This window comes from Arvicola amphibius, chromosome 9 (assembly GCF_903992535.2).
Source record: "Arvicola amphibius chromosome 9, mArvAmp1.2, whole genome shotgun sequence".
Taxonomy (NCBI): Eukaryota; Metazoa; Chordata; class Mammalia; order Rodentia; family Cricetidae; genus Arvicola; species Arvicola amphibius.
In genome coordinates this window covers 38195593-38266155 of record NC_052055.2, presented here as the reverse complement: position 1 = coordinate 38266155, position 70563 = coordinate 38195593, and the positions used below count along the sequence as shown (strand labels likewise).

At 48.8% G+C, this 70563-nt stretch overlaps 3 protein-coding genes across 4 annotated transcripts in view; 1 reads left to right on the top strand and 2 right to left on the bottom strand.

Annotated features, from left to right (window-relative positions):
• The window catches only part of Kcnj4 (potassium inwardly rectifying channel subfamily J member 4), a 1335-nt gene extending 472 nt beyond the window's left edge, over positions 1–863 (bottom strand). The window contains exon 1 of the mRNA XM_038343580.1: positions 1–863. This exon is cut by the window's left edge and continues 472 nt beyond it. Coding sequence (XP_038199508.1) covers positions 1–863 — 863 coding nt within the window.
• Positions 864–28400: 27537 nt separating this feature from the next.
• Positions 28401–42617, top strand: Kdelr3 (KDEL endoplasmic reticulum protein retention receptor 3). Its single transcript, XM_038341675.1, has 5 exons — positions 28401–28599; positions 36366–36466; positions 40452–40610; positions 41198–41450; positions 42067–42617. Exons 1-5 carry the CDS (start codon positions 28509–28511, stop codon positions 42105–42107), a joined length of 645 nt encoding a protein of 214 aa, XP_038197603.1. The 5' UTR covers positions 28401–28508; the 3' UTR covers positions 42108–42617.
• On the bottom strand, positions 42615–63709 carry Ddx17 (DEAD-box helicase 17). Of its 2 annotated transcripts, none has more exons than XM_038341672.1 (13): positions 63319–63709; positions 60236–60386; positions 59255–59354; positions 57832–57965; positions 57185–57250; positions 54804–54945; positions 54328–54488; positions 54070–54242; positions 52339–52449; positions 51873–51934; positions 50936–50995; positions 46644–46886; positions 42615–45404 (listed from the first exon to the last, which is right to left on the bottom strand). In XM_038341672.1, the coding sequence occupies exons 1-13, from the start codon at positions 63366–63368 to the stop codon at positions 44899–44901; spliced, it is 1959 nt and encodes a 652-aa protein (XP_038197600.1). In that variant the 5' UTR covers positions 63369–63709; the 3' UTR covers positions 42615–44898. The 2 variants fall into 2 exon arrangements, with proteins under 2 accessions (XP_038197600.1, XP_038197602.1); XM_038341674.1 differs by having other exon boundaries at positions 46650–46886.
• Between the last annotated feature and the right edge of the window lie 6854 nt (positions 63710–70563).

Here is a 70563-nt window from a genome sequence, read left to right as displayed (position 1 = left end):
ATAACCACGATCTCGAAGTCCTCCGACTCCAGTTCCTCCTTGCCCATGCCGTAGAGTGGACTGTCCTCATCAATCTCATGCACGATGATGATGGGTGACACCAAGAAGATGCGGTCCAGGCCGATGTCATAGCCCACGTTGAGGTCCCGCTGGTCCAGCGGCAGGTACTCGCCCTCTTGGGTCATGTAGGGCTTGATGAGCTGAGCTCGGACATGGGCCTCCACAATGTGGCTCTTGCGCAGGTTGCCCACACGCCACATCAGGCAGAGCTTGCCATCACGCACTGAGATGACCGCATGGTGGCTGAACAGCAGCGTCTGGGCCCTCTTCTTGGGCCGTGCCATCTTGGCCATGATAGTGCCAATCATGAAGGAGTCGATGACACAGCCCACGATGGACTGGACCACCACCGCAATGACGGCCAACGGGCATTCCTCTGTCACACACCGGAACCCATAGCCGATGGTTGTCTGTGTCTCCACTGAGAACAGGAAGGCTCCCAAAAAGCCGTTTACATGCATGATGCAGGGTTTGGGGGCCGTCGGGGCTGCCCCACCATTGCCCCCCGGGCCTCCTGCAGCAGGCACCGAGGGGCTGGCCTCCAGGTCACCGTGGAAGAAGGCAATGCACCAGAAAAGGAGGCCAAAAAAGAGCCAGGAGACGAGGAAGGCCGCAGAAAAGATCATGAGCATGTAGCGCCAGCGTGTGTCCACACAGGTGGTGAAGATGTCCGCCATGTAACGCTGGGACTTGTTGCTCAGGTTGGCAAAGTAGACGTTGCACTGGCCGTTCTTCTTGACGAAGCGGTTGCGGCGTTTCCGCCGGGGCACGTGGGCCTGCCCGTTTCGGCTGTGTCCGTGCATGACCTGAGGCCGGCGTGGTCACCTGGGGAGATGCAGGGTCTGTGGAGAACAAGAGACAGTGAGACGCTGGGGAGTGAGGGGCTACTGTAAAGAGACCACCAGACTCTCAGGACAAGAACTGGCTACACGGGACCTCAAGACTTCCTTTGAGCCTTGGGGGGATTATGGCAGAAGGTCATTATTGAAACTAAGCCTAAGCCTATGTCCCTGAGGCTGACCCTGGACTGGGGTCTGCCCAATGAAGAACAGAATCCAGGTCCTAGCCCCTGCTGCTCAATGTGGCCCTTCCACCTTGCTGCTGTTCTGGAAGTTTCTATATCTGTATCTTTTTTTTCCTTCCTTTCTGGTTTTGAAGCAAGTCTTGACCATGTTGCCTTGCCTAACCTGGAACTCATTCTGTAGACCAGGCTGGCCTCGAGCTCAGAGATCTGCCTGTCTCTGCTTCCTGAATGTGGAACCAAAATGGTGCACCCCTATACTCTCTTCATTTCAATGTATTATCATTGCTGTCATCATCGTCATTATTAGTGGGAGGTGGCACACTTGCCATGGTGTGTATCAGAGACAGAGGACAGCATTCAGAAGTCAGCTCTCTTTTTTCCGCCATGGGTTCCATGGATCAGACTCAGGCTGCCAGGCTTGCATAGCAAGTATCTATCTGTCACGCCACCTTGCCAACCCCTTTTTATTTATAGTGGTGCCAGGGTTGGAATCCAGGGCCTTGGGCATATCGAGCAAGCTCTCCCACCGAGCCACACTCCCATCCAGATGCTTATCTTGACTCCATGTCCTGCATGCTCCAGCTTTGACACCCCAATTTGCCTCCCGGTTTAGCCTCTGCACCGGCCACCTATAATGATTTTTTTATTCTATTTCATTACATTTTAGTTCCTTATCTGCATTGGTTTTGCAAATCCTCAGAGCTCCCTGTAGCTAAGTTACCATAGGGGTGAGTATACCCAGACGGGCTTCCATTGACCCCCAGATTCCCGTCCTGTCCCCAGACTTGCTGGGAGCAGGCTAGGTGCTGACAGTTTATCGGGTGTGCTGGTGAAGATGGAGGAAGGGACAGCCTGGCACTTCTGTCCCGGTCTGGGCACATGCAGCCTAGCTGAAAGAGGGAGAGTGGTCTGCTGGGAAGAATGTGGATGAAGACTGGGGCTAGGGGAGGCAGTTGCTGCTCTTCTGTCCTACCCACCTCTGATCACCTGATCACTCAGTTTCCTTCCCCAAGCTTCAGTTTCCCCATCTGCATCCTACCTTACAAGACCCTGGAAGACAAAGTCCCTACCCTGCTGCTCCCCATTTGCTGGCACCTGTGAGAGGCAGGCGGTGTGCCTGACTGTGGTTGCCAGTTGTCCCAGCAGAGGCTTGTCACCCCCATGTGGCGTGTCCACCAGCTGGACTCACACAGAGGGCACACTGTCTGCTGTGCTCCCCGCCATTGAGGTCTGAATACAGGAGCTGCCAGTGCAGTCTCAGGCCCCGGAGGCCCACAGGGCCAGGACCCAGCCTGGGTTCCTGATAACATCTTGGCCTAGAATTATATAAGTCTGGAAGCTTCTATTTTCTGTTCTATTCTTCCTGGTCTAATTGTGCATCTGTGGCAATGTTTACACACTTCCCTGGTTCAGGACAACTTGGTTGCCGCAGCAACCGGTGCGCGCTAATGCTATAATTTAGATATCAACAGCCCTTTCCCCTGCCTCTTTCTCCCTCTCCCTCCCCCAGGCCACCCTACCCGACCTGCTTCTCTCACCCACCCCACCCTAAAGGACTCCCTCAGTCAAAGTAATTTGCCATGTGATTTGACTGGCCCTAAGTTACCTGACCTGGAACCTTAGCTTCTTGGGTATGGGCCAAAATTCAACACTGGTCCTATCCTTCAAAGCATTCAATAGCTGGGGTTTCCTTGTTGTGTTTCCCCATGGCCTTCAACTCCTTCATCTGCACCAAAGACACAGCTGAGGCGCACAAGGTAGCCACACTCACGACCACTGTTTTATAGGTATGGCCATGGAGCCCCAGACATGGAAAGGAGCCATTGAGGGTCTCCGAAGGAGCCAGGGGGTACCTGCCCTGACCAGGGTGTTCACACCCACCCTGATATTTGGAAAGACAGGCCTTTGGCTCTTCGTCCTTTCTCTCTGGAGGGGCCTGGAGGACTGGAGCCAGGAAAAAGCGGGTACTAACCTCACCATGACGGGCTCTGAAGCACAGCCTGCACCTCCGCAAGAGAGGCGGAGGACAAGAAGTGACACCTGTGCCTTTGATGAATGTTCAAGGGTGGGGGGGGGTCCTGACAAAGGCTGCCTCCCAAGGTGCAAAGGACAAGACCCCTGACTCTGCTGGTAGGACCAGCTCACTTGTGCTGCAGATAGGGCTCATTGTGGGGTCCACCCTCACAAGGGAGCCCACGGTGAATAGTTGAGAGAGTTCCTCTGTGGCTCTAGGCTATTGGAGTGTTCCCTCCCTTACGACTACCAAGGGCTCTGATTAGTGGGTGAAGATGAGGGCGCCTCTGCCAGCATCAGCCTTGAGTCTTTTCCCCTGTCCACATCAGCTACTCAGCTCCCCGTTCAACACGTGCCCCCCAGTCTCCCGTCACCTGCATTATCATTCTGCAGGCCCCTGTCCCTCTTTTCAAGGCCTAGCAGGTTTTGGAGGCCCTCCTGTGCCTGCCTCAGATGAATTTTTAAAGCTTGCCCATTCCAGTGCTCAGGAAAACTGGCTCCCCAGATCGGTCTCCCCAGGTTCAGTGAGGAGTAGCTGTGGGCACTCAGTCCAGCCTCCTGCTCCAATAAGCAGCTGCTGTGGCCATCACATCAACAGGGGCGTGACGCTCACCTGACTCTCCAGTGCAAAGTGCCAGCTGGGCATTTGTGCATGCGCTAACTGCACGGCATGGGACTTCTGGGGGAAAGCTCAAAAGAGAGGGGGACACAGATGACAGGAGGGGACACAAAGCACAGATCACCATCTTCCTCCTCTGAGTAGAATTTACTTTGAAGAAAGAAGAGCCCTGCTTGTCCAGGCAGATACATGACCCCAGCCCGTACTCTCCTGGAAGGCCGGGGACCAATCTCCATCCTGTCCATCAAGTGGACTAAAGGATGCTGGGCTGGGTGAGAAAAGGAGGTTGGACCTTCTGCAATACCCTGTGGAAGGTCCCCAGACAAGCCTTTCTCTTTCCCAGCCTTTTGTCCTTCCCCAAGCCTGGGACCACTCACCCTCCCTCTTGTCTTGGGCTTTTGGAGGCCATGAAATGTGAAGAAAACAGGAGAAGCATGGGAAGGTGAGGCGGCCAGGGTTTCCCACAACCTCCAAGAGCAGGCTGCCAGTCCAGCAAACTGAGCAGGGAGATGGGGTCCTGCCTTACTCAGACTACATCCTGTGGTGTGTCTGGTGGCAAAGGAACCCCACAGAGTAGGGGGACAACCATTCCAGTCACACACCCACACACCCACCCACCCACACACACACACACACACACACACACACACACACACAGGCTCCCCACGACAGAAAGAGTGACCAGATGTTGTGAAGTTACCTCCCGGGGACCTCCCTTTGGCCATGCCAGCCCCAGTAGCAGATGGACAGAGGGCAGTGGAAGCCACGCTTGGGAATGGCCAGGCTGCCAGGGCGTTTCATCCTTTCATGAGTCTTCTAGGTCACTGTTGGTGAGACCTGGGAGGTCCCGGGACTCACCGGAGGTCTCACACCTGTCTCAGGGCCCTGTCTCTGAAGCGTTTGAGAGACAGAACGCCCTGGAAGTGCAGACTCCACACCAGGCGTGGCCTGCCTGTCTCACCGAGGTATCACTGTGTCTTTGTTCAGTGAACGTCTATTTATTAAGCAGCTACTGAAACACTAGGGGGTTCTGGCTGCTGTTCCCCATTTGGGGAGATGAGCCTGGGGCTTGCACGGCAGAAGTGGCGAGGTAGGACTCCCACTTAGATATGGCACCTCTTGGCCCCCAGCTCACCCTTGTCCTCGCTCACCCTGGCCCCTGGCTTCTCGCCTCTTTCATCTGTTGTGATACTGTGCTCATCCTGGTTCCTCCAGGGTCAAGGCCTTTGGTTCTCAAGTCACCGGTCCCTCTCTCCCTCCCTCTCCCTCATCACCCTGCCTGCCCGTCAGGCTGCCCCACCTTCTCTGTCTCTCTCCCCCTTGCCGTTTCACCCCCATTTAGCTTCAGATAAGCTATGAAAACGACCTGCTGGTTGCATCCATATGCCTGAGAAGGCTCTCAGCCTCCACGCCAAGACTTCTGCCTTTGTTTCCCTGTCTGCACGCAGAGGCAATGGCCACGGCGCTGACTTCAGCAGGCCAGCACTGGATGCTTTTGAGAGCCACTGCACTGAGGACATACCCGATGGGAGGAGAGGCCCTCAGGGTGCTGCAGGTTAAACTCCAAGGGTGACACATTGGTGGTGACAGAGAGCAGTGACTCTGGGACCCAGAACAAGAGCTGGGAGAGAACTTTTGACTTGACTTTACCACAAAGGTGCTCTGGCCTGGTTCACCCACTTCTTTCTGCAAAACAGGGACCCTTCAAAACTCCCTGGCCAGAGGGGGACATGTGCAGGCTGTATAAGACAATGAAGAGATGGAGTCCCTTACTGTTAGTCCCCTGAGCCTCAGGCAGGCAGGGGGAGTGGAGTCCTGTCTCCAGAAGATGGACAGATTTCCCTTGGGGAAGTGGGGAATTCATGCCAGCAACTCCTATCCCAACCCTTGAGATCGCAAGACTGACCTATATTCCAGCTCTGAGGCTCCCAGGCTTAGACTTGATAGGTGGGGAGGCCTTTCCAGTCCAACACATGGGCCTCTGCAGTGAGCAAGGGATTCGATGCTCCAGGCAGCTGAGCTTGCCTTCTCAAGGAACGCATGGTAGAATAAACCTTTAGTCTCAGCACTCTGAAGGCAGAGGCAGGCAGATCTCTAGGAGTTTAATGCTAGCCTGGATTATATATTGAGTTCCCAGTCAGCCAGGGCTATATAGTGAGACTGTCTCAAAAGAAAAAAAAAAAAACGCGGGGGCTGGAGAGATGACTCAGAGGTTAAGAGCACTGACTGTTCTTCCAGAGGACCTGGGTCAATTCCCAGCACCCACATGGCAACTCACAACTCTCTCAACTCCAAGATCTGACACTCTCACACAGACACACATGCAGGCAAACACCAATGAAATAAAATGAAAGTAAATAAATTACTAAAAGTAAGGAAAAGAAAAAAAAGTGGGATGGGGACAGAAAGGCACGACCCTTTGCAGGTTCAGGTTCCTATCCTGTTCCTCTGACCCTGGATAACCTGGTTCCTACATCTCCGTCTCTCCCTCCCAGTGATAACACCCCAAATCTTTATCCTATGTGGACACACTGCATTGGAGGCCAGAGGACAACACTGAATGTCATCCTCAGAAACACTGTCCACCTTCTCTGTACAGGGTCTCTGACTGGCCCCGGGCTCGACAAGTAGGCTGGACTGGCCAGCCAGCGAGCTCCAAGAATCCTCCTGCCTCTACTTCCCCAGCACTGAGGTTCCACGTATGTGCCACCACACTCAGCCTGTTGTGTGAGTTCTGGGGATCAGACTCAAGTCCTCATGCTTGCCAGGCAAGCACTTAATTGACTAAATGTTCCCCAGTCCCTCCAGACCACTTTCTATGTGACTTCAGGCCAGACATGTCATCTCTTTCTTCTCTGCATGCCTCGTCTATATATAAAGTTCCTTATGGATCTCACTACCTAAGAGGGTAGAGAGAATAAACAGGATCGCACAGAGCTCATGCCTGCACAGAGTAAGGGACACAATTTGAGCGTGTATCACGTGGAGACAAAACACTCCTGCTCAGGGTTCCAAGGAGGAATCTCAGATACAGAATCCAGGACCCACCCACACTCACCCACAAGACCTCACTCAGGGTGTCATCCTCTGTCCTGATGGCAGGGGCTCCAGAACCAAATCACACAGTCTGGACTCAGCCAGGCAGGCTCCGGAAGATTCACTCCCAGCTCATCCTCAGCATCTCCACTGGCAAAAGGAGCATAGTGACACATTCCTACATGCAGGGTGGCCCTGATGTCACCAGAATACGCACACACAGTGCAAGCCACACTGCCTTTCCCTAGACTCTGGAATCCCTCTGCGCGCCGCCCCTCCTCCTGGCCAGCACTATCATGTTGCAGGATCTGCACAGAGCATTTAACAGGCATTCACTCTTGAGCAGGAGCCATTCTGAGTGCTTTGCGCTGATCGATTCCTCTCAGCCTCGTGGTGACCTCAGAGAAGGTACCGTCATTATTCCTGTTTTAGAAATAGAAGAACGAAGACACAGAGGGTTTGCAACCAGCCTGAAGTCCGAGGCCAACCTGAGCTACCTAGCAATATACAGTCCAGCTTGGACTCAAGCATCTTTAAGGGCCATGCTCACCTGTAAGATTTGGCTCCTGATAGCATGCTTTAGGCTGGCCTCCAGGTATGGTGTAGGGGTAGGATGGGGAAGCAAGAGGTGACAACAGTGGCCTGGAACTGGAGAGAAAGAAGGGGACTGGGAACACTCTGGACAAAGCCCATAGAGTTTGGTGGTGGGTACTCAGATAACAGAGTAGGTGACCTTCAGCCCTGAGATGGAGCTGATGTCTAATGGTCATTGGCTGTCGGGCTCCAGAACTCCTGGATGACCGTGTAGAGCATGTGGCCAGGTGTGGATGGACAGTGGAGAGAGAGGGCCTCAGACCTTCCCACAGCCTCACAGCTGACCCACTCAGCCCGCTGAGCTAACTTGTTTTCCCAAGGCTGAAAAAAGATCAATGGTGAGCTAGAAGAGCCCACATCTACCTTGTCCCTGCCATCCGCCTGGGTAGGCTTGAAGGCCACTGTCTATTACCCACCTACACCACCACTGCCTTGCCCCTGGATCTCAGCAAACAAGACCCCAAAGCTGGGGTGGGGGTGGGGAGGCACAGGGGTCCCTAGAGCTTCGAGGAATGGATGCTCTTGTCCCTTTGGTGCACAGGCTGCCCCAGCAGGGACCACTCACAGAAGAGGGACCAGCCTAGCATGTGACTGCAATCTCAGCACGCGGGAGGTAAACACAGGAGGCTCAAGAGTCTAATGTCATCTTGAGGCCTACAGTGAGAATTCCATGCCAGCCTGGGCTACGTGCTGAGCTACGTGAAACTCTGTCTCAAAAAACTAACAATAAAAGTTGGTAGTGATGGCGTATGCCTTTAATCCCAACACTTGGGAGGGAGAGACAGTCAGTCAGATCTCTAGGAGTTCAAGGCCAGCCTGGTCTATATAGAACATTCCAGGCCAGCCAAGGTTACACAGTGAGACCCTGAGAGAGAGAGAGAGAGAGAGAGAGAGAGAGAGAGAGAGAGAGAGAGAGAGAGAGAGAGAGAGAGAGAGAGAGAGAGAGAGGGGAATTGTGAGCAGAAACGGTACAAGAGGGATGGGGGCATTCAGAGCTAGGCTGGTGCCCCTCTCTGCCTCCTCCCTCACACTCTGGGTGGCTCTGCCCAGCCAAGGGCACCAGGGCACTGATGGCTGTGTCATATCACAGCTGGAGACCATCACGCAGTCACACAAGTCACACACAGGCGGGGAGTGAGGCAGGCAGCCTTCCTTGCTGAAGCACAGCTTGGAAGGATCCCAGCTGCCCATCCGCGAGTGAGCTAGCAGCACCACGCAGGCATGGAAGCCAAGGAGGCAGCACTTTCAGGAGCCTTGTGGGTCTGCGAGATGCATTTAAGTGGAAAGAGGCAGCAGTGGTGAGCGGCGGGGAGTAGAGCCGCTACCTCGTGTGAAAAGGGAGAGGAGTTTATAGCTACACACATTTGCTTCTCTCCGCTTGCTGGCTCGTCTGGATGGAGATCCAGGAAGCTGGTGACACTGACTGCTTCTCGGGAGGGGAAGCAGGTGGCTGAGGATGGAGGAGGGGGGAGAATACTCGCTGCCTTCTCATTTGTCTTTTAATTTTAGGACCATATGGGTGGATCACCTATGGAAAATACCCGTGCATTTTAAAATTAGCATTGGACATATGTGTGCTCGTCGGAGGGGTCACGGCATCCGTAAGGTCCTCAACAAATAGTAAGATCCCAGATGGTCCAAGAACACATCCCCCAGGGGCTGTGAGGCCTTGGGCGACATGTCTTAACTTCTCTGAGCCACATTTCCAAAACGGGGGAAGAATAACCCCCACTTTCCAGGCTGCAAAAGTGACCAGTGGAGGGTGAGGGGTATAAACTGTGAGGCTCAGAGGGTAGCCACCCTAGGTTGTAAGATGCAGCTGTCCTGTGCATGCTGTGCACGCGTGTGTGTTCTCCTAAGTCCCGCTACTGCATGCGGCCCGTGGAGGCCAGAGGCTGACATCAGCTCTCTCTTCAACTGCCCTCTGCCTTAATTTTTGACAGTCTCTCACTAAACCTGGGGCTTGATGTTTTGACTGGACTGGATGGCCAGCAGGTCTCAAGATCTGCCTGTTTCTTACCCTCCTCCCCGAGTGCCGGGGTTACAAGCACACTGCCACACTCTGCGTTTTACACAGGGTCTGGGGATCTGAACTCAGATCCTCATGCTTGCATAGCAAGTGCCTTACCTACCAAACTATCTCCCAAACCCATAAAAACTCCTCTTACAGGACATGACATGTGTCTCCCCTTCTCCCCTCCACCGCCTGGGGCCCTGAAAGAGTCCCTGATTAGTCCCCTTGCTCCTGACTCCTTCAGGTCTGAGAGCCCAGGTTGCCTGGCTCCTCCCACTTCTATAAACCACATACCCTGGGAGCATGGGCTCAGCCACCAATCACCAGCAGCAGCCACCAACCTCCCTCCATCTTTGACCTCCCTCCTCAGCTCCTCTGCAGTCGTCGTCCCCCTCCCCGCACGCACCCTGTGATCTCATCTAGTCCTGAGCCTTAAATATCAGCAGCCCCATCTCCTTCAGAGCAGACTCTTTCTGAGTGTCTGCTAGATGGCTAAGAGGTACCCATCGCCTCCCCCCTTCTCCTTGGTCTGTGAGCCCTCCCAGGGCGGTTCAGGCCTAAGCCCTGTGCCTCCTTCACCCCAAGAATATAAGGGCAGGGAGAAAACATGTTCGGTGAACACTATGGCCAGCCACCAGCCAGGCTCTGGTTCTCATTCCAAGCTATGGTGATCCTATTATGTCACAGGGAGCTGAGGAGTAGGCCCACAGGACTAGATGTTGGATGCTCTATTCTGTGTTCTGCCTAGCCACAGCCTCAAGCCCAACCCACAGCCTCCTCCCGGCCTCCCCAGTCAAGGATTCCTATTACCCCCCAGCTATAATTTGGGGCTCCTCACATTCCCCGGGCTGAACTCCAAGCCCAAAAAAGGTTCACACAGACCTTGCCCCCTCAATTCTCTGCCCCAACCCTTGCCACCCTGCCACACAACCTTTCTCCCCATCCCTCCAGCGTATCAAGTCGCCCTGCCCGGGAGCCTCTGCACTGGCTGTCTCTGCCCTTTTCACTGAAATTCTGTGGCTCTATAGCTCCAAGTCCCCTCCCATTGGAGTTCTGATTTACAGGCTCTAGGCTCAAACGTGTCCTGTACTTTCTTGATATGTCCTCCTCAGCCCTTCTGGACCTGATGCCATTGGTCCATCCGTGCTGGGCATCCTTAACCATCTACCCTGAGTCCCGGAGCCTGGCATACAGTAAACGCTTCACACACAACCGACAAGGGACAAGGACATGAGATCTGTGCAGCTTGTCATAATTCCCGTGAAGGGCCTGAGCAGGGCGATGTCACAGAATGTGACAAGCTATTTTTGATGCTGTAATGAGAGAGCAGAGGTGGCCCCGAGCACAGACCAGGAGGGACCTTCTGTGCCATTGCACCATAGAACACGCACAGTAGCTGTAAGTAGAGGAGACAGGGACAGGACAGTTCAAGTCTCGGGCCTCTGTTCCACCTCCACAGAGCTGGTCCTGGAAGTCCTGGGGAGAAGATGGGTAACAGATATTCTGGGCAAAGCTCGAGGAACCATGGCTTGGAAGGTGGGGCAGGGCTTAGGGGAGAGGACATAGCAGATAGAGGCTCAGAGGGTGAGGAACTGTGGTCACATCCCAACACTGTTTGGCAACAGCCAAGGGGACTGTGGCTAAAAGAACATCTGTCCGCTGAGTGTTGAGTGCTTACTCATCGAATCTGACCATCTCCCACCAGCTCCAGCCAGCCCATTCATTCATTCATTCATTCACCACCTAACAGTATCCTGAGCTGGCTCAGCATCTGCCTTCCCGCCTGTGTGTCTGCGGCTGTGCTCTGGAGGCTGCACTTGAGCACCCACTATGTGCTGTGGGAGAAGCAGTGAGTTCTGAGCTGGCCATGGTGGCACACACGTCTTTAGTTCCAGCACTCAGGAGGCAGAGGCAGGCAGATCTATGGCATTTCAGGACAGCCTGGGCTACAGAATGAAACAATGTTTCAAGAAGAAAAAGACATGTGCTCTGAGCAGGCCTACTTAGCTCAGATCTTGTGGACTGTCTTGTTTGAGGACAGGAGCCAAATAATCTACACAGTCAGGGGCTAAAGAAAGGGTCCCTGGGCCAGGTGTGATGACACACACCTTTAATCCCAGCACTCAGGAGGCAGTTGGATCTTTGTGAGTTTGAGGCCAGCTTGGTCTACAGAGCTAGTTCCAGGATAGCCAAGGCTACACAGAGAGACCCTGTCTTGAAAGACCTAAAAAAGAAGAAAAAAAAGGTCCCTGGAAAGATGTACAAGGTCTAGAATGCAGAGGAAGGTGGGCAAGACAGAGCTTGGAATACGGCCCAGGCAGGACTAAGGCCCTGGGGACAGTTGGCTGCAGGGGACTGAAGACCCAGGCTGGGAGAACGGTCATTCATAGGAGAGGAGGATGCTCCAAAGAGAGCAGTATCCTCCTAGAAGCTTTGGTACTTGTGTTTCCAGGAGCAGAGGGGCCTGGGAGAAAAGGAAGCCATGTATCTATAGGAGCTTTGGGATCTTTACCCAGGGTATTGACTTTTCAGCTCCAAACAAGAACCAGAGTAAAGCAATGTATTGGTTATAATGTATTATTAAGCACACAAGTGCGTGTTTGCACACACGTGCATGCACATACATCCTAAAATATTATTTACCCTCACACATGCATTGTGTTTTAGTGTTCTAAAGCCAGGCCCTGCCTGCCACTTGGTTATTGATCTCACTATGTAGCCCAGGCTGGCCCAGAACTCATCACATAGCCCATGCTGGCCTTAAACCTGTAGCAATCCTGCCTCACCCCATCCAAAGGGCTGGGATTACAAGCTTGAGCGGCCATACCCAGATCTTCCCTTCTGTGATGTCAGAAGCCCCACTCTGAAAGGTGTGAGGGCTGAGAGCCAGCACCTCTCAAAGCCAAGTCTAGTGATCCGGACCTGTTGTCACAGCTGCTGGAGAGGCTAAGGCAGACAGAGCGCAAAGTCAAGGTGACCCCAATACAGACTAGTCCAGACAACTTAGTGACACCCTGTCTCAAAACAGGAAGTGAAAGAATAAAAGGAGTGAGTGGGGTGGAGGGCTAGGGATGCAGACAGCATGCCTGAGGCCTAGGGTTCATTCCCTAGAGTACCCAAACAAGCCATCAGGAACACTACAGGAGATGCCTTGGGCTCTGGAGGCAAAGGCACAGGGACCTTGTTGACCACCATGTGGATACTTGAGACAATGGGCTATCTGGGATCCCCAAACTCCAGTCCCCACGAGATGAGTCCCTTTCACTGCCCTGTGCCGAGACTCTGCTGCCCCTCCCTCGGCAGGTGCCGGTCAGCAGTCACTCACAAACCTAGGACAAGCAGCCCACTTGGCCGCAAGAAGTGAGGCTCGGATGGTTAAAAGGTTCATCCGAGGACTCGGGGCAGCTCTGAGATAGGACCCTAGCCTCTCTGCCCTGTTCAGTCACTGTCTGGTGTCTTGGGGTGGTGGCCCTGGTGCCCAGCTAGGACTTCTCCAAGGTCAGGTGGCCTTGGAATATGCAGCTGCATGGCTTGGCACCCTCTCAATGTTGCTTCCCCCTGCAGCAGGTCTGCACACAAGAAGAGAGAGCTGGGGTGCAAGGGCAGGGCTCAGCAGGCATTGGGGGGGATGGCAGGCACTAACTGACTGGATACAAGGTATCTGAAAAAAAATGGCTTCTGTCTGGGCCCCACTCCCCTCATCCTATCTGTTCCCGGACCAATGGAAAATCTCAACAGGGGCCGGGCAGAGAGGAGTTAAGAGATGGCGTGGCACCAGCCCCATAGGACACCTGGTTCCTCCTCTCTGCCCCCTGACATCCCTGCTCCAGAAACAGAGAAGGCCACAGGGGAAAAGCTAAGCGCACCTCACTGACCCATGTCCACACTAGTGGTCCTGGCTTCCCTGAACTCAGAGGGCCTCCCAGAGTGACAGTGGCCTGGTGAAGGTCACAAAGGTTTGTGAGTGTCTGAGCCTTCCTCCTACAGTTGTGACAGGGTCTGCTTCTTCCTTTGTCTCACATGTACTTGCCCAAGAGAGGAGCGTGGGGGAAGAGATACAGGTACCTGATGGAGAGGGGAGGGTGTCGGGGACCCCAGAGGATCTGAGGAACAGAAGGAGGACCAGCCCCACCTCTGCCACCTTCACTAGGCAAATGCTTGTTTGATGCCAAGTAAAGATGCGTGGTGTATGGGCCAATGTCCCACGTGAGTTGCTAGAGGGAGGGAAGGCATAGGAGACAGGCCCTTCTTCCTCCTCGGCCCAGTCTCCAGTCTTTGTCACCCTTTGTCAATCTCCATACCTCTGCCCAGCTAGAGGCCCCCCAGGCCCTCCAGGCATCTCATGCTCTCAGTGGTAGGTCGCCATGACGACACTGCCTCTCACAGCAGGGCTCTTAGTGGGCAGGGAAATGCAGAAGTTCACCTTTCCTGGTAGCTCACAAAGAGGGCACCTTACCTCGCTCTTTCTGCTGAGACCGTGTGCTGGCTAAGGACTGGCCAGACAGCCACAGGAAAAAGTCTGGTGGGGAGGGGCAAAGAGGGAGACACGGGGTGGGAGACGGTGCCAGGTTGGAGGCAGGAGACCAAAAAAAGGAGGGGTTGGGGCTTCCAGGAGCTGGCACATATGCAGGTCCTAAGGACATACCTGTGTGGCCTGGGACAAACTCTTATTACCATGCTTCCATTTTCTCACCTAAAAACAGGGTGCTGTGCTCACGGGACAGTGGGGAACACTAACTGAGACAGCACAGAAAGTCCAGCACCTTCTGCTCACTCCCTCAAGACAGTCTACAAAGGCTGAAGAAGTAGCTCAGTTGGTAGCAGGCACGAAACAGCCCCCAACACTAAGCCAGGCACGGTGGCTCACACCTGTGATCACTCAGGAAGCGGAGACAGGAGGATCAGAAGTTTGAGGTCTTTCCGTTGCATACAATCTCTCTGTCACCAAACACAGAACCATCACTTCTGGCAGGGCTCTTGCTTGCACCTGCTACACGCAGGTGGGAGGCGGCCGTAAGAAAACTGAGGCAAGATACCCACAGTGGTAGTAGCCTAGCCCCAGAGCCCCCCATTTCCCTGGCTTGCGTATCCTGAAACAGAACCATGACCTCAGAATCAGCCAAAACTCACATGCCCAGTCCCACAGGTTCCCAGCGGCCATGCTCCCTAATGGAGCCTCAATTTCCCCTTCTGTGAAGGAAAAGTAACCAGGCCCTATGTGTGACAGGTTCACCTAGGAACCAGAGGGCAGTCTGTGGGGACGGTTCTTGCATAGGCCTTTGGAAGCAGGAGGTCAGGATCCAGAACCAGCCCAGCCGGAGCGTGAGCCCCCTGCCCCCATGCCTCACCCCACCCACCACCCATGAGCAGCGGAGAGCGCGCCTGCAGGAGCGCGCGCGCGCGCGCGCGTGTGTGACTCAGGCTCTATTCATAGCTGAGCTCCGCCAGCTGCAGTGTCACAGGCAGAGGGGCCTCGGCCCATGTTATTATTACAATTACCATGTGAATTAAAAGTTTGAGCAGCGATCAGCCCACGTCGCCAGGGAAGAGGGAGCAGGAGAAAAATAAAAATGAAAAGGAGAAGGGCTGAGCCTGGAGAGCCCCCCACCCCCACCCCCCAGCCCAAGGAAGACTGAGTCCGCCTGAGGAGGCTTAAAGGTTATACCAGCCCCCAGGGGTCCAGCCTGGACCTTCCAGGGCACAGGGTCCTCCTGAGGAGGGAGGAGCATTTAATGACAACACAGCCCAGTGGCAGTTACTTGGGGTCAGGGGGTGGCAATGAGATTTTTCTTTCCAGAAGTTTGTCACTTGACTAGGCAGACTAAACTCAGAGAGGGCAATTGACTGACGGAAGGTCACACAAGAGAGGTACAGTCAGGTTACCAGCTTCTAGATTGTCTCATGAGGCCATGATGCTGATGTCTGCCCGTGGTCTAGGGGCAAGGCTACAGATAGGACCTGCCATGCCCTGCTCTCTCTGCTCTGTGGAATGACAGAACCTGACCCTTCTTCCAGAAATCCTAACCCAACGTCATCAACATCTCGGGATTCTGAATCCACATCCACATGTCATGTCGCCATCTGCCCAAGGTCCCTTCCCCTCATCCACTGGTGCAGAGGACAGAGTCCCAGGCTAGAGAACAGGCTGCCCAGATGAACGCTGAACTCTGGTCACCGCAGGCCAGCTCAGTCTTCCTGTCTATAAGTTGAGTTCTCCCCAGTAGTTCATAACTGCGTCTGTCTCTATAATGGAGCCCCCAGAGGATCCCTGAGGGGGTGTCAGGCTGTGGGGGCGACTAGACCATCTCCTGCCAAACCCCAGCCCAGGGGAGGAATATTTTCCAATCTTTCTGGGGAAGCCCCGGAGACAGCCCCCAGGAACCAGATCCGTCTAAACTCAAACGCAATCCCTCCATACTCCTGGCTGTGTGACCTTGGGCAGGTAGCACAGCCCCTCTACTCTGCTGCTTCTCCATCTGTAACAGGACATCATCAGCGGAGGGCTGCTGAGAGGGGTAAGAAGGAATTTGCTGCTGCCCCTAGCCTCATACCTGGGCAGGCAGCACACCTCCCAGCTAGGCATCAGAGTGGTATGCACAGCCTCCTGGCACATCTTTGGAAATAGCACAGATTACCGAGGTGGGGATGTCATTCAGTCACCCAGGAGGTAAAGATCACCAGGTAGAAACACTGCCTGATTAGGAGCAGGGAGCTCACTTGCTCGCCAAACCTTGGGTATACCCATCTTTTTCAACCTCCCGGGAGTAACAGGCCTTTTAGCTGACTCAGGACAACTAACCGGGCCAGCTCAGTCCTTGCCACTAAGCATGTCTTCCCATCTATAAAAATGAGTTCTTCCCCAGAGGATCCCTGAGGGGGTGTCATGTTGTTGGGGTGACTAGATTATCTCCTGTTTAAAACTCAGCCAGGGAGAGGAATATTCTAGAATGGAATATTCTAGAATGGACCATAATCTTTTAGCTTAGCCCTAAATCCAGCTTGTCCCTCACAGGGACAGTCTAAGATTAGTGCTAAAGGAATCCCATAGAACAAGTAAAGGATCAGAGCAAAGTCCTTGATGGTGGAGACGGGCAGGGAGGCAGGAAAGGAAGAGGAGGGGCCAGAGCCAGAGCTTGGCCTTTGGGGCTCCAGATCAGCCTGGCTCTTGTCTGCCTACTCCCACGAGGGGTCATCACTGTGACCCCAGGACCTGTTTTCACTTTTGCAAAATTACAGCATCAGACCAATGATACAAGCACCAAGCCTCTGCGTGCATGAAACTGTCCTCCCACGCCACCTGTCCTCATGGTGGTGAGGCTGGCGTCTCCCCCACCTCTGGCCATCATGGGGAAGGCCATAGGGCTCGCACATATCTGTGGCTTTGGAGCCAGGGCCCTGCTTTCTCTCCTGAACCACAACTCGTGCCCAGAGCCCAGGTGGTCACCTTAAACACCATTCCCATTTCACAGGTGAGGAGATGGAGGCACAAGGAGGGAAGCTGATGTTCAAGGTCACAGGATCCCTCCTGGGGTCCTGGAATATCAAAGTGACAGAGGGCACCTCCTCTGGGTGGGGGGAAGGGGCGGCGGCGGGGGGGGGGGATCGCCAATACTACAAGTGGCCAACACTCACTATACAGATGTGGATTCTATACAGGGGAATCTGTCCAAGGTCACGTGGCTAGGCAATGACACATGGGGTCCTGAGAACTCTCAGGCCTCTCCTAGCCAGGGCGACAACAGCAGGGCATGACCTCTTGCCCCAGTCATGGGACCTCCCCAGGATTGGAGTCCTTGTCCCACCTCAAGGTTCTGCATGGCCTCCCCTATATTCCCCCCTACATCTAAGATTAGGGTAAGAAGAGCAAACAAGAAACAGGCAAGAAAGTTGAAGTCTGGCTGCTGCCCTTCTGCTCCCAGCCTGGCCCGGTCCTTGGTCCTTCCCCTCCCTCCCCCAGTGCAGGGGGATCAGGCGCTGATGTAATGCACTCGGCTTTCGTCCCCGTGCCAATCTCAGAAGAGAGACGACAGATTGCGTGAGCCAAATTTGGCATCCTAGGGGGAGAGGCATGAAAAGTGGAGATGTGGAGGAGAAGAGGAGCCAGGGGAGGTACTAAAGAAGCCCCCCTGCTCAGCAGACCCCCTGGGTGTCTCCTCTTCCTCTGCCTATACCCCATTCTTCCATAGCCTTCCCTGGCCTGCATCCCCTGAGGGCCAGCCAGCCTAACCCACCAGGGACCCTCCAAGCCTGGGTGCTGCCAGTCCACCCTCCCCCACCCCGACACACTGCTCCAGCTCCATTCCCACCGTTAGTTTCCTGGTTACCATGTTGCTGGTTGTCATGTCGCTTACATGTCCTCGTGACTCAGTGGTCCCCGCAGAGGGGCCCCCTCCTCCTCACACCCCCCTTAGCGCTCGCCCCCGCCTCCCCCAGATCCACATTAAGAACCAGCCCGCCCTGTGTGAGCCCACACAGTTCCTCCTCCCCCTCCCTCTCATCCTAAGCCCCGAATCTTCCCACAGCATCCCAGAGTGACTTTGTCCTCCGATCCACAAATGTCTCTGGAGAACCTGCAAGCCTTGGCTTTCTTCGCATGCTCTTCTCGGGATCCTAACACTTCATGCAAGACATTGACATCTCAGTGAAGCCAGGGCTACCCTCCCATTTTCCACTTGTACAAACTGAGATCAGAGAAGTGAAGCCAACTGCCCAAGGTCACCCCAGCAGAAACCCACGGACATTTCTGTCTGACCAGTCACCTCTATGTTTTTATTCCCCTCCCCCCGGGAGTTGTTTCTTCAAGGGTGACACAAGGGATCATTAGGCACAGCTCCCAAGTTCCAAGTCCCCCCTCTAATGCCTAGACACCTCTATTATTGTCAGTCTGTATTGCCAGCCATATTCTTGCCACTCCGTAGCTACTTATTTTCCCTCAAAGTAGATCTAGTCCTTACTCCCACCTGCCCAGCCTTTTCTCCAGCCCACCAGTGCTCTGCTCACAGAGCTCAGGGCCCTCCACTGGAGGTCAGTGGGGCAGGTCTGGTGTCCTCTTTCCACAGTTGTGTTGGCAGAGGCTCGGGGAGGATAACTTGCCCAGTATGCTAGTTTCTCAGCTAGCTGGGCTCATTTCCGAAGCCTGGACTGAGTGATAAATGAGGCATGATGCCCAGTATGGAAAACTCCAGAAAGAGACCTTTCTTCCAAAGGGAGAATAGAACCAAATGCTCCAGATTCAATCCTCCAGTCTGCAGCACCATGGTCAAGCAGCTGTTGCTCCTACCATGTTGCATGCAGTCTGCAATCACTTGCCCTGACTGTCCTGCTTCCCCATTTGTTCCTCTCATCAGAAGCCAAGTCAAGCCTATGCAGGGCTCTTGGGTCCCTAGAAGTCCTGGAAGGTGCAGGACTGGATGGGGGGTGGGGGTGGAGAGTGCATTGCATCCCTGGGTCCAGGCCCTCTCTGTCAGAGGCCAGACACCGCTCTGGCTCCCAGCTCCTTCAACCTACCACTTGGCCCTCCTGCTCCTGAGGCCCTGTCTGTCAATGAAGGCCAGTCACCCTGCTTCCTGATGCCTAGAGGGCACTGCTGTCCGCTTCTCTGGGCTACCTCTCCCTTCCCTGAAGTCTGGGTCCCCTGCATAGCTTGTGTGTGTAAGCGTAGCAATAGGCTGACCCTGGTTTAAGGGACATTCTGCAGGTGTGTGTGTAGGGGGGAAGTTCTTCCTGCCTGGAACTGAAGGTATCACTCACTGCTGTGTTTTCCCTTTGCAGAAGAAGAAAAAGCATTTCCTCCTCTCCCTGCAGCCTCAGTTTCCACCACTGTAAACCTCTCTCCTGACACAAGGCAGGTACTCAACACAGCAGAAGCGAGATTGCTGTCATACTCAGAGCCTTTCAGAGACTGCAGGTAGGAGGTGGGAAGTAGAGACATCCCCTTCCCATCTTGCTGTAAGTCACCTGCCTCGCAGCTCCTGCACGGAGGTGGGCGGGGGCAGAGAAGGGCCATCGCTAGGGCAGGAGGTCAAAATCTCTTTCATCCAACTCCTTTCTTTTGCCAGCTGCAAACCATAGGCGATGCTCGGACGGCCAAGTGGACAGAGCACGCCAGCTCGGGGAAGTCACAGGACCACACGGGGACCTTTCAGGACCCGGGTCAGAGAGATGAGTGCAGGGTGGATCTGGCCAGAGTAGCAGGGCAAACACACTCCCTCGGCTAGACAGACAGTGGGAAGGACTCACAGATTGACAACGCTTGCGACAGGCGAGCCCGAGCTTACCCCGGGGCGAGAGATCCGAGGAGGGTCTGGGCAGCGAGTGGCCGCTACATCCCCCGGCGAAGTCCGGCGGGCGGCGTCCGGGGGCGCGGGGCTCGGGCGCCGCCTGCCCGCGATGTCGCCGCTGACCCGGGAGGCCGCCGTGGGTTGAGGGGTCTCCGCGCCGTCCCGCACGGCTTCCTGCGCAACTTTCAGCGTTGCCCGGCGCCAAGAGCTGGGCGCTGCCCCGGCGGCAGCATCGTGAAGCCCGGGCTCAGGTTGTGGGGTCCCGGGGCCCAGGGCGCCCCGCCGCCTGCTGTTACCCGCAGTCCCACGACCCTCTTAGCTGGGGTCGCCGAGTTCTGTGGCCCCCTCGCGCCTGCTGCACGGTCCCTGCCGCTGCGTCTCAGTCCCGCCTCTCCTCCCGCAGGGTTGTGGACCTCGTCGCTGCGCTCTGATCCCTGCCCCGGCCCAGTCTCGCCCCGCGAATCGGCCGGCTGTGTCCTTCTCTGTCGTCGTCCCTCCCACTCCCGCCGCCGCCCCCTCCGTCTGGGACCCGGTCCCCGCCGCGTCCCCGGCTCGCCCGGGAGCCCGAGCTCCCGCCGCCCGCGGCGCGCCGAGAACTCCCAACTCGCAGCACGCGCCCCGCTTCGGAGACTTTCGCCCCCCTCCTCACACGTGACCCGCGCCCCGCTGCGGAGGCCGCGCGCCCCGGCTTCCAACCCCAGGCAGACCCCGCCCTGGCCCTCCCGGTGCGCCCAGCCCACGCGGGCAGACCACTCGCTCCCGGGACCGTCAACTCGGGCAGGGGTCTTGGGGGCTGCGCCGTCCCGTTCTCACCCAGTTCCTTCCCGGGTTTTCCTGCTCGCTCTGCCGCGCTCCTCCAGGAATCCGTTCCGAGGATCCGCTCCTGGGTTTGCGAGTCCCCCCCAGGGGTAGGTGGGAAGGGTTCTCCGAGCCCAGGAGAGGGTAGGTGGAAACCGGTCCAGTTAGGGTCCAGGTGGTCCTGACCCTCTCCTAGGAGGTCTGTATTCCTCCCGAAGCACTAGCAACTAAGGGCCCTAAGCATCCCCAGTTGAGGAGATAGAGGTCACTCTTTTGGAGGGAGCCTAATAGTCACCTAGTCAGTAAGGCTCCAGTTTGGAGACTGAGGACCCACAGAGGTCCTTAAGTTCGCAAAAGGTCATCCAGTGGGGTAGAAGTCAAGCAAACCCTAGTCCCTGTTTTCTTCTTCATCTTAAGTTCTTTTCTTTTTTATTTATGTGTGCGTGCGCCTCTGTGTGTGTGTGTGTGTGTGTGTGTATGAGCATCTCGTGTATGCAGGTACCTGTGTGTATATGTGCACCACGTGTGTGCAGGTGCCTGTGTCTGTGTGTGTGTGTGTGTGTGTGTGCACCACGTGTGTGCAAGTGCCTGTGTGAGTATGTGTGTGTCTATGCACTACGCGTGTGCAGGTGCCTGTAAATGCCAGGAGAGGTTGTCAGATGCCCTGGAACTAGAACTATAGGCAGGTGTGGGCTGGCATATGAGTGCTGGGAACTTAACTTGGGTCCTCTGCAAGAGCAGCAAACCTCAATGGAGCCAGCTCTCCAGCCCTTCTGCTGTCTTGATAGAAGAGGATTCAGACCATCCTCCCCCAACCACCTCCAGAGAGTCCAGATCTGGGACCCACACTCTGGAAGCACCTCCCAGTCCCCGGGGAGCCAGTCAGCCACTTTGCTGAGCATGTGCCACCTTGATATAGCCTCCTAAGGAAAAGTAAGAGGAAAGCACCCCTGTGTGGCCATAGGAGTCTAGATCAATTGCAGGTAAATATAGCCAACTGAACCTGCTGGAGACTGGCCATGGAGAACTAGGCCCAGAGTAGAAAGGAAGAACTGAGTTGGGGTCACAACAAGCTTGTGGAGAACTGACTGAGTAGCCAACCTCTTTGGCCTCCTCTGCCAAGCAGACCTTCCAGGACAAGACTTCCGATACGTAGACCACACAACCATCTCTTCTCTGTGGGCTCTCCCTGTCTCAGTATGGTACGCTGTCAGGCTCCAGCACACCATATATTCACACAAGTCCTCCCATTCCCACGGATTCCATAACGTACCAGATGCCTTCACACCTCTCTCTGCTGCGTCCTGTGCTCCCCCTGCCTGAAATGCCCTCGGTCTTCTTTGCCTTTAGAGCCTTTCTGCTGCTCTCCACTCCCAGCCTCAGCACCACTGCCCAAGACACTAGCAATCCAGCACCCATTCATTCAGTAGGCTAGCACTGGGGACCCAGTTATTACCAGCCCTTAAGGTAGGCACAAGTATGGTTCTTACTGGATAACTTTGGAAATCAGACCAACCTGGCTTTGATAGCACTTAGAAACTGTAATAACCTTTAGTGAGATTCTGTTTAACCTGTCCACAAACTGTGAGTGCTAACAGGCCGTGGGAGGTAGGTGGGTGCTGGCAGCAGGTGCTCATGGCTGTCCCACGGGTGCCATTCTCAGCACTGTGGACCTTCGCTGTGCACGGTGTCTGTTCTCTTTGCCAGTCTCCCTCCTTACCCTGCTGTGTCCTCCGGCAGATAGCCAGTACTACTGATGTTCCCGTGTGTGTGTGTGCATGTGCGTGTGTGTGTGCGTGTGCATGTATGCATCGACTCCCACCCTCCAGCAAAATAAGTGCTCACTTAGCAGCTGATGGATGCCTGGTATCTACTATACCTCTGTGTGAACTGAAAGCGCAGGACGGAGGGAGGGACATCTAGTGACCTACAGTTTCCTCCCCTGGTGGCTGGCTTCCCTGGGAGTGGTGAGTGCAGGAGAAAGGGTAGATAGGAGGGGTACACAGAATCAGGAGTAGCTAAATACACCACAGCTGCTCTTTCAGGCTGTGTCCCTCACCAGGTCACAGGGCAAAAGTCTGAGGGAGGGAAGGGGTTCCCTGGATGGACTTGGGCTGCGCCATAGGGCAAAGCTGAGTTCCTGGAAGGCTGCAGGGCTGGAGCTAGGTAATAAGAGATCCGGGGACCCCAGAAAATAGAGTCCTCCTTCCACTATCAAATAAACACCCACGTGACCCGGGACAGGTGGTCTCTTCACCCTGGGTCTTGTTTTCTCCCATGTTAAATGGGAAGCATAAAACACCTCCCCATTTTGAGCAATTGTTTTGAGAATGTTTTGAAAGACCTTGCCACAGACCATGGCATGGCCCAGTAGCTTATGCCCAGTTTGATATATTAGGTGGGATGCCTACCAGTGTGTGTATGTGTGTGTGTGTCTGTGTCTGTTTGTGCGTGCGTGTGTTGTGCATAAGTATGTGTAAGGGTCTTGGGGAAAGAAAAGAGAATGACTTATGTTAGCACCTGTATGCTCCTTGGTAAGTTGTTTATCTTTTTGCCACCAACTTCAAAGGCCTCGTCTGGAATGGGACGGGCTTCTCCAGCCCTGAGAGCAAATTGACTTGTTTTCATCCACTATAGAAGCCTGACTTGTCAGGATAACCTTGACAGGGTGGAACGGATGGGGCAGGCTCCAGACTCCTCCCATCAGTCCAGCACTGTTCCAGGTCTCTACAAGAACTCTCTACTTCAGGTTCTCTTCCAGCCAGGAGACTGAGGCACCGCATTGTGTTGAATGCATGGCTTCAGTGCCAGGGTCAACTGTCCGGAAGAATGGCCGTTATGCCGAAGTGTGTCTGTCTGTCCGTTCATTGTGCTGCAGCCCCTATTTTATCTCCTATCTGACTCTCACAACTCTGTGAGGCAGAGGCATGGACTCTCGGACCCTAGCTTCCTGGGTACAGAGAGGAAGTGGCCTGCCTCGGCTCAGTGGGAATAAGCAAATGCAGAAGTCAGGACTGGAACTGGGTTCAGCACCTACCTAGGTTCTATAGAAGGGTATGCCAGGTTGGCAGACAGCTTGCTAACCCCACCCACTCTGGGAGCCTGCTCAGGCCTTCTGGGTCCCACAGTAGCCTCAAAAGCCTGTGCATAGAGCTGGGAAGGACGAAGGGTGAAGGGCTGACAGGTGGCAACAGTTGGGGCTTGGGGTGCACTTAGAAATATCAGAATTACTGATCCCAGAGGGTTGGGGGGTAGAATGTTTCTGAGAGTCTAGCCAGCCTATTCTACAGATGAAGCAAACTGAGGCCACCCAGCTGTTTAGATGAGAAACCAGATAAGAACACAGCTGGCCTGCCTTAAAGCACCACAGTCCTGGGAGCTCCAATTGAAGAGGTCCAGAGTAGGGAAAGGGCTGTCGGGGGCCCAGAAAACTAGCATTCACACCAGCATGCCAGCCCTTGGGATGGAAGACTGTAGGGGTCTCTCCCACCCTCGATCCCCATCCTCACCCACCGCCCAGCACTCAGTCACCAGGGTGGAATATTTTAGCACCTATAGAAAAACCGCCACAGACGGCAGTGGCAGCTGTTGCTAAGGAGATGCTCCCAAAATAGCCCCCCTCCGCCAACCTTTCCTGCTGCTGCTCCTGCTGTGGGGAGGGGAGGAGGCCAGGCAGTGAGGGGTGTCACATGAGCCCTGGCCCCAGGCTCACCCATCCAACGTAGCCTCTGGTGGCAACTGTGGCCACAGACCCGAGCAGCCACAGGTCTGTGGAGGGAGCAAGAGGTGGCCTTTGCCTGCCCAGTGGCCTCACCACAGTCCTTATCTGGGGAAGAAGGTCACCAGGTGAGCAGAGGAGGGAGGGAGATGCCTCTATTCCCAAGACCCTCAGCACACCCCCACACCACTCCCATATGCACAGCCCCTAGGATCCCAGCCGCTCCACACATCTACTCAAGCACACCATGAGCACAGCCCACACAAGCCTAACTGGATATGCATCCGCACAGAAAGACACACATAGATGCCTGGTAAACACATATGCCAGGAATGAACAACACACAGCACATGACACTCCACACAGCCATAAATACACACATTCACATATACAGACTCACACATCCATCCAAAGTGCACACACACATGAAGGCCTGCCATGCCAGGCACACAGACACACACCCATGTGTATTGTATATACTTCCCCAACACACACACACACACACACACACACACACACACACGATACACATGTTTGCATACACAACCATCCAAACACATGTCCAGCACGTGGCTCACAAAGGACATTTGGTACCAAATGGGCTCTGTCCAGGGGGCAGGTCCTGGGCTTCAGACAGCCTTATTGAGTGAGCACTTGATCTGTTCAGTCACAGAGGAGGGGGGCAGGTGAGTGAGTAGGTGGAAGGCCCTCTACAGCCCCTCTACACCTGGGACACACAGTCTTAGATCCCAGGAGAACGGCCCCGAGGCTCTGTCCATGAGGAGAAAACAGTAGAGGGGGGACTTACCTGCAGGCTTGAAACCTCTAGGCATGGAAGGTTCTGAGACCCAGCTTCAGAGGGCAGCTGGCTGTCACAGAGACTGCCCTTGGGGCTGGAGTGATGGACAGGACCAGAACAGAAACGAAGATGGCCCTTGGCGTGTGCTCGGTACTTTGCAGTTCGACAGCTTCTTTTAAACTTGGTGATTATTTCACACACTTGGTGAGAGCTACTCTGAGACATTGGTGGTAATGTCCCATCTCCTAGACCTGGAGAGGGATGGGGACTTCAAGACCACATAGCAGGTTACTAACTGGGCTGGTCTCCAACTGGTTCCTCTTCCACTTGTCTGCACAGTTCTCTGTTGGGATGCTGGCCACCAAGTGCAGGTTCTGGCTTTGCCCACTTCACCTAGTGATGCTGGGGCACAGCCCAGCCCTCTGTCTTCCCACCTGGAAAGCAGGGAAGGAATTCCCAGGCGGGGTATCTGGCGGCAGCTGGAGACCACAATGAGGACAGGGTGAGTGGGAGTGGCATTTGCTGGATGCCCTCGGGATGCCAGCGCAAGGACGAAAGCGTCGCTTCCCACCTCTCTTGGCCAGCGATCTCTCTCCAGCCTTGCTCCGTGGTCGGCTCCAGAAATCCAGGCTCCGAGTCTTGGCTCACGCCTTGTCACTCGGGAGACGCAGGGAGCGACTCACCGTTGCCGTGGGAACCCCGCCCGGGCCAGGCCGGCTCACGACTCGGGGCATCAGGCTGGAGCAGCCACGCGGACCACGGCGTTTGGGGTCTCAGAAAACGACACCTGTCCCTAGAAGTAACTCTCCAAGCGTAGTGCACACACCTCAGAAACAGCGTAGAATCCACATCACCCCCCACCCCAAAACGGTCAGTTCGGAGCACTTCCAGCGGCAGAAATCTAACGTGCCAGGAAGGCGCTGTTTAGCGGGAATTACCCTTTAAGACTGCACGGGTTCCGTGTTTCCTCGAGTCCGCTTTTTGGGCCCTCTTTGGGACTCGGTTTCCTGCGAAGGGACTCGAGGAACTGACACGTGATCTTTACCTGTTCCTTGCAAGGCGCTTTAGACACTTGGCTAACTTTGGCCCTGTAACCATCCCCCAAGTCAGTTAAAAATAAAACAAAACAACAACAAAATAAAAACAAACAATAAACAGGTCATGGACGTGAGAGATTCAATAGTTCAAATGAGTTGCTCCCGGGCTGATGTAGCCGGAGACTCCCAGCTCATCTCCCTAGTCTGAAGGTCCTCTGTTTCAGCTTCCCTTTGCAGACCTCCTTTAAAGAGTAATGCAGACAGGACTGTGGGCCACAGCCTATCTTCTTCTCCCTAGGCATGTCTTTACTTCCTGGAACCCTCTCTCCAGGTTTTTTTTTGTTCTTGAGGCAAACTCCTACTCAAAACTCACTTGCCTTGACACTTCCCTTAATTACAATCCTGCTCACAACTTTCCTTCCGTGAACAGGAGGCTTCTGACTTCATCGCCAAGGTCTTACACTGTTTGTGACTAGTCCCTTCCTCCCCACTGGACATCCAGAGAAATCCTGCAGGCTGTATTGATCTTTATTTTCAGTCCTCAGGGCGCCTGGCACACTGCTGGTCTTCAATAAATATACTTGGCACTAGAAGTGGAAGGGAGGTTTCACAACCTTGGCTGCCTCATCTGTAAAATGCCACCAGCCTAAACCTGCCAGGGATGGAACTTTTGGGACACCTGGGGCCCAGCTATAGAGAGAGAAAGGCAGCTGGGAGCCAACTCTGGCTGGCTGTTTGAGACGGTGTCACAGGGGTCTAGGAACTGGTTAGTGAGTCTCAGAGCCCCCCAGATTAGGTTCTCCCTGCCTTCTGGGCCTCTGGTGGGGAGCCAACCCACACTCTGCAAGACATTCAGCACAATAGTGAAATACCATAAAGCACTACAATCAGTATGGAAAAAATTATTATGCAATTATGCGTGCATATCATTTTCTAAAATCGAGTGACCCTCATTCTCTCTCCCACAACTTGACTTTGAACATATGTTTCCTTTCTCTTTCTTTCTTTCTTTCTTTCTTTCTTTCTTTCTTTCTTTCTTTCCTTCTTTCTTTCTCTCTTTTTTCTTAGTTTGTTTGTTTTTGTTTTTCGAAACTGGGTTTCTCTGTGCAGCCCTGGCTGTCCTGGAATTCATTCTGTAGACCAGGCTGGCCTCTAACTCACAGAGATTCGCCTGCCTCTGCCTCCAAGTGCTGGGATTAAAGGTGTGCGCCACCACCACCCGGTAAGGTTATTTTTTATATGGTGAGGTTTTTTTTTTATATGGCGGTGTTCTAGGCAAACACCCTACCAACTGAGCCACAAGCCTAGTTCTGCTGTGTGTGTGTGTATGTTTATGTGTGTCTGTGCATGTGTGTGTTCTTACCTGTAGATTCACAACAAGCCTGTCCAGGGTCCTACATGCGGCACTCCCTCAGACCATGTCCATGATACTGGTCCTCGGGGTCACATGCCAAGTCTCCCAGTACAGCTTTGTGCTGGCTGGGAGTGATGGTGAAGGTACTGGGGAGGGGAGCATGGAAAGAGTTGGTGAACACGGTAGTGACAGATCTTCCTCCTGCCAAAGCCTCTCTTGCAAGCAGTGCGAGTGGGAAGAGGAGAGATGTGGAACTTCAGTAAGTGGGAAGGGTGCTGGGACCAAGGAGAAGGAGAACCTTGGTTCATCTGTTCCATGTCCTCAGGTTCAGAGACTGTGCCCAGAGAAGGTGGCTGCCCTGCTCAAGAACCCACACAGTGGGAGGCCTCAAGCCCATCAATGGTTCTTCCCACTCTATCCTGCCCGCCTCTCTGACATTTGGAGTTTTTCCTGGTCAGCGAAGTGTTTCTTAGCGTCTTCTCACATGAAGAAGAGGGGAACAGAAATAAAGGCCGTGGGATCCAGCGACACACTTAGCCTCTTTCACACTCTCAGCAGCTCCCGTGTAAGGTCAATACTGAGACGCAGAGAGGGGAGCCCCGGGGCACTATGTCTCCACACCCCACGCCATCAACAAGGTTAGCCCAGAGCTATCCAGACTAACAGATGAGAGGGTCAGGACAAGTTTCAGCCCCACTTCTCATGAATTCCAACCCAGGAGGTTGACTGGGTCAACCAAGAGACTGTTTCCACCTCCCGAGGCCCCAGCAGAGCTTTGGCAGTCGGGACTCAGCTTTTAGCCAAGTGCCTGCCTATGACTGTGCCTTCTGGGGGGGGGGGGGGGGAGGGGAAATGAGCGGGACCCCTGGGTGCGAATGCAGGACCAGAGAGGGCGTAGGCCAGCAGCCGCTGCGCGAACCGTCCCGCCCATCGGCGTGGGGACGTGAGAAGCTCCGCTTCCTGACTCCTCGCCGGCTCCTGGCCGCCCCGCCACGTCACCGCGCGGCTGAGAGTGCACGCGGCGGGAGCGCGCGCGGGGAGGCGCGGCACCGGCCTGGGACACCGCGAGGCGCGGGGACGGGGACGTGGCAGCGCCAGGCGCTCCGAAAAGTTCCCTGGAAGTTCCCCGCGCGACGCGGCGCGGGAAGCGGCGGGCGGGACCATGAACGTGTTCCGAATCCTCGGAGACCTGAGCCACCTCCTTGCCATGTTCCTGCTCCTGGTCAAGATCTGGAGGTCCAAGAGCTGCGCCGGTGAGCGGCGCCCGGGCGGGGCGGGACGGGATCAGGGTGGGAACTCGGGTTCAGAGGGAACCGCGCGCGCGCATCCAAAAACTTAAAAACTTAGGTGAAGTTGTTCCATATCAGAGGATCCGGGGGATTATGCGGGAGCGTGACTTCCGCTTCCACGGATACTACTACCACACCTTCCTCACCCCATCCTTCACCCCAAGTTGGCAATGTCACTGCTACTGGACAAAGACTGGGGCGGGGGGGGGGCAGACCTCCCCCTCACTAGGAGAGAAGAGCGTATATGTAGAAACTGCCCTAGTGGTGGGGTCTTTCCTTTGCCTTCGACTCCCCAAGGAGGACCTTCCGTTTCCTGCATGCTAGTGACACCAGCCTGGCGCGGGGGTGTGGAGCTGGCCCTGAGTGGAGATGGGAGCTATTTGGAGGGGCTTCCTGTTTGGCCAGAGGTCTGGCTGCCTTGCTGCCTTACTGGGGTTGGGAGAAGTTTCCAGGCTGGTTGATGATTGCAGTCCCACTTGGTGCAGTGAAAAGCTGCTCACTGTCTTTCAGCCCTCTTTGTCCTTAAGAGCCCCTGCCTGTGTTAGGGATGCAGACAGGGGCTTTGGGGCGAGCTCAGACTCCACCAGAACTGGGGAATCAGAGAACAGCTGAGCGCTACGTGGAGGAAGGGGATGGGCAGGGTGTGTGCCCAGAAGCAGAGGACAGAGTTGAGAACAGTAGTGCAAATACACAGAAGCTACAGGGCATAGGGCGGGCGGATCCTGGAAGGACACACACGGGGGTGGGGGGAGATCCAGAAGGTAGGGCGGTCCGGAGGTGAACGGCTTTACCCATCATGCTTGGGATCCAAGACTGAGAAAGCCATGAAAGGTTTTGAAGCAGAGCAAGAGGAGCAGCAGGTCTCTCCAGAAAAGGGGGATGAGGGTTGAAAGCATTCTAGATGTCACCGGGGAAACTGGATTGGAGAGGGACTGGGCTGCTAAGGATCCGGGCATATTTGGAGTCCAGTGGCTCTGCACTGAACTGGAAGTTCTGGGGTTTGGCGTCTCCTGAGTGTCATTCATAGTCCTTCAGGGTCTGGCTCAGGGCACCTGGGTACTGGAGGCCTAAAAGGGAAGTCACTTGGACCTGTGCCGTGCTTCAGAGAATGCCAGGGGCAGGAAGAGGGGTGGTGGCTGCTACCCTCCTGAGCACTGTGCCCTGAAACCCCACTGCCCTGCCTACCCCTACTGCAAGACCAGTAAAAAGGACCAGTGAGGTCAAATCAGTAAGTGCTATGGCTTCCTAACCTTAGTAAGTGCTGTGGGCAAAAGAAAAATGGCAGCCGGTGCCAGGCCCGAGTGCCGGAGACACTGGCCACTGTCTTGCTGTGTTATGTAGTCTGGGGTCGCTTGTGTAATCTGGGGTCTCTGTTTTCCCATCAGTCAGAGGGACAGGAGGCTTCCCTGACTGGTTAACCCTTTAGAGACAGGCTCAGATTCACAGTGTCCCTTTTTCTCCTGGGCTCCGGATTGGGATGGTGTTTGTGGAAATCAGTGGTTTTGTTGTTTTGGGGGGGATTTTTGTTTTTTGCATTTTTAAAATAGTTTATTTTTTAAATTGATTTTATTAAGCTCTACATTTTTTCTCCCCTCCTTGCCTCTCCCATCCCCTTCAACCCTCTCCAATGGTCCCCATGCTCCCAATTTACTCAGGAGCTCTTGTCTTTTTCTACTTCCCATGTAGGTTAGATCCATGTATGTCTCTCTTAGTGTCTTCATTGTTGTCTAAGTTCTCTGGAATTGTGGTTTGCAAACTGGTTTTCTTTGCTTTATGTTTAAAAACCACCTATGAGTGAGTACATATGATATTTGTCTTGCTTTCTGGGTCTGGGTTATCTCACTCAAAAGAATGTTTTCTAGCTCCATCAATTTCAAGCTGTCGTTATTTTTTTCTGCTGTATAGTGCTCCATTGTGTAAATGCTCCACATTTTTTTTATTCATTATTTGATCGAGGGGCATTTAGGTTGTTTCCAGGTTCTGGCTATGAAAAACAAAGCTGCTATGAACATAGTTGAGCACATGTCCTTGTGGCACTATTGAGCATCCTTTGGATATATAACCCAAAAGTGGTATTACTGGGTCTTAAGGAAGGTTGTTTCCTAATTTTCTGAGAAATCACCACACTGACATCCAAAGGGATTGTACCAGCTTGCATTCCCACCAGCAATGCAGAAGTGTTCCCTTTTCCCCACAACCTCTCCAGCATAAGTTGTCATCAGTGTTTGTGATCTTGGCCATTCTTACAGGTGTAAGATGGAATCTCAGAGTTGTTTTGCTTTGCATTTCTCTGATGACTAAGGATGCTGAGCAGAAAATCAGTGTTTTTAGGAGTATGTGGGAAGCCACTGTGAGTGGAACCCTGAGCCTAACTGGTGAGGAGGACAGGATTCTATAGTGGCCAGGCGTCCACTGTGGGCCTGCTGCTTAGACCATCCTAAAGGACAGAGGGCCTCCCTGGCAAGGCCTCCATGAGGACTTGGTGATGGAGTCGCACAACCAGCCCCACCTGGAGCTGACTCTTTCTGGGTTGTATCCCCATCTGCATCATCCCCTCATGAGTTCCTTCATGACCACCCTCATCTCCAAAGCACACTCCCCGCCAGGACCCTACTCAGGTCTTAGGTCTTCCTCACATGGCTCCTGTATGTGTGGGCTGTTCTACTGGTGAGGCCCAGGCTTGCCAATAGCCAGTATGTGGGCCCAGTGCTCTCCAGAACAGGTGAGACTTTAGGAGTGCTCTTCCTTGGTCATTAAAAAATGTCACCCTGACCAATGGAACCAAATAGAAGACCTGGATATCAATCCACACATCTTCAAACACCTGATCTTTGATAAAGAATCAAAAAATATCAAATGGAAAAAAGAAAGCATATTTAACAAGTGGTTCTGGTATAACTGGATATCAACATGTAGAAAAATGAAAATAGACCCATATCTATCACCATGCACAAAACTCAACTCCAAATGGATCAAAGACCTCAATATAAAACCAGCCACATTGAATCTTATAGAAGAGAAAGTGGGGGGCTGGAGAGGTAGCTCAGTAGTTAAGAACACTGCCTGCTCTTCCAAAGGTCCTGAGTTCAATTCCCAGCAACTACATGGTGGCTCACAACCATCTGTAATGAGATCTGGTGCCCTCTTCTGGCCTACAGACATACATGCAGACAAACTACTGAGAATACTGTATATATAATAAATAAATAAGTCTAGAAGAAGAAGGAGAAGAAGAAGAAGAAGAAGAAGAAGAAGAAGAAGAAGAAGAAGAAGAAGAAGAAGAAGAAGAAGAAGAAGAAGAAGAAGAAGAAGAAGAAGAAGAAGAAGAAGAAGAAGAAGAAGAAGAAAGTGGGAAGTACACTTGGACACAGTGGCACAGGGAACCACTTCCTAAATATAACCTCAGCAGCACAGACACTGAGAGAAACAATTAATAAATGGGAACTCCTGAAACTGAAAAACTTCTGTAAAGCAAAGGACATGGTCAACAAGACAAAACAATGGCCTACAGAATGGGAAAAGATATTCACTAACCCCACACCAGACAAAGGTCTGATCTCCAAAATATACAAAGAACTCAAGAAATTGGACACCAAAAGATCACATAATCCAATAAAAAAAATGGAGTACAGACCTAAACAGAGAACTCTCAACAGAGGAATCTAAAATGGCTGAAAGACACTTAAGGAAATGCTCAACATCCTTAGTCATCAGAGAAATGCAAAGCAAAACAACTCTGAGATTCCATCTTACACCTGTAAGAATGGCCAAGATCACAAACACTGATGACAACTTATGCTGGAGAGGTTGTGGGGAAAAGGGAACACTTTTGCATTGCTGGTGGGAATGCAAGCTGGTACAATCCCTTTGGATGTCAGTGTGGCGATTTCTCAGAAAATTAGGAAACAACCTTCCTCAAGACCTAGTAATACCACTTTTGGGTGTATATCCAAAGGATGCTCAATAGTGCCACAAGGACATGTGCTCAACTATGTTCATAGCAGCTTTGTTTTTCATAGCCAGAACCTGGAAACAACCTAAATGCCCCTTGATCAAAGAATGAATTAAAAAAATGTGGAACAAACCAAAAAAAATGTGGAATATTTACACAATGGAGTACTACATGGCATAAAAAAATAATGACATCTTGAATTTTGCAGAAAAATGGATGAAGCTAGAAAACATTATTTTGAGTGAGGAAACCCAGACACAGAAAGACAGTTATCACATATACTCCCTCATAGGTGGTTTTTAAACATAAAGCAAAGAAAGCCAGCCTACAAACCACAATTCCAGAGAACTTAGACAACAATGGGGACACTAAGAAAGACTTACATAGATCTAATTTACATGGGAAGTAGAAATAGAAGACAAGATCTCCTGAGTAATTTGGGAGCATGGGGACTTTGGGGGAGGGTCGAAGGGGAGGGGAGCAGAGAAAAATGTAGAGCTCAATAAATATCAATAAAATATGTAGGGGGCTGGAGAGATGGCTCAGTGTTTAAGTGCATTGCCTGCTCTTCCAAAGGTCCTGAGTTCAATTCCAAGCAACCACATGGTGGCTCACAACTATCTGTAAATGAGGTCTGGTGCCCTCTTCTGGCCTGCAGGCATACACACAGACAGAATATTGTATGCATAATAAATAAATAAAATATTAAAAAATAAAATATGTAAAAAAAAACCCAGAAAATAAAATAATAAAAAACGTAAAAGAAAATGTCACCCTGGCTGGGTGGTGGTGGCAGATTCCTTTAATCCCAGCATTCAGAAGCAGGCAGATGTCTGTGAGTTTAAGGACAGCCTGGTCTACAGAGCAAGTTCCAGGACAGCCATGACTGCACAGAGAAACTGTGTCTCGAAAAACAAAACAAATAGAAGGTCACTCTGTCCCAGGATTGTCAGCCCCACCAGAAGCATTAGGTAGGCGATGTGGACATAGGAAAGAAAAAGATACTATGTGGCTCACACTGCCCAGACATTCTGCTCACTTAGAATATAATCTAGACATATTGATAGACTGGACCTACAAGAGCCAGGGCAGAGGGTGGCCCAGGCTGCAACTGGGATAAAGTTTTGTGTCTTTTAAGGATATGTGGAAGCCACTTACACACTTTAAGCAGAAATTTATTTTAAAATATCCCTTGAAGCCGGGCGGAGGTGGTGCACACCTATAATCTCAGCATTCGGGAGACAGAGGTTGGCAGATCTCTGGGAGTTCCAGGCCAACCTGGTCTGCAGAGAGAGTAAGTTAGGACTGTTACACAGAGAAACCGTGTCTCGGAAAACCCACATACATACATACATACATACACACATACATACACACACATACACACACATACATACATACACACATACATATACACATACATACATAGAGTAGCTCTTGGGTTTCTGGATGGAGACTGGAAATGGAGGACAAGTGGCCAGCAATGAAAGTTTCTGAGAGACCAATCCACGAGGCCCTGAAGTGACACAGTTGGGCTGTCAGAGCTGCAGAGCAGAGGGGAGTAGGCTAAGGGATGCTGAAGGGATGTGAGAGAGGGGGCTTGTAGTGATGAGGCAAGCAGGCCTGCTTTTCGTCCTGCCCAGCTCCCGCACGGCTAGCTTTACACCCGAAATAACAACACACAAATTGTATTCATTTAAACAATGCCTGGCCCATTAGCTCTAGCCTCTTACTGGCTAACTCTCACATCTTGATTAACCCATTTCTATTAATGTATGTAGCACCATGAGGTGGTGGCTTACCGGGAAGATTCTAACCTACGTCCATCTTGGGCCGGAACTTCATGGTGTCTGCCTCACTGCCTTCTTCCTCCCAGTATTCTGTTCTGTCTTCCCCGCCTACCTATGTTCTGACCTATCAGGCCAAGCAGTTTTCTTTATTAATTAACCAATGAAATCAACACAAAACAGAAGACCCACCCACATCAGGGGCTGGGAGAGGAGAGGAAGGTAGGGAGGCCCAAGGGTAGCTGTGAGTTCTGGGGCCGGAGTGCTAAGGGTTGGAGGGCTGTTTACCAAGAAGGGGTGGAGGAGGCTAAGGGGAGAGAGCTTTGTGTTAAGCTGACTTTGGGGTCCTCGTGGGATTGTCCTGAAAAATGGAGGAGACAGGTGAATGAATGTACAGGCCAAAACTGAGAGGAGAGAAGGGTTCAGATGTGGAGGGTCCCTAGTGTTTTTTTTTTGTGTGTGTGTGTGTAAAATATAGTATTTTATTATATTTATTTGTTCTTTTTATGTGTATATGTGTGTACCCGAATCTATGTATATGTACCACATGCTTGCATTGACAGTGGAGGTCAGAAGGGGGCAGCAGATCTCCTGCCTAGGAGTTGTGAGCCACTTTGTGGAGGGCTGGGAGCTGAACCCCAGTTTTCTTCTTCTGGTTTTTTGAGACAGGGTTTCTCTGTAGCTTTTTGGAGCCTGTCCTGGAACTAGCTCTTGTACATCAGGCTGGCCTCGAACTCTCAGACGTTCACCTGCCTCTGCCTCCCGAATGCTGGGATTAAAGGCATGCGCCACCACCGCCCGACCTGAACCCCAGTCTTCTACAAGAGCAGTAAATGCTCTTAGCTAGTGAGCCATCTCTCTGACTCAGAATAAATAATTCCTTTTTTAAAAGACAGACAGACAGACCTTGGAGCTGGGCATGGTGGTGGTACACACCTGTAACTGCAGCACTGAAGAGCAGAGGCAGGAAGAGGTACTAAAAGCTTGAGGCCGGCCTCTTCTTTTTTGACTAATTAATTAATTTTGAGATGCGGTTTCACCGCAGAGCCCTGGCTGACCTTGAACTCAAAAGGGATTAAAGGCAAGCACCACCACACCTGCAAGCCAGCCTATTCTAGACAGCAAGCTCCAGGCCAGTCAGGACTATACAGCAAGACCCCGTCTCAAAAGAGGGAAAGAAAAAAGAAACAAGAGTGGAGAATAAGACACCGTTCATGACGACTCCATGCACCTGGGTCATGCGTAGGCACTCAGGCACACACAGTGAGCCGTGGCCCAAGGTCTGTGAGTCCATGCTCCTGGGTCATGCAACAGGCACACACAGTGAGTTGTGGCCCAAGATCTGTGACTCCATGCACGTGGGTCATGCAACAGGCACACACAGTGAGCCATGGCCTGAAGTCCATGCTCTCGGGCTTCTTTACTTTTGCATGTACCATTTGGTGTTGATTATTTTTACTAATTGCAGTGTTGGGACTGAACCCAGGGCCTTGCACATGCTTGGCAAATGCTCCGTCACTGAGTTGCATCCCTCATTTTCGTATTATAATGAGTAAAAATAGGCATAACCTTTGTGAGTAGGAAAAGGGCTTTACAAATTTGTGCATTTCGGAAAAGAGAGTGCTGCTGGCCCGTGCCTTCATCTGCCTGCTTGTCTCCCTGGTGAATCAGCACCTGGAGTCAGTGCCTTGTTCTCCCAGGATGGAGCTCTGGGGTTGTCACTGGAGCTCTGGGGGTGGCACACAGAACAGCCTCAACACCCCCACCCAGGCGACTCACACTACGCCCGCGTCCTCCACTGAGAAGCACCAAGGTGGCGCACGCAGGGTGACTGGGAACGTAGTGTTCGAATCTTTATTTGGAGACAGATCACAGCTCAACAGAGGCACAGGGACTCCAGTGACTTAGAGCTGGGCGGGGACAGCCGTACCTGGCGCCTGGGCGGCCACCCTGATGCTGTCTTCTCACGGTCTCTTGCTTGCCCGGCACAGGCATCTCTGGGAAGAGCCAGATCCTGTTCGCTCTGGTTTTCACCACCAGATACCTGGACCTCTTCTCCAACTTCATTTCCGTCTACAACACAGTGATGAAGGTGAGAGCTCGCGCGTGCGCGGTCTGCGGGAGCGCTGGGAAGTTTTAGGCCAGGGCTGAAGCTGTCGCACCTGCCTAGCAGCTCAGGGCCTTTCAGGGATGGGTCTCTCTGTACTGTCTCCTCAGGGCCAAGGTGGTCCTTGCACTTAGCTCAGAGGGGTGACTGTGAAGGTCATCGAGGTCGCAAATTTAAATGTGAGGCACGTTATCATGATACACTCTTGTAATCTCAGTGCTGGGGAAGCAGGGAGGCAGGAGGGTTTACTGCAAGTTCAAGGCCAGCCTGGTCTACATACCTTGTTCCAGGGCTACACAATGAGACAGTGTCTCAAAAGACCCCCCCCCACACACACACACACACGTAACACTAGTAGCTTCCCACAGACTGAACATTCCCTAAAACTAGCCGTAACACAGAACAGTTAAACAAATCAGACGTTTGTTTATTGGATTCTGGACATTTGGTGACTTGATTTGACCCAAGCATGTTCTGCCTCTTCTGTGCCAGGCACTTGGGGACATTCAAGGCTCATGGATCCTGAGGGGAACACCATAGGCAAATGAGAACACTGGTTAGGGATGGGGCTAAGCAAAGTATTAAAATCTTACATTAATTGATGTTTTCTTTTTAAAAAGTTGTGAAGAGTTATCTGATAGAGGATCGCTGGGTAGCTACCTCAGAGAGCGTGTGCAGGAGCTGAGGAGTAAACCGAGGTGTGTGTGACAAGCGACCAACCTTGAGATTAGAGAACAAGCACCCAACAAAATGCATAGCCCCTAGAGCAAAGGCCCCTAGAGGCAGGAACAAGCTGACCTCTTCATAGAAGCGTTATGAGGCTGAGGCAGTGGGAACCCTGTGGGATTGCTGTAGGGAGAGGGGACAGGGGTACTGGGCAAGGAGTGCCAAGGGGCTCAAGTTAGTTGCAGGGACCAAAGGCTTCCACGGTGCTGTGGTTTGCAAGTGAGGGCCATCTTCTCACTTCCTCTGCCATGCCTCATCTCTTTGCCATGGAGTGTTGCGTGCTTTGGGGATGAAGATTTTCACCAGCTCTCCTGGCTCTGAGGCACATTCATCAGAGGTAAAAACAGATTGCTAGGAGCTGGAGAGATGGCTCAGAGGTTAAGAGCACTGGCTGATCTTCAGTAGGTCCTGAGTTCAATTCCCAGCAACCACATGGTGGCTCACAATCATCTGTAATGAGATCTGGTGCCCTCTTCTGGCCTGCAGGCATACAAGGAGGCTGAACACTGTGTACACAATAAATAAATAAATCTTTTTTTTTTAAAAAAAAGAACAGACTGCTAGTCAGCCAAGTGGGGTGCAGTTGCTCACAGGCAACAGTGTGGGTGACTTGGGCAAAGCCAGAGTTGTACCGCTCCTATTCCCAAACATCTGGATGTGAGCAGTCCAGGGCGGGCTTGGCAGTCCCATGGATTCCTAGGCTCCTTTTTAACTCCTTGCTCTGCCGTCCTTAGTGTGGCCAGGACTCTATGTAAGCTATACAGTTGTTCAGCAGCGTGCCACACAGCTTAGTCTCTGCAGCTGCCATCTTGAAATTCCTAGTTGTAAACAAAGGGCCTCACCTTTTCATTTGGCAGCGGGTCGGTACGGTTGTGTGGCTGACTAGTCATGTGCATACCTATTTTCAGTTATATGGTTATAAAACAAAGTGTGTACTGCGGCCTCTAAGGCAGGTGGGGATTGGTGGCCCAGGAAGGTATCTTACTGTGTAGCCTTGGGGGCCTGGAACTCACAGAAACCCACCAGCCTCCTAAATGTTGCAATCACAGGAGCGTACCACCGTGCCTGGCTTGATTTAGGTTGGTTTATTTTTCATTTTTTTTTTTTTTGTTTTTTTGAGACAGGGTTTTTCTATGTAGCAGCCCTAGCTGTAGACCAGGCTGGCCTCGAACTCACAGAGATCCACCTGCTTTTGCCTTCCCAGTACTGTAATTAAAGGTGAGCGCCACCACAGCCCAGCTTGTTTAGTTTTTAAAGATTTACTTGTATTTTCTATGTATGCGTGTTTGCCTGTATGTATGTGCACCACACATATGCAGAGGCCAGAAGGCGTTGCATTCCCTGAAACTGAAGTTCAAGCCCATTGTGAGCTAGCTGGGAGCCACACTTGGGTTCTCTGCAAGAGCAGGAAATGCTCACCGCCTCTCTCCAGCCTCCTGTTCTTGGTTTGGAAAGAGGATCTTACCACATAATAAAGGCTGGCCTTGAACTTGAAGTCAGCCTGCCTCAACCCCCTATAACTGGGATTATGGAGAAAGCTCATTTTGTTGAAGTTGCTGGTTTTTTATTTTTTGAGACAGTATCTCTCTACATAGCCTTGCCTGTCCTGGAACTCACAGACCAGGCTGTCCTTGAACTTACAGAGATTTGCCCACCTCCTGATTAAAGGCACGTGCTACCACCACCTGGCATAGAGATCTTTGTGTCTCTGTAGACCAGGCTGGCCTCGAACTCACAGAGATCGCCTGTCTCTGCCTACCGAGTGCTGGGATTAAAGGTGTGTGATACCACCACCCAGCTGGAGAAAGCTTTTTAAATAGTTTATCCAGAATCTCAAGTGACTGAGATGGAGGATGGTGAGTTCTAGACCAGCCTGAGTGTAAGAAGGAGCAATGAATAAAGATGCCTGCCATTAAGTCTGATGATCTGAACTGGATCCCCAGAACCCATATGGTAGGAGAGAACCAATTTCCACATATTATCCTATGACATCTATATGCTCATCTCAGCACGTATTTGTGCCAGCACACACACACACACTCATACACTCATACACACACACACACACACACACACACACGACTCTCTTTCAAAAGACAAAACAAATAGCTGGGTGTGGTGGTGCACACTTTTAATCCCAGCACTCTAGTTCAGAGGCAGGCAGGTTTCTATGAGTTCGAGGCCAGCCTAGTCTACAAAGCAAGTTCCAGGAGAGCCAGGGCTGTTACACAAAGAAACCCTGTCTCAAACAAATAAACAAACAAAACAAAAAACCCAAAGCCTGAGAATTCTACCCCAGGATTCCTACCTACTCTGGAAATCCCGTTTTGGTTGAGTGCGTTATCTGAAGCCCTAGTTCTACCTGTTCATGTGTTGGGTGGGAATGTCTTATCTCTATCTTGCAGGGTGACTGTGAAGATTCCAAGAGATGTTATGGCACACCAAAGGGAATTCTCTGACTCAGGGACATACTTTGGGCTCATCACTAGTAGGGGTAGCGGAGGATGTTGTCACCTGTGAAGCATCTGAACTGTGTGAATCTGGGTCTGGGGTCTTAACACCACCCTGTCCTTAGGATCATTGTCCGCTTAGTTCATTCCTCTGCAGACCCAGCCTTGTGTGGCAGGATGAAGTGTCTAGTCTGGAATGGAATGGATAGATGGTCATCATTTTCTTTATTCCCTCCCTCACTAATCTAAGCTGGGGCATTCAGAGGAGAGGCCTGCCCATGAATCCTCTTGTAGGGCAGATGGACTCACAGGTCTTCACAGAGCATGTGATCCCATGCTACATGTTGTGGTGACAGCATGCCATTCTAGTGACGTTTAAGTGATTGCATTCTCTATGCCAGTGTAATCTAGTGCCAGCGAGCAGCATTAGCACCACCCAGGAAGTTGTTAGAAACATAAATTCCAAGACTGTTGATACCTACAGAAGAGATCCTGGGGATGGCATCAGAGAAGCCATTGTGACTAATGCAGTCCTCCAGCCCACAAGGCCAGGGGTCCCAGAAACATCTCTCTCTCTCTCTCCTCTCTCTCTCCTCTCTCTCTCTCTCTCTCTCTCTCTCTCTCTCTCTCTCTCTCTCTCTCTCTCTCTCTCACACACACACACACACACACACACACACACACCTCTCACACACATGTTGGGGGACCATAGCATATTGGCCCTCAGGGTTACAGAGATCATAGCTTATTATGACCATTAAGAAATGATTTCATAGATGTCCATGTCTCCCTAGGTTGTTTTCCTCCTCTGTGCCTATGTCACTGTGTACATGATCTATTGGAAGTTCCGGAAAACATTTGACATGGAGAATGACACGTTCCGGCTGGAGTTCCTCCTGGTCCCAGTGATCGGCCTTTCCTTTCTGGTGAACTACAGTAATGCTCCAATGGAGGTGAGTCTGACCCCAAGCCCAGCGGTCTGGGCCTGCCTACACCATTCACCCCATGCCCAGGTAAGGCCCCACGGGCTGAGTCAGGCCCCACGGTCAGCTGGTGGGAACCCTGCTTCTGTTTCAGTCCAGGCTGCCGTAACTCACAGGCCTGAGCTTCGAGAGACAAGCATCTCTGGAGGTCCTATGCTTACCCACACACTGTGGCTTAAATTGTCACTTACCAACTGTGCAGTCTATTAAAACTATGTTTCGTGGACGTTTGCGCTGTGGTAAAACAGACCTTACACACCTAAGTTTGTATTTCCATAGGAGGCAATGGAAAGGCACAGCTACTGAAGTTCAGGCTGGGGACACTATGGGTAGAGTGCTTGCCCAGCATGCATCTGGCCTTGAGTTCTAAAACTTAGTGTGGCAAAGCGTGGCTGTCACTCCAGCCCTTCCTTGGGAGGCAGTTAACTCAAAGCCTACCTGGGTTACACTGGGACCCTAAACAAGTGATTGTGTGACGAACTGTTCTCTCCAGCAAAGTTCACTACACATGGGTCCTCCAAAGCAAGGACCCTCTCAGCCCTCTGCTTCTCTGACAGGTCCTCTGGACCTTCTCCATCTATTTGGAGTCAGTGGCCATACTGCCGCAGCTCTTCATGATCAGCAAGACCGGAGAGGCAGAGACCATCACCACTCACTACCTGTTCTTCCTGGGACTGTATCGGGCACTCTATCTAGCCAACTGGATCTGGCGGTACCAGACAGAGAATTTCTATGATCAGATCTCCGTGGTGTCTGGAGTAGTACAAACCATCTTTTACTGTGACTTCTTCTACTTGTATGTGACCAGAGGTAGGAACTGGTCCTAAGTCATTATGCACTCTATGGTATTCCAGCTGGTCTGAGGAGTCAGGGCCAAGGCTCATCCCTTCTGGAGCTTATTTTGATGGGGGAGGCACAGACCAATGGGAACCATACTTGTGTACAGATGAGAACTGGAGGACTTTTGACAAACCTGATTAGGAAATATCTCGTGCATAAGCTCCAAAATGGGCCTTAGAAAGTTATAAACCTTGAAATGCAAACCAACTAAATTCACACAGGGCAAAGGGGGGTTGCTAGTACATCACCAAGAGCATCTGTAAGAAGTCACTTCAATCAACCCAGTAATTGCCATGCAGGGAGGGTAGTAAGGCTCCAGGTGAAGGTTTATGGGAGTTGAGCGGAGATGAATTGAAGCCAATTGCTAAAATGTACAATTATGTAAGGAAGGAGCACAGTAGCCAAAATGGAGCCAAAGGGGCATAGAGCCCATGGCTAACCTGAAATGGAAACTTGGTCCACAACTTTTAAGGGACATGGTGTAGTATAGACAGGCTAATGAAACTCAAAAAAAGGGGGAGGGTGATGAAACAATACTTTTCTAAGTATAGCATGATCTATTAACTTCATCTTCCTTTTCTTCTAGTCCTTAAAGGAAAGAAGTTAAGCCTACCAATGCCAGTTTGAAGAGATGGGCCACACTGTAAGGCATCCAGAGCAAACTACTTGGACTGTTCTCCTTGATGACTTAATGTTAAACAACTGGTGTGAATTTGAGCAAAGCACTGGCCGAACCATCAACAGCTGGACATCCCTTAGAGACACCACAGATGGAATGAGGCCTCACAATGGCGAGTGAAATGAGGAGCAGTTAAGATCCCCCCTCCACGAATGACCAAATATTGCTCCTTTGACTAGAGGAAGGCTCATGCCAAGGAACAGGCAGATCCATTCACAAAGACCCTGGGTATGCGCATGTGTTATCACTCAACTGGCTTCCACACTGCATCTTAGACTCATCTCAGTTGCCTAGGTGGATACCGTGACCATCCAACTGTGATTCAGATTCTTGTGCCAAGACCTACCATCAACCCCACTCTCCCCTCCCTCCCAGTTTGAGGTGCTAATTTAAGGTGCTTAGTCACTTAATCTCCCAATATTTTCTAAGTTTTGATGTAATAAAAAATTCACACCTTTATTGTCAATTGTTTTATTTATACCTACAAAAGAAAACAATATGGTATCAAAAGGACAATTTACAAACTAAGAATAGTAGTAACATAGCTCTTAGCATCCTGTGCCTTTACATCACACCTACAATTCAAGTCTCAATGACAGGAATGTGTTCAGAGACCAGCAAATGCATTAGCAGAGCACTGATCCCAAGCAAAAGCCACCAACCTTTTAGATGAGAAGTCTGCACAATAAATTGTTCAGGAGGGGTAAGGAGAAGCAGCTCACAGCTTAATACTGAAGCCCTTTCTTTAAGTGAGTTAACCACACAAAGGCAATCACCCCAGCTCAGAGGGCTTGCCTAGGCCTGTTCTGAGAGAACTCAAAGGACAGACAAGAAGACAGAAGTCATTTGCACTAAATAGGAAAACTGCTAGTTTTCTGCCGTACCCAGGCCAAAAGAGCACATGAAGTAGTAAATCAGCTGTTAATTTATCTGGATTATACTTCTGGTGGAAAGGGGAGGTAAGCAACCTAGCTACTGCTTCATCTCCATAGGCATTAACAGAAAGGGTGTTTTGAAGAGCTGCAGTAGCACAGGACAGCCCATGGTATGATGCTTAATAAGTAAATCTGAAGAAGTATCTGTCAGGCTGGTCAGTGTCCATGATTAGACACTTCCTTTTGGCAGGGTGAGAGACAGACAGAACACACACTTTGGTTTCAAGCACAGAGCAGGGTTGCCACACATCTGTGCCCACCACTCCCCCAGCTTCATATTCTGTAAAATAGTAAGGAAAACAAAAGGATGCCAAGTGTTCACATACATATATACCCAACATATGCTGACAACCTACCTGTTGTGTCGCACACTGAATCCTACTTTCAGAGCCCTCAAAACCATCCCCTTTCTCTTCCTGAAGGAAACCTCAAGTGTTTTGTTACGACTTTTACAAAGCAGCAAGCACTCTGAGGGCACAGCCACGAAATGAAGTGGAGCCTCCTCCTGTACTGTGAATGAGCAGCACAGGTAACAGCAAAACAAAAGACCCCACCATGTGATGATTTCTCACAGGTGCCGGGGCCATCTACTGTCCCATCCTGTTAGGGTGACACAAGAGCAAAAATTCTTTTCAGGTGCATCTGTTGCTCTTGGAAGTTTCAGGAAGAAAACAAGTTAACAAAAGGATGAGACAAACCCACCTTCCCACTGCAGACTAAGGGGGACCTGGGCTCTAGTCCTCCAGAGTGCTTCCTAAGCACTACCTACCTGTGAAAAGCTGAGTGCAAAAGGATGCCGAGGACGAGTGCCTCCAGCTGCTATGAAACAGAACAGGCCGTAGAGTCCTGCTCAGGAGAGCCTGGCCAAGAGGGCAGAGCAGCCCACAAGGCACCCTAACTCTAAAAATACTGAATTTAAGAGGACGATCTGCCCATTTGGATGTCATCATTTATAAAGGCATTTTGTACACCATAGACTCAGCTGCTTAGGAAGCTTCTGCTACACACTGATGCATGCTTACTGCTCATAACTATTTGGCTAAAGAAATCAACTTTTCAGATGGTCCCTGGTTATATGGGGAGCAAAACCAGGCAGTCTCTACCCAGATGCCAGTCTACCCAGCAAAAACAATGCTTTGTAGTTTTTCTAAACTTAAAAAAGGTCGCTTGAACTCAGAAATTTGATTTCAAACTCAACACTAACCTGGTTAATATTTAGTAACTGCAGGAGAGAGGGGCAAACCAATTAGGTTTTTTTAGCTCTCAAATCCATGTTACTACACCATCAGCCAAAATGACTGACAAATCTTAAAATCTGTCACGCCGAGTAATCTAACTTCAGTAACTTAAAACCCACCATGGACAACACACATGAAATCCCTCTTGGCTTCTCCCAGTAAGGAGAACAGCCTTAAGCACAGATGCTGCCATCTTCTGCAGAACACTCCATCCTTCCCTACCCTCCCTCCCAATAATAAGCAGGTTCCAACAAAAGCGCCTAATACCTTTAAGATGAAAAATAGCTCAATACATGCATTAAATCAGGGAAGAAAATGTTTTCTAGTCATATATATAGATATATATATATCTATATATATCCGTACAAAATCTGTTATTACAGACTGGATCTTTTGGGTGGGCAGAAGAAACCTGGCAGTGAATTTTAACTAATCTGCATTTAAAAAAAAAAAAAGAGATAAACCACAATGGTTGGGAAAAGAAAAAATAAAAATGGCTATAAGGTAAAAGAATAGACAGTGTTCCTTTAGATGTAATCTGCACAAGTCACTCCCACCAAGCAGCTTCATTTACGAGAAGGAGGAGGGGGAGGAGGGGGGGGAGGATACTGGTAAGCAGTCTGCCCCATATAGCCTATCATATTGGTAGCTCCTGGAGGCTGTGCAAACTGCTGTGACATCAGTGGCTGTGGCTGCTGCCCAGATCGGCCTATACCACTAAACTGCTGACTAGAGCTCTGGGAGCTCCTCCCAGTTGAGGTGGTGCTACTAGCCCCATAAGTGCCAGCAGCATACTCCTGGGCTGTGTAGCCACTGGTACCATAAGCAGCTGCCCCATAGGTGCCTTGGGCATAGGTGTATTGGCCTGCTTGTGCCCCAAAGGCAGAATTCGGGCTTCCATAGCCACTGCCATTAGCATAACTGGCTCTATCGGTTTCACTGCGATCTCGGTAGCTTGTAGAATCTCTCCGGCCACCATCCTTGACCCCTCGAAGCCTCCGGTCACACTCATCCTGATACATCAGATTGGGATTGTTGGCTGAAGAAGTAGTCCGGTATCGAGAGCGACCTCCTGATGGGAAGATAAAGGTATCTTTAATCCAGTATGATATCCAGCACAAACTTAAACATAAAAGGGAACAGAAATACTCAACACATCTTCAGTGTCAGCAATGCCAGTCTTTAAGCTAATACTTAACTTGGTGCCTTTTAGACTCTTCTTGAGGGCAACAAAAACAATCCCCCCCCCATCAGCTTTCTGAGAGAGGGTTTCTGTTTAGCCCTGGCTGTCCTGGAACTTGTTCTATAGAAAAGGCTGGCCTAAAACTTAAAGAGACATGCCTGCTTCTGTCTTCCAAGTGCTGAGATTAAAGACGTACACTACCACCCTGAAACCAAAAAACAATTTTCACACACCAGGCTAGGGAGCCAGGAGTCCGGAGCTGAGTGCATCTCACAACCGTAGGTCAGTTGTGTGTTAGCTAATACTATGTTATGAAATGACGTAAAATTACCAAATTCTCCACATGCAAAACTGAAAACTCTAGTATAACTAAGAAGCAGTTTAAAGGTATCAAAAAACAGGGTTTAGCTTTATATTTATCTGTTAAGAGAAAGGGTCTAACCAAGCAGTAGTGGCACACTCCTTTCATCTCAGCACTCAGAAGGCAGAGGTAGGCAGATCTCTGTGAGTTCAGGCTAGTCTACAGGGTGAGTTCCAGGACAGCCAGGATCTGTTTCACAGAGAAACCCTGTCTCAAAAAAAAAAAAAAAAACCCAAACAAACAAAAAACAACGAGAGAGAGAGAGAGAGAGAGAGAGAGAGAGAGAGAGAGAGAGAGAGAGAGAGAGAGAGAGAGAGAGAGAGAGAGAGAGAGAGAGAGACTAGATACAAAGCTCAAGCTGTCCCTAGAAGTCATACCTTAGATCCAGAGGTCAATGCAAACACCACACCATCAGTGTGTGTGTGCTGAGGGGGGTATCTCTGTGAGTTTGAGGCCAGAGAAATCCTGCCTTAAACATCCGCCCCCCCACAAAAAAGTTTACAGGAATGCATGAGTTTAGTTTTGACCATGCACCCATTACATAAATGGGTCTTAGATTCTCACATACAAGGCTACAATAGTAACAATAGCAGTACAATGATGAAACTTGCTTTTTGACTTACAGTGACGCCATGAAAACCACTAAGCATTCTCTGACTTCTAAGCAAGAGCCTTCCTTCACAGATCAAAATGAAAAATTAAAAAACCAGCAAAAACCAATTAGCATCAAGAGTCCCATACAGTACCTGGAAAATTCCAGGACTTACCCTTACCCCCTCCGCCGCCACCGCCTCTGTGGTCCACCAGTTGCATCAATTTTGGATTGATGGCCTGATTAGCCTCTTCCAATACTTTGATCAGCTCTCTAGCCTGCTTTAGGTTCCCCGGGGTAAAGAAAGTATAGGCAGTGCCCTTGTTGGTGCTCCGGGCCGTTCGGCCAATACGGTGAACATAGTCCTCTGAGCTGTTTGGATAGTCATAGTTGATCACAAACTTCACATCTTCCACATCTTCCAGGTCAATGATGAGTCATTGCGTTAAGTTGATGTGGAAAGAGAAGTTAAGCACAAGGCCAAGAGGTGGAACGCACGAATGCAGATGACAGCAAGAGGAGAAAAGATGAAGTTAGTAACCACTCTGAGCAGGTACAAAAAAGACTCATCCCAACAGAGTAAAAGAGAATCAGTGATTCTCAGGACACAAATGGGCACTGCGTCTTGATTATAATCCCACGGGAATCCCATTTAAACCCCCAAACTCCTGCCTCTTCTGTGACAGTATGCTGACAGGAGCTACACTACAACCAGAGTTCAGACGGACACACTCCAGTGCCACCCCTTTCAGAACTGGGATGTAGAGATCAATAACCACCATTAAAGTGCAGGGCCAAATCACTTCTACTCTGTTGGGAGAAGCCTGGCACAGTCTACCAACAGCACAACAACTTACCTTCTGACCAGTCACAGAGCAACACGGAAAGGCACTTCATCTACTCACTACATTCTCAGTCTATAGTTAGGGCTTTCTTGCTCTTGTATTTAAAAAGCAAACCAGAGCCACAGTACACACCTATTTTGCTTTGCTTGAACACCCACATTATCTTTCCCTTTCAATCACAAGAACACATTACACTAAAATTTCACTGCACTTCCAAGCCCAGCTTCTCAAGTGAGGTTTTTTTCCACTCAGTTATTACAAACTGGATACTTGTATCATTAATCAGATTGTCTACGTGACCTGGAGATTCAATAGCCAAAGAATATGGGGAAAACCATGACACTTTGAGACACACATTAATATTCTGCACATGGCTAGGAATTGGGCTGGGTAACCCCTAAAACTTATAGTTATGTAAATGTTAGTGTAATGCTTTCAGCTAAATGTTTTTTAACCTACCCAACAAACAAATTTAATAACAGAATCCTAATTTTTTGTGGAAAAAAATCTGCATTTTACAAAGAATATTCCGAAAATATCCTAGATAAAACACAGATTTCTGTGATAGAAATAATTAAAAAACATTCTCTGTTTGTTACCAGACCGATGCACACTCCCTCCTCCTTTGGGAAACCGCTGCAGCCGATCCCGTCTCTTTGTCTTTTATATTTGGCGGCCTCCTTTCGAAAACTCCGCCTTCTGACACGGGACCACTGGAGCGCGGGGAGCATGCATCAAGGGTCCATGGCAGTGAGAAGTCCCCACACACGCTCGCTCTGTGAACTGGCTTAGATGCTTCTCTGTAGCCCCATTTGGTTGCCAAGCGCCGGAGAACCTGGGTTCAGGTAAAAATTTCAGGTCCTCCAACGCCTCCCCAAGGTAATTGGGGTGATTGTAGAAAAATTAAAAAAAAGTTACATCCAAAGGGTCAGACTGCATCTATTGCCCAGACTGGATCAATTTCAGGGGAAGGGGAGATGATTAAAAAACAAAAATTCAGCTGTTGTTAGGGGTGTGTGGAGTAGGGGCATTATGTCTGTTTCTTATTACAATAAAGGCTCCTCAGTCTTTACTGACCCCTAAAGTCCTGAATCACACCAGAAAGACGAGAAGGCACTTATCACAGGGGGCAGCTTGAGTCTCCGGCTTGGGTCGTTGATGCCACAAAGAAAAAATATAGGGCAAGGATGGAAGACTGGGGTGGGGGTGGGGTAACTCCATAAGCACATCTTCAGAGCTTGAATAATGGCCCTTAGTCACTCCCACTGGTGACCATGGGCAACAGAGCACGCTGAATTACTGCACTGGATGCACAGGAGTGTGCTTTCCAAGCAGCAAGCACTGGGGCTCCAGATGCTAACAGCTGGGAGCACTTCTGGAGGGGCTTGATAAAGGGTGGACACGGTGCAAGTTCTTCATACTAGAAAGGTGTCCTGTGTGCACACAGCTGCCTGAGGCCACCAAAGAGCAAGCACAGAATCTGGTTTTCTCCAGTCCAGGCTGCCCTGAGGTTACTGGCGCACTGCCACAACGTTATCTTGCTGTCTAGAGAAGATGCTGTAGCAGGGTAAGAAACGAAAAGTTACATGGTTTGGCCAGTGGCCTGGGAGAACCTATGCCATGGCCTAAAACTCCAATGACTATTGGGAGGATCTAAGACTAGCCAGCAGGCTCATCTAGAGCAGCTTCGGGCCAATGTAGATTTGTCTCAGTCATGTACTGAGTGATCTGCAGCTGATATCAAAGCTTCTGCTAAAAAAACAAAACAAAATCAATTCAATACTTTTAGTTCAACAGTCTGTAGTTTAAACAAAAAAGAAAAAGAAAAAAGAAAAAAAAGCGAAATAAAAAATATCCCAGTGGAAAGGGAACAGTGGTCGCCTGAAGATGACTACTATGAACTATGGGAAGCCAAGAACTTACCTGAAGGGACCATTTAAGAGACCATCGCTCCACAGAAGTGAAAAAAGGCCTGGTGACTCAGCTGAAAATAGCACCCCTGTCTATGAGGTAGAAGCCTTCACTTTCCAGGATCTTGTAGGACCTTGGTCAGAATTCTGCCATTGTGGTGGGTTTTCTCCCTCCTTTTGATTTTTACAAGGCAGCAAACAAAGGGGCCCAAAACAAACACTGATGTTGAGTAACAAGAAACAGACTCAGGCACCTTCCCTCTCCCCTCACTTGAATGAGGGAGGGTGGGATGAAGAGTCTAAGTTATTCTAATGGCAGCCAATTGATTTTGTTAAAATATGCAAAGGGACACAGAACAAAGATTTTTAATTGTCTAGGCAAGATGCACAAAGAAGCTACCAGCACATAGCAAGCCTGTTTTAAAAACCACCATTACTGAAAGCTTTCATGGAAATTGCTTTCAGGCTTCTGCCTCCTCTCCCAACAGGCCCAAGTTCTAACGGCACAGACCCAGACATGACCTCGGAGGGAAGAGACAGCTTCCCACCATGGCTGCAGGTCACTACCCCTGAAGTTCAAGGGATAAAAAAGCCCCACCACTGCCGCACTAATACTTATCATTGTTATGTTAAACTGCACAGGGAAACTTGCTACTTCTCACCTTCCTCGACAGGAGATTAAACATATCAATAATGGATTCCTCATGATAGAAATGACCCCCATCTTTCTAAAACAAGATCTCACTATATATAAAACCAAGAATGGCCTCAAACTATTGATTATTCTGCCTAAGCCTCCCAAGTGCTGGAATTTACAGGCATCTACCACCATGCCCAGCTACAGCAATCTCTCTTTGTGGAGACAGTCTCACAATGTGGCCCTAGGTGCTCTAAAGCTTACTAGGCACACTAGGCTGACCTCAAAATAAAAAACCACTTGCCTCTGTCTCCCAAATACTAGGATCAAAGGCATGTATTATTATACCCAGTTGAAATAATCTTTATAAATGTTAACATTTTAGGTCAGACTTGTTCAGGTCAAAGCAACAGGCCATCTGTATGTATCTTAAATTGTGAGTTCAAACTAAAGAACACCTTTAAATTAAGTTCTTAAAGTGGACAACACACCGATGGCCAAATGGAGGGTAAGAAGAGGGGAGAATTGCCCACTATTTTACTGAAATACCAGGCAATACAGACATTTTTAAAAGAATGTCGTTATAGTATAGAGTAATCAAACTTTTTAGTAAATGTTCATGGAAGTAGCCTCTATGCTTGTATCTATAATAGACAAACCAGCATAAGGCAAAAACTAAAGAAACCAGTGTTCGTTAGCTAGGTTTCATTAGGCTCCTTCTATCCAGCCAGAAAACTGAACAAAAACAAAAAGAAATTAAGCTGTAAAATGAATTATCTCCTCTCTCTGTAACTTAATAGTCATGCCTAGGCCTTGCTGCAGACCAAAGCCTGTTTGTTAGGAGCCGGACGAGACTTTGAAAATAAAAAGAGGGGTGGGTGGGATGACCGCAGAGAACCCAAAATAAAATAAATTAAACCCACAAAGGTCAAAAAAAAAATTTACAAGGGGGAGGGGAATCACACTTATACTCTTTTGACTAAACTTATATACATACAACTCTAAATTTGACATGACAAAAAATTTTCAAAACAAAAGATACACAAACCACCGACAGAGACCTATCTATACAAACCTAGCCCACGGGAGGCTACATCTGTGGCAATGAGTATAGGAGCCTTTCCAGATCGGAACTCTGAAGAAAAAAGAAAAACAGGTACCAAGTTAGGGAACTGAGGCTATAAAGAACATCCATAAAAGACATAGACTGAAGAAATCATTCTCCCTACCCACCCAATATACATGCCGTTCATAATGTTGGCTTTGTAAACCTTCATAACAATTTATATCATACCCACTTTAGTGAAGAAAAATAAAGTATTTTAAGTATTTTTAAAAACTGTGTGTCTATGAATGTAGTTACTCAGAAGCCAAAGGCACAGAATGTCTTTGTGGCTGAAGTACAAGTCCTCTGAAGAGCAGCATGTGGGTCTTTTTAATTTTACTTAAAGACAGGGTTTCTCTTGTCTAACAGCTCTAGCTGGCCTGAAACCCTGGAACTCGCTTTGTTGACCAGGTTGGCCTCAAACTCACTGAGATCCACCTGCCTCTGTCTCCCAAGTGCTAGGGTTAAAGGCATGCACCACCAAGCCTGGGTCATCTCTCCAGCCCCTTTTGTTTGGAAAAAAATTTTTTTATTTATATTATTATAAGCTTTAAAAAAACTCTGGAGATGTACTGAAAATGTCCAGGGTTCAATTAGCTAAAATAGGGCTAGTTGGACTTTGATCTACAAATAAAATCTAGTATTGGGAATGCAGCCAGGCCATGTCTGCAAAACTATCTATGATCATCTGTTTTTGTGTAAAAACCATTCAAACCATTATTTGATGTACAAAGTCAAAACAATCTATTATCTGGTTCTTTATAAATAGGGCAGGGGGCATAACATTTGTCAAAAAGACTTTACTGTGCTAGTAGGCAGAGGCAGGTGGATTTCTATGAGCTCAAAGCAAGACTGAATGACACAGTGAGATCCTATCTCAAAAGAAAATACTTAGTCTTATTCTTACCATTAAGTACCCAATCTCTTTCTGGTTGACTCTTGTCTCCATGAATACACATAGCTGGCCAACTATCAGAAGAATATTATATATTAGAAATCTTTACCCAAGTATTAGTACATAATGTTGATCAAGTTCTTTAAGCTACATAATAGAAGACTGTGCTTATTTATACATTTACACAATTACACATTATGCTAAAATACACACGTGTAAAGGCCCTAGCATAGCAGTGGTTCTCAACCTTCTTAACAATACAACCCTTTAATACAGTCCCTGTGGTGACTCCAACCATAAAATCATTTTGTTGTTACTTCACTAACTGCAATTTTGCTATTGTTATGAATCATAATGTAAATATCTGGCATACATGATATCAGATATATGACCAGGATTGAAATGGTCGTCTCCCCACCCTCCCTCCACAGATAGCGTAACCTAGAGGTTGAAAACTGCTGGTAGGTGCTGTACTCACCCATCTCTGCGCATCCTTCGAGTGAGGTCATCACAGCGTCTCTTTGTCTCCACAAATATTATAGTCTTATTTTCCTTTTCCGCCATGATTTCCTCCATCAGTTGGATCAATCTGAAAACAAGACCAACAATGCAGTCTCATAGAGTAAAGTTCTTTCTCTATCATCCACACAGATGCTATTAACTCCTAAAGCTTGGAGTGTGGTGGCACATGCCTACAGTCCCAGTATCACTTGGGAAGCTGAAGCAGGATGGAGAATCCAAGGGTCAACTTAATTACATAACAGGAATCTTCTCTTCAAAAAAAAAAAGAAAAAAAAACCGTCAGACCTAACTTTTTTGGATTTTGTTTTTCAATAAAACAGGGTTTCTCAGTGTTGTCCTGGCTGTCCTAGAACTCACTCTGTAGACCAGGCTGCCCTCAAACTTAAAGAGATACACTAGGCAGTAGTGGCACACACCTGTAATCCAGGAGAGAAAGGCAGGCAGATTTTTGTGAGTTCAAGGCCAGCATGGTCTACAGAAGGAGTTCTAGGACCGGCTCCAAAGCTACACAAACTAGAAAAACAATCTCAAAAAACAAAACACAAATCTTAAATCAGCCTGCCTGCCTGTGAAGCACTGGTATAACCGTCTCAAAAAACAAAACACAAAAAACAATCTTTTTTTTTTGTTTTGGTTTTTTTTGTTTTTCGAGACAGGGTTTCCCTGTAGTTTCTAGAGCCTGTCCTGGAACTAGCTCTTGTAGACCAGGCTGGCCTCGAACTCACAGAGATCCGCCTGCCTCTGCCTCCCGAGTGCTGGGATTAAAGGCGTGCGCCACCACCGCCCGGCCAAAAAACAATCTTAAAGCAATTGGCCTGCCTCTGCAGCACTGGTATAAAGGTGTGCTAACACGCTCGGCTTGTTCACAGGTACTTAAACGCATACATCTATAATTATTCAGGTCTGAAGAGACTAAAAGTCTTGCTGCTCTTACAGAGGGGACTGACACTAGCTTTGGGCATCCACTATGATGTCTGGCAACCATCTATAATTCCACCCCTAGGGATCTGAGTACAGTGCATGAAAACAACAAAAACAAATCCACTGTGGTTATAGTATTCGCCCAGCAAGCATGATGCCATGGGTTAAATCCTCAGCAACACCTAAACAGTGTGGTGGCATATGCCCGAAATCACAGTACATGGGAGGTAAAGCTCTAAGCAATCTTGTTTTACTCCTCAAGGTCCAGGCCTACGAAGGATACATGAGATCCTGTTTCACATATACGAAATAAAAGTGAATTCCAACTAATTCACTCACACTAGAGTCAAGCAGGTCTGATTCATTTGGTATTATTCCTATCTCAAAAATGAGAAATGGAGGCAATGAGATAGAATCCTAACTATCCAGCCAGGATGGTGCATGCCTTTAATCCCTAGCACTCAGGAGGCAGATCTCTGTGAGTTCGAGGCCAGCCTGGTCTACAAGAGCTAGCTCCAGGACAGGCTCCAAAGCTACAGAGAAACCCTGTCTCAAAAAACAAAACAAAACAAAACAAAACACAACAACAACATTTCCAACCTCAAAAAAATCCTGGCCTTTTCAGCTATGGTACAGTACAGCAGTAATTCTAGCATTCTGAAGGATCTTGAGTTTAAATGTAATGTTAGGACATCTAGAGCAGCTCTATCTTAAAAATCAACCAATCCAAATATTCTATCAAAGAAAACAAAGTCTCCTTTCATACTTGTGATCTTTTTCACTTTCCATACAGACATCCACAATCTGCAGGATGTTGTGGTTGGCACTCAACTCCAGATTGCCCACGTTGATCTGGGTGTAATCACGCAGGAAGTCCTCTGCAAGCTGCCTTACTTCCTTTGGCCAGGTTGCACTCCACATCAGTGTCTGCCGGTCAGGCTGTCAGGAAATGAAGGTTTTCCTTTAGATTAAGGAACTATATGACAGTTGAACTGGTATAAATATAAGTATCAGCTTTACAAACCCTGATTTGGTCAACAATTTTACGGATCTGGGGCTCAAAGCCCATATCAAGCATTCGGTCAGCCTCATCCAACACAAGGTAAGTACATCGGCGAAGATTTGTCTTTCCTGATTCCAGAAAATCAATTAGGCGCCCAGGAGTGGCTATGCAAATCTCAACACCTGCAAAGCAACAACAAAAAACAAACAAAAAAACCATCTTTATAAAAAACTGTCTAAACCTCAGTACACAGAAACTATGACACACCAGCTCTGGTGGCTGCATTTGACATTCAGCAGTTGCTAAACATACACAGTATCTGAAGAGCATGATGTAACGCAAACTTCAAAGAGCAAGATTCTAGCTTCCCCCTGCAAAGTAGTTAATACAACTGCATCCCAAGAATTTCTACATGATTAAAAATACTGAATTTTCTAACAAGAAACTTGTCCAATTTCATTTACAGAAATTGGCAAGGAAGGATTTTTTTTTTTTACCTCTTTCCAAGTCTCGAATCTGAGGACCTTTAGGAGCCCCTCCATAAATGCATGTGCTCTTCAACCTAGAACACTTTCCATAATCATCAGCCACCTGCTGCACCTGCTGAGCAAGTTCTCTGGTAGGAGCCAGCACTAAACACTGAAATAAGGGGAGGGGAGAAGCAAATAAACTTGAGAGCCAACCCAAGTTTAACAAAAACACCCAAACAACCCTAAGAACCAAAAGGTAGTCTAATTTTCCCCTTATTGTCCAATTTAACACATCAAGTTATTTGAGCAGTGGGGCACACTGACTTATGAGCAAATATAACTTACAATTTAGAAATGGAAATGATAGCAGCATCTTCCCTACTTGGCTTACCCTGATGCTTTATCATTACATAAAGTATAAAGACAACAACAAAAGAGGGTCTTCTATAGACTCTCTGGCCTTTAACTATGTAGCTGAAGATGACCTTGAAGTTCCTTCTGATCCTCACTTTTCTACTGCCCAGGCTAGGATTGAAGACACTGCACCATCACACCCAGATTTGTACTACCAACTTTTAACCTTACAAGATGAAAGATCATGTGAGGTTGAGATTGAGACCAAAACAAGTTCAGAGACAGCCAGGGCCGTTACAGAGAAACCCTCTCTAGGTAGGGTAGGGACATCCATCAAGCAAAATTTTAAATATCAGTAGGAAATACAGATTAAAGGTGAGCTTAGAAAATGGCTCAGGGGTTAAAAACACTGGCTGTGGCTCTCCCAGAGGACCCTAGTTCAATTCCCTGCACTCATATGGCAGCTCATAACTGTTAACTCTAGTTCAGGATTTGACATCCTCACTCACACAGACATACACGCAGGCAAAGCACCAGTGGACATAAAATTAAAAAAAAATTACTTGGCTGGGCAGTGGCACATGCCTTTAACCCCAGCACCTGGGAGGCAGAGGCAGGCATATCTCTGTTGAGTTCGAGACCATCTGGTCTACAGATCAAGTTCCAGGACAGGCTCCAAAGCAACAGAGAAACCCTACCTTGAAAAACAAAAACAAAACAACAACAAAAAAACTACTTAAAAAGATAGGGGCGATGATGATGACTGGAGAAGATGCTTGCATGGTGGTGCACATCTTTAATGCCAGAATAGGAGGCAGAAGAAGGATGATCTCTGAGTTCAAAGCCAAATAAAAAGATGATCAGAGACCCATGTGGTGTGGTGGGAAGAACTGACCCTAACTTCTACAGAATCTACTCCCTAAAGAAAAATAACCAAAACTAACAAAAATGAGTAATTCAAAATTGTGTTTGAGTGCTGCTGATATAGCCCAGTGGTTGACTATTTACCTAGCACACACTGAGCCCGAAATTCAACCCCCAGTACAAAGACTTGTACTTAAATGTGCTACAAAGACTGGTTCAGGGCTGGAGATGGCTCAGCGGTCAAGAGCATTACCTGCTCTTCCAAAGACACACAGACAGAATATTGTATAAAAAATAAAAAAAGGGCCGGGCGGTGGTGGCGCACGCCTTTAATCCCAGCACTCAGGAGGCAGAGGCAGGTGGATCTCTGTGAGTTCGAGACCAGCCTGGTCTACAAGAGCTAGTTCCAGGATAGGCTCCAAAGCCACAGAGAAACCCTGTCTCGAAAAACAAAAAAAACAAAAACAAAAACAAGGGCACCGGAAGGAAATAACATTAAAAAAAAAAAAAGACTGGTTCAAAGACTAGGTTCAGGGAGATAGAGCTAAGTGGTGGGGATTTATTTACCTAACACATTTACCTAACACACAAAAGGGCACAAGTTTTATATATATATATATATATAAAACCCCAAACAGAAAAGAGAAAGAATGCCTCAAATTCAGTCATTTAATTCCAAATGATAGGGCAGGGGCGAAGAGATAATTTAGTGGTTAATAAATAGCACTGGCCCCCTTTCCAGGACTTGGGTGCAATCCTAACAATCACATTGCACATACAACTTTAACTCCAGGTCCAGGGAATTAAATACCCTCTTCTGATCTCCATGCCACACCCACCCACAGCGTGAGCAGACACGTAAAGCCAGACTTAACAAATAGGCCAATGTAATGCAGAGCATTCCCAGGTGGCTCTCAGGAAGGCAGGAGAAAGAACATGAGAGCACACCAATGTGAATTTTTAATTCTTAAAAATTAAAACTGGGCTGGACAATGGTGGTACATGTCTTTAATGCCAGCACTTGGAGGCAGAAGACAGGTGGATCTTAGCGAGTTCGAGGCCAGCCTGGTCTACAAAGTCAGTTCCAGGACAGCTAGAACTGTTACACAGAGAAACCCTGTCTCAAAAAACACAACAACAACAACAACAACAACAAAACCAAGAAAATTTACAAACTGTAACACACTTACAATTGGGCCATCTCCTCTTTCCAAGTATGGCTGGTGGTTTATATGAACAATTGCAGGCAGCAAATACTGAGGAAGAATGAGAATCAACAATGTCATACAAACTCAAGCCATTATCTTAATGGTTCCAACTTAAATCAGTAATTAACAATGCCCTAACAGAAAGAAAGAAAAATACAACACATCACCACACTCAAGTACAATGCAAACCTCCATTTAAAATATTGCACATAGTAGTATTTTATGTTTTGGCTCTGGTTTCCTGGAACTCACTGCATAGACCCAACTGGCCTCCAACTCAGACACCAATCTGTTGGCTTCTGCCTCTCTAGGGCTGGGATTAAAGGGTATGTCCCACCATCCTAGCTTGCATGTAGTATTTTAACTATGAGTTTAAAAATTGAGAAAATGTGAGCTGGGCATGGTAGCACATGACTTTAATCCCAGCACTTGGGAGGTGGCAGAAGCAAGCAGTTTTTTGGCTGGAGGCCACCCTGGTTCCAGAATAGCAGGGACTATAAAGAGAAACCTTGTCTCAGGGTGTGTGTGGGGGGGGGGGGAGAGACGAGACACGGATGACACCTGAGAAAAATCTAAGACAACTAGGATAACAAAATAAGTTACTACAATGTCAAAGATGTGGTACCTACCGCCAATGTCTTCCCAGAGCCAGTCTGTGCAATGCCAACCATATCCCGGCCACTAAGAGCCAAAGGAAATCCTTGGCACTGAATGGGAGTTGGTTCTGTAAAATGCTGATCCATCAGCACATCCATTACATACTCTGAAAAAAAAAAAAATGAATGCATTACTACTTTTACTAGTAAAGCTAAGGGCACACATGAGATCTAGAGTAGCAGTTACTGAAGATAAGACTTACTTAGACTTATCAATAACTTTAAACCCAATTTCTTGCCAGTTCACTGCCATCTTTGTGAATTACTATCCTTACAAACCTAATAGCACAGGCCCATGCGTCATTTATCGTTCCAAGTTCTTACTGTATCCTAGAAGCGATATTCTGCTGCCTCATAAAGCGAAGGGGCAAAATATCAGTGCAAGTGGCACTGAAAAGAAGCCGGGTGGTGGTGGTGTACTCCTTTGAGCCCAGCACTCGGGAAGCAAGTGGATCTCTGTTGAGTAGGAAGCTAGCCTGGTTTACAAAACAAGTTCCAGGACACACTGAGTTGTGACACAGACACCCTATCTAAAAAAACAAAAAACAAAAAAAACCACAAAACACCAAAGCTGAGGAGATGGCTCAGCTGTTAAGAGTACTTTTTGTTCTTACAGAAGACCCAAGTTTGGTTCCCAACACTCATATCAGAACTGTGTGTAATATGAACTTCAGGAAATCTGACGCTGTCTTCTGACCTCTCAGGAACCTCACCCTACACAAATAATCTTTAAAAAAAGTATTAATAACTATTTATTAACATAGTAGTTATTAATACTAGTAGCCTTCATGCATTTAAAAATTGAAAGCTCACATTGAATTACTGTTTAAAGCCAGGTGTAGTGGCACCTACTTTTAATCCCAGCACTTGGGAGGCAGGGGCAAGTGATCTCTTGAGTTTCAGGCCAGCCTGATCTATACAGTGAGACTTTGTCATGAAAAATAAAAACCTAAGAAACTTTTAACTTTATTATTGTGTGCATGTGTGAGGTGCCCGAGTTGAGTGTGTGGTGGTCAGAGGAGCACTTCATGCAGTTGGTTTTCTCCTTCCACGTTTATCTGAGTTCAAAAGGTTCCAAACACTCTCACTACTGAACCGTCTGACTGGCCACTAAGCTACTATCTTTTTTTTTTTCCCCCTCTCTTTTTTTTTTTGGTTTTCCGATACAGGGTTTCTCTGTGCACCCTTGGCTGTCCTGGAACTTACTTTACTCTGTAGACCAGGTTATAGTCTCAAACTGCCAAGTGCTGAGATTAAAGGCATGAGCCCATCACTTCCTATTATTTTCTTTAAAAAAAAAAAAAAAAGGCTTCTGTCAACAAAATTCTGAGCCTTTAAAAAAAAAAACACAACTTTTTAAGCAACCTACCACTTAATGCACAATTAAAGCACTTACGTGGGAAGTTCGCATGATGGAAAGCGAAGACAGGCTTGGGACAGACATCGCCTCCTCTCACTGTGATCTCTTTCTTTCGACGGAGTTCATCAACCTCATACTATAGGGGGTGGGGGGAAGAAGACAGTAAAAGTTCTCAATTTAAAAGCTTTATTATCACACATGATAAAATATTAATATTTTTACATGAATTCAAGTTTGTGATGCACATGACTAACGTTATCTAAAAACTATAAGACCAACCAGGGTTACTTAAACAGTCTACCACAAATAATTAACTTCTATTCTACATAAAACTAGAACTAGGAGGAGTATATAACTTGAGCCCAAAGCTCTTTCTGGACAAGCAATTATTTTCTGGGTAGAATACACTATCAGGTGGTTAAAAGAACACAAACATACAAAGTTATCTTAAAAACTAATTTTATGAGAATATAGGTGAAGAGCAGAGTTTAAGCTTTACATGCATATCGTGCCAGGTTTGAGCACGGTACTGCTAAAAGAAAATTAGCTCAATGGTTGAGAAATTGCCTTCATGGACAAAGCTCAGGGTTTGACCAAAGAGAGAATATCATAAACCAGGTTTGCCTGCCCATGCCGGTAACCCTGGCACCTATGAGCTGAAGTAGCAGGATAGAAAGTTAAAGGCCAGCCTAGAACTACATGATGAGACCATGTCACACACAAAATAGGTTTTTTCAGCTATAAGACAGGGGTTCTTTGTGTTAACAGTCCTGGCTGCCCTGGACCGCTTTGTAGACCAGCTGTTCTTGAACTCAGAGATTCGCCTGCCTCTGCCTTCCAGGTGCTGGGATTAAAGATGTGCACCACCACTGCCCAGTAATAAAATAGTTATATCACATAAAAATTAAACAAAACACAATAGTAAGCCAGTCATGGCTAGGGCTGTTATGGTCTGACCTAACACAAAATAAAGTATGATGAATCTGTTTCAAATGCTCACTCACATCCCTTTCTTACCGGAGTCAGTCTTGCTACTTCTGGATGCTCCACATAAAAATTCTTCTCAAATTTCGGGAGTTCACTCAAATCCCACTTCTTTTTCCGTAAACGCTCTCCAGGATTACCAAACTTCTTTGGGGGAAGGCCACTACCACCTCTTGCTCCAAACCTAGAGACACCAGAAAATGTTGATTCATTAGTAGCTGTTTCATGTGACAAAAGTACGCGAAGAGATGGCTCCTGGAAAGCCCTTCCCAAAGATGGTTCATCTGAGTTCATCTTAGAATCTCAGGGGTAAGAGAAGAGATTCTGGAACCAGACAAGGATTGAGCTCTATTTCCTTCTGAAACTTCCTATGTAATCTGGGAGCACACTTTATTTCTCTGCATCTTAGTTCTCTATGCAGAGAACACTACTACTACTAATTTTATCCATTTGGCAAAATTATTGGCTACCTACCAACCACATACCCAGTGTAGTTATTTAAGTGGTACTGGAGATTCTGCATGGGATAAAACATAAACAGGTTTCAAAGAAGATACTCTCTTAAAGTGTAAGAGCAAGATTGTGGACATGGAGAAAACCACACATACTTCAAGCAAGTCCCTCAAAACTACAACAGCTTCTTGGCCAACTCCCCGCTTGCTGAGAAAAGCACTTCCCAGCTAATCTGCAAACTAAAGGGACACCAGGAACTAGTACTCATTTTTAGTTTATTCAAAAGAAGCAGAATAAAGGGTTGTAATTCTTTCCTTGCTAGACTTCATCTTTATTTTATATCGATATACTTTATTTTGTATCTCCTTTTTCTTCGCCAAATATTACTCTTGTTGTAAGGCTGAACCTCATTTACCCTAACTCACAGAAATCCTCCTGCCTCAGCCCTCTAAACACTGGGATTATAAGTGTGAGCTACCACACCATGCTCAAATAATACTGAGTTACAGAAGAAACAATGTTGATGTAGGTTAAGGTATTTCATTTAATAAAATTCAAAGCCAGATACAATGCTGAAAGCGTGCAATCTTTAGCACTTGGAAAGGTGGTGGCAAGATCAGAGTTCAAAGCCAGTCTGGACTATGAGACTGCAGTATCAAAACAAACCCCCTTCAAACAGATTTAAAATTAAGTCTTGTTCAAGAATACAGATATGGCCACTTGCCAAACCTAAAATGTATGAAATCAGAAGCTAACTGTTCCTAAAACAAGTATCACCTTTATTTGCCTTACTCTATGTAAAAGCACAGGACTTTGATACACAAACAGGGCATTTTAAAATCTCATTTCCTTATTCCTTGTAAAACACTACAGAATCAGAGAAAATTCAACAGTAGCTACTTTGAGGAATTTCAGTTTCAAAACCAGCCAGTTTGGGGAGTGGTGGGACAAAACCTACAACTTAAAACCCTCTTCTGTTAGAAGAGGCGTGGTTGTCTACACTGAAACATGGCACATTCTAGGCCAACCGGACAGACTAAGATTTATGGTAAGAAATTTTACTGGGATTCATTGGATATGTACGCTCAGTAGGCAAAATTGGGGTTATTAATACTACTGCTGAACAAACACAACAGAAAAAATATATACAGCCAGGAACACTCATCCACACCTTTAAAAGGCCCCAGGTTTTCAGCTCAATACCAGAGAAAACGCCTTCTGAATTGGCCACTCCACCCCACTTGCAAATCAAACATTAGTCTGAAACACTCTACAAGAACTAGAAAGCCAGTTTTTTTTTTTCAGTCTTGCAAAAATTACCCAACCCAGTTTTGAAGAGATTTTTAGCCTCAGTCAAACGACTTTAGCGTAGCTCCTAACATGCTCCCGTTGTTCCTGATGTGATGCAGCGCTGCTCGATTTCTGCTGGTTTCCAGACAGTTTCTCTGTGCAGCTCTGGCTGTCCTGGAACTCACTCTATAGACCAGGCTGGCCTTGAACTCAAGAAATCACCTTCCTCTGCCTCCCAAGTACTGGAATTAAAGGCACATGCCATAATGGCCCAGCTAACATTGCTTGAATATTACAATAATGATCTGGAAAGAAAGCTTCTAAAATTAAGATTCCTTTACAAGGCTTATTCTAACTAAATTCTCCTCTCTCTCTCCAACTAACCTTGAAAACCGTTCTTGTTCTTTGACACAAGAGCTACCATAGCCCAGGCTGGCCTCAGTCACCAAGCTCCTGCCTCAGCCTCTGGGTGCTAGGGATTATTGGCATGTGCCACCTCAAGAACGTCTCTTGGTTTCAATAGCTTTGTTACTTCTAAAGATTTTCCCCATTCGAGGAAGGATCTCACTATGTAGCTCTGGTTGTCCTGGAACTCACAATGTGTTCCAGGCTGGCCTGGAACTCAAGAGATCTACCTGTCTCTACTGCTTGAGTGCTAAGATTAGAGGTGTGCATCACCAGAACCAGCCAATACTTTACTGTATCCAAATTTAAAAAAAAAAAAAAGTCACCTAGAGTTTATTTAGACGTGAACTGTTTCCGGTATCTAAGTATCACGAACAACGGGTGGCATAAACTTTTTCAGTATTGACTCCAGGATAGGCACATTCAAGGATTTTCCTAGTAGTACAATACTAAGTTTCCTGCGGTAATTTATAAAAAAACTTCCTAGCTTAGGCCTCAAAGTTAGTTCTGCAATATATATGGATCTATAAAAGGCAATAAATAAAAATGTCACCTGACCTTCTGGCTCTCCCAACTTCGATCTTTTAAAAGCAGCCCAGCACTTCCCATTCCAATGTGTTTCCAATTAACCAAATATGACCAAATATGGGAGTAAAATCTGGCTTAGAATAAAAGACCTTTTCGACTCTAGTCCCTCTAAATGGGATGGCTGGAGACATAACGGAAAAGAAACCACCTCGAGGTCGCTTTTTCTAGACTTGAGCATGCGGGTTCTTCCCGGACAAACGCTGCGGCTTGCAGGGACCAAATGATCGGCGAGGCCGGTCAAGCGAGGCGACAAGGCTGGCCTGCCGCCTCCGAGCCACGACGGCGGTCCGCAGAGGCGCTCGGCCGAGCCAGAGGCCCGAGCACGGCGGCCATTGTACGTCGCGGGCTACCCCGCCCCCCCGCCCGCACCTTCCCCTTACCCTCCACGGTCCCGATCCCGGTCCCGGTCCCCAAAACCGCCTCCGCGCATGGTCCCAAACGGATAAAGATCTGGGAGCGGGGCACGAATGGCCGAGCTAGGGATGGCCTGTGGCTCCGGTCTAGTGACGACCGATGGCGGCGGCGCCTCCGCTGTTGGGGCGGCGGCAGGCGCGGCGCTCTCTCGCTCCGACGCGCTGTCTCCCGTCGCAGACGCCACCGTCGCCGCCTCTCTCGTCGGAGACGGGAGCAAAACACAGAGAATCGGGGCTGTTAGTACAGCGGGGAGGTCTGGTCACGCTCAAACCGGGCGGTGCCACAGTTTAGGCGTCTCCCTTCCTTCCCAGCGACTGCACAAAATGGCGGCGGCCGCTGAGCCTGCTCCAACTTATCGCTACGCACGGCCGAGACGCTACGTAAACAGCGTCTAGAGGAGCCCGAGGGCTCGGCGCGGGGCTACAGACATTCTAGGAAGCGTTTTACGTTAGTGGAGGAGATGGGAGCCCTTGGCGGCCCACTTAAATAAGGCACTGTACGCAACGGGCGTACCGTTCTCGCGCCGCCAGCTCTAGAACGTGGGCTGGGGGTGGGGCGAGCCTCAGGCGACGTAACATTGTTTGCGTGGTTGGCCGGCCCTTTATTGCGAGGATGCGCAGTCTTCGTAGCGAGTTCTGTTTCGAGAATAGACTTTTTCCCAGCATTCCGAGCTCAAACGGCACTCGAGGCTGGCCTTGTGCAGACACAAAAGCTTCTGCCCACGTTGTTTTGGTCGGATTTCGGGGGTCTGTAGGTACTAGAATCCGGAGGGTCTTGAGGCCCTCTTGAACAGCCTTGGCCCCTTGCCCCGCCGCCCTGGGTACGCCAAGCTGGCTACGCAGTCCAGCGCCATTTTCTTCCGTTGCTTTTCGCCGCGCTGGCGCCGCAGCCATGTTGGGTGCGTCGTGTCGCTCTCTTTTTAGGGGCGACATCCCTACTAGGCTAATAGACACCTGTGTTTCCCACAGTTTCGAACAGACTGTTGTCATTGCTCCTGCTTGGGCACAGTCGACGCGCTCACGCAGAGGCCACCACTTCTGGGATTCCTTCCTGAGGTGGCCGCCGATGGCCTTAGTCGCCATCAGACGGGTCGTCTCTATGGGGCCACGGCTGGGGGAGAAACTGCAGACCCTGGGCCGCGGGCGCCGCCCAACTCCTAGATTACTTTCTTTTGTTTGCCATCCCTGCGCACTGCCAAGGCACACAAGCTCAGCCATACTTGCTTTACAAAACTGTGAAGCTGCTGCGTCCCTTGAGACCTCTAGTCTTATTTCTACCGATGCGGAGAAGGGAGGCCTTCATTCTGGAGGCTGTCTTGTCTCCTGTTATGAATGTTGCCCAGATTATTGGGAAACCAGGAAAATAAAAGGGCTTCACTTGTCAGTTCAGCCATAAAGACAGGGGTGGAGAGCCAAGCATTGTGCTGGTTGTCCTGTCGCTTAGGGAACTAACACATTCCTTTGCTCAGAGTTTGTTCTCTAGAGAGGGAGTCAGATGACAAATGTTTATGTTAGACAGCTGCTAACTTAGAAAAAGAAAATAGAGGAGGGCTGCGGGAGTGGAGGCCACAGAAAAGTGGGAAAAATGTTTGCTGAGCCCAACACCCTCAACAAAAAAGACAGGATAGTAGGGAAGCTGGGAGTTGTTGGGCACGCCTTGAGTCCCAGCACTCAGGAGGCAGAGGCAAGTGGATCTTTGTGAGTTCAAAGCCAGGTCTACAGAGTGAACTCCAGAACAATCAGCACTAAAGAGACACTAGCCTACTAGAGCATGTGGCTCTGGGAGGCCTTGCTCTTCTCTGCCATCCCCTCTGCCTTCCTAATAACCATTAGATTGCATTCCTAAAGCTAGCCACCAAGATCTATTCCCTTATTTGGCCACTTTCTCCTCTTGAGGCTGACTACCAAGTCCAGTAATCAAGAGCCTCCTTTGGCTCACCTAATCAGCATGCCCTATTAAAATTAAACACCTCATCCTAACACGGGCTTCCCCTTTTACCTTTATAAACCACCATTTGCCAATGGGCCATATCTGTCTCCCCTCTATCCAGAGACAATCCTTTATCCCTCCAGGACAAATATCCCTGCTCCAGTTTCCTTGTCTCCTTCCCCTTCTCCCTTGTCCTCTATCTCCTTTATCACCACATTCTAGCCCATTCTAAAACAGACCTCCCCTCTTAAAAATTACACTTGCATCTCTGTGAGTTTGAGGCCAGCCTGGTCTACAAGAGCTAGTTCCAGGACAGGCTCCAAAGCTACAGAGAAACGCTGTCTTGAAAAACAAAAACAAACAAATAAAATAAAAAATTACACCTGCAAGGCCATTTGGCAGAGCCAGAAAAAGGATCTCTCTGTGGAAACAGGTGTTTGTGCCTAATCTGGGGTCTGGGAGGGAGCCCCTGCCACTATTCACTATTCTGGAGTCCCCTTCAAAGGCTGCATAGTGAGACCCTGTCTTGGTGTGTATAGGGGGTAGTGTAATCCAGGCAAGCGATGGTGGGCCTTGGTGCAGGTTAATATCAAGTGGGTATTGGAGAAATGATTGCATTGGGAAGATGGAGCAAATGATTTGCTGATGCTAGGGATGTGGAGGGAAGAGTCAAGGATGAATGAGAGCGTTTCCCAGTGTTCCCTGGGAGACAATGGGCAATGTCTGTGTGAGGGCCAGCCTTGATAATCCAAGTCTGGGCAGGTCACCCAAAGGAAGTTCTTTACTTCTTCCAACCATTATCACCTGGGACTCTGGCCATCAGTGAATTTAAATGGAGGCTGGTGTCTCAGTTGTTTACCCTGAGATGGTGCTGGGCTGCAGATCACTGGACCCTCATCCAAGAACAGACCATTCAAAGGAAATTCCTGGCATTCCAAGCACTGTAGATAGAAACACCTGCCAGCGCACAGTCACCAGGAAACCCTAGACGAATGTCAGCCAATCAGGTGTTAAAACCTCAGAAACCCCTCACCCCCACCTTTACTACTATAAATCCCTATTCTAATTGAGCTTGGGGCTCTCTGGTTATTCCAATACATTGGACATGTGGAGAGACCAAGTTTGCAAACTTAATTAAAATAAAGGCTCTTTGCTTTTACATATAGGACTCAGTTTCCTTGTTGGCTTTTGCGGGGACTTCACAGATTTGAGTATAACACAAATATGATGTAGTCCACATCCAAAAGATAAATGAATTAAAGAAAGGGCTCAGTGGTTAAGAGTGCATACTACTCTTGCAGAGAACTCATTTGGTTCCCAGTACCCACATAAAGATGGTCATAACAGTTTGTAGATAATTCCAGCTCCAGGGAATGCCCTCTTCTAGCTTCCTCAGACACCTGTGTTTGTATGTGCTACTCCCATATAGACACACATGCCCATAATTTAAAAATAATTTTTTGTTGAGGTGGTGGTGGCACATACCTCTAATCCCAGCACTCAGGAGGCAGACACAGGCCAACTTCCTGAGTTCAAGGCCAGCCTGTTCTACAGAGTGAATTCCAGTTCCAGGACAGCAGGAATACACAGAGAAACCCTGTCTCAGACTATGTATTAAAAAATGTTTCAACATATATATGGTGTGTGTGTGTGTGTGCGTGTTTTATTTTTAAAACATACTGTGTGTCGAACCAGATGTGGTGGTACATGCCTTTGATCCCATCACTCAGGAGGCAGAGGAAGGTGGATTTCTGAGTTTGGGGCCAGTCTGGTCTACAGAGCTAGTTCTAGAACAGCCAGGGCTACACAGAGAAACTCTGTCTTGAAAAAACAAACAAACAAACAAACAAATTACTGTATGTGTGCATTTGTGCATATTAAAGTAATATCTGCAGAGGTCAGAAGAGGATACCAGATCCCCTGGAGCTGGAGTTACAGAGAGTTGTGGGTTGCCTGAAGTGGGTACTGAGAACTGAACTCTGGTCTTCTGGAAGAACAATACTCACTCGAAACCAATGAATTATCTGTCCAGTTCCAAAGTTTATGTGTTTTGTAAACCTCGAATTTCACCAGATAAAGAGGTCAGAGACCAAGGAAACTCATTTAAAGACAAACCAAACTCTTGGAATTAGTGAAAATATATTTAGCTCAATCTACCTGCCACCTTGAAAATCTCAGAAATAACAGTTGTGTGCTCACAGTGTTCAAGGCATGAGCTAAGAGTTTTCATTATTTTAGTTCCTCTGTCAATACAATAAAACAATAGGGATCTCTTACAGGGATGCTGGGAAAAGCCATGGAACAGCATTCAGGATAGTGTCTCATGTATAATAATAACTGTTAGCTGCTGTCATCTCTCTACTTTAAAGATAAGACAGGTCAGGAAGGTTATAGCTGGTCCAGAATCACACATTTAGTACATAAATTGTATGGTGTTGTCTTAGGGCTTCTATTGCTGCAATGAAACACCATGACCAAAAAGCAAGTTGGGTAGGAAAGGCTTTATTCAGCTTCCCCTTCCACATTACTGTGGTTCATTGCCAAAAGAAGTCAGGGCAGGAACCCAAAGGCAGGAGCTGATGCAGAGACCTTGGAGGAATGCTGTTTATAGACTTGCTCAACCTTCTTTCTTATAAAACCCAGGACCACCAACCCAAGGATGACAGCACCCACAATGGGTTGAGCCCTCCTTGACTGATCACTAATTGATGCCTCATAACTGAATCTCATGGAGGCATTTCTTCAATGGAGACTCCTTCCTCTCTGAGGACTCTAACTTGTGTCAAGTTGGCACAAAACCAGCCAGTACAGGTGTTCGGCAGCAGCCCTAGCCTTTGCACTGTAGACACCTGAGGCTCTCCCAAGTGATGACACTTTTTCCAGACACTGCCCATTGTCTCCAAAGGGATGCTAGAAGCAAAGCTCAGGAAACCTGTCCATCTCACGGTGGGATGACAGGTTGGTTTCAATCATATTTTTCTCTTGTTTGCATCTGCAAACTACCTGCTTTTGCTGTTGATTATTCTTTTTGTTTTATGACAGTAGAATACATACTAGACATTTAAACTGCTAGGAGACATGTTCTTTTTTTAAAATTTTTTTATTTTTGGTTTTTTGAAATAGGGTTTCTCTGTGTAACAGCCCTAGCTGCCCTAACAGAGACATGTTCTATTTGATAAGATTTGAAAGTGGTAAATTTTACTGTTAGCTATTTTTACTGTGAGATGAACATTCTATCTGGCGTCTACAACTCTGCAGTTTCATCATTGTTAAATTCACTTAAGTGTGAAACACAGTGGTTCTCTTTTCTGTCTTTGAGACTTGTGTGGGTTTTCTAATGAACTGGTTCATTATCTGAAAGGTTGAGAATATGGCTATTTTTAAGTCAACAGTGACCCAAAGCAGATGCCATCAAATGGTAGCTTATGAAGGACGAATGAGCAGGAAGCTTCTGGGAATCTAATCTTAAAGCTTGAGCTATCATACAAACTCCCTCACAACATGGGTGTGACTGGGACATTAGTTAGCAATGCACCATTCCATTTAACAAAGACATAACTTTTATCCTATTCACTGTAAGTTTTGTCATGAATAGTGTAAGTGACAGGTGCAGAGACACTCAGAAGAGCAAACAAGTCAAAGTAGTTGGTAACATCTTTGAATAAAAATTCCATCAGCACTGGGGAGACTAAAGCAGGAGGGTAGAGAGCTCCAGGCTAGTTAGCACGGACCTATTGTAAAAAACTAACACACACACACATCACACACACACACCACACACACACACACACACACACACACACGGCTGAGGATGTAGCTCAGTGGTAGAGTGCTTACCTAACATGTGCAAAGTCCTGGTAGAGTGCTTGCCTAGAATGTGCAAACTTACCACAGAGGATTTAAAAATTGAAAGGGAGGTTGTGGCAGTTCCATGTTCTCAGTAAGATGGAAGGAAGGCAAGGCTCTGGGAAGTCTATTGTATGTGTGTGGGCTTCCACTGCTCCCGACAATAAGACAACAGTCCAGTCCTTGGACTTCAAATATACATGAACTTATGTGGTACTCTCCTTAGTTACAGCTGTCACAGACATCGCTGCTCCAAAGATATTAACTGACAAAGTCTAGAGATAAACTGTAAGTATGACTGGCTTATTTTTATGTTATGTTTTTGAAGGTCTTGCCTGAATGTTATGTATGTGTGCCTCAAGTGTGAAGTGCCTGGGAAGGCCAGAAGAGGACGTCAGATCACCGGTTGTGCACAGTCATGTGTGTGTGAGCAACTCTTTGAGCCAGAAGCTCTGGAAGAGAAATGTTCCATTCTGCAAAGGGCCTGGCTAGTACAAGGAGCCACACTCCTGGGACTTCAGGCCCTTGTGTAGAGGCCACACCATTTCCTGGGCCACTGGGAGGCCAGCAGAGGTTTGGTAAGTATGTGCTTACTGCTCTGGCCAAGAGTAGACTATGTTAGATCACTGAGAGATGATGTCACTACAGAAGAAGGTCCCAGCCTCTCGACCATCCCTGCCTTAGACCCTCCAGCCAGCCCATTCTTTGGTTATGCAGCAGTAGCTGCAGCAGCTGTTTCCTCCCTTCTAACAGAAGACCCTCCAATCTTTCTCCAGACACTGTAGAATGTGCTGATGAAACCGCTATAGCCATCAGGACTGGAGATTTGAGAGAGTAAAACCAGGGCAGAAAGGATAGAGGGATAATGAGAAGGATTCAGGCCCTTGACTTGATTTCTGGGCTTCTTATGCAAGATGGCATATTTCCTCATTTTAAAAAACTGCCTCACTGGTTGTGGTACACGCCTTTAATCCCAGCATTCAGAAGGCAGAGGCAACCTGGTCACAAATCAAGTTCCAGTACAGCCAGAGCTGTTATATAAAGAAACTGTCTCAGGGAAACAAAACAAAACAAAAAAAACCAAATGAACAAAAAACCCTGCTTAAGAGTTTTGCCATCGGGCTGGAGAGATGGCTCAGAGGTTAAGAACACTGGCTGTTCTTCCAGAGGTTCTGAGTTCAATTCCCAGCAACCCACATAATGGCTCATAACCATCTGTAATGAGGTCTGGTGCCCTCTTCTGGCATAGAGGTGTATTGTATACGTAATAAATAAAAAATATTTTAAAAAAAAGTTTTGCCATTCTCATCTACAGCAAAAGCAAGTGGGGCAATCTTTCCAGTCAGCACAAAGTCGGAAGCGCTTTACAAGGTATGCACTATGCACTCAATGAAATGTATTTATCATTGACGCACTAGGAGATTTGTGCTTCTCAA

Bases quoted from the DNA above. Each gene is read 5' to 3' on its own strand.
- Kdelr3 (XM_038341675.1), top strand. From the start codon at position 28,509: ATGAACGTGTTCCGAATCCTCGGAGACCTGAGCCACCTCCTTGCCATG. The intron at 40,611-41,197 runs GTGAGTCTGACC...CTTCTCTGACAG, and splicing joins ACAGTAATGCTCCAATGGAG to GTCCTCTGGACCTTCTCCAT. The intron at 41,451-42,066 runs GTAGGAACTGGT...CTTTTCTTCTAG, and splicing joins CTACTTGTATGTGACCAGAG to TCCTTAAAGGAAAGAAGTTA.
- Ddx17 (XM_038341672.1), bottom strand. From the start codon at position 63,368: ATGCGCGGAGGCGGTTTTGGGGACCGGGACCGGGATCGGGACCGTGGA. The intron at 59,355-60,235 runs GTAAGAAAGGGA...CACCCCCTATAG, and splicing joins AAGTAGCAAGACTGACTCCG to TATGAGGTTGATGAACTCCG. The intron at 50,996-51,872 runs GTAAGAATAAGA...TTTTTTCTTCAG, and splicing joins AAGAGATTGGGTACTTAATG to AGTTCCGATCTGGAAAGGCT.